Raw genomic sequence first — 67,477 nt, 5'->3', positions numbered from 1 at the left:
GAACCAATGGGGCGCGCGCGTTGTGCTGATCTCGTCAACACCCCTCGCTCATATTTAAGCGCGGCGAGACGGGGGGACACGTCGCTTGCTGGATTTCGAGCTGACCGGTCGTGCGCTCGCGCGCTCCGCGCGCTTGCGATCTCCCGCGTCAGCGTGGCTCTGGCCGACTGGACTCGCCCTACGTCATCTCCTGCCGCCGACGACCTTCCACCTCCGACGACAGTGCAGCTCTGATTTACTGGACTTGTTCTACGCCATCCACCGACGCCGAAAGGAGCTCTCGCAGGTGCGCCCCGTCCTCGGACTCCAGTGACCGTGCTCCATCTTTCCTATCTCTTCTATCCCCTCGATTTGTCCTCGCTCGCTGTGGCTTACCACACGTCTCTTCTTCTCTTCTCCTTCTTCGGCTTTCCCACATCTTTACTCCTATCCTTTTTATCCCTCCTCACCCCCATCCCTCGTGAGCTACTGTGGCGGTGTCGCTCTTTGAAGCAGACAATAACGGGGCTCGCTTTTCTCTTCTTTTCTCTTTTCATAGCCACTCCGACGGGGGGACACGCGCATTCGACTCTGGTCTCGCGTGCGTGTTGTGTGAAATCATGCCTCCCCAACCGTCTGGCAAAGCCGTCAAGAAGGCCGGCAAGGCGCAGAAGAATGTGCGCGCCACGGACAAGAAGAAGAAGAAGCGCCGCAGGAAGGAGAGCTTCTCCATCTACATCTATAAGGTGCTGAAGCAGGTGCACCCCGACACTGGTGTCTCCAGCAAGGCCATGTCCATCATGAACAGCTTCGTGAACGACATCTTCGAGCGTATCGCCGCCGAGTCGTCACGCCTTGCTCACTACAACAAGCGCTCGACCATCACGAGCCGGGAGATCCAGACCGCGGTGCGCCTGCTGCTGCCCGGAGAGCTGGCCAAGCACGCGGTGTCCGAGGGTACAAAAGCCGTCACCAAGTACACCAGCTCCAAGTAGGCGTGCGTCGTGGGCCACAGCGAGCAACGACAAATCAACGGCTCTTCTCAGAGCCACCCAAATTGTCTGCGTCGGCATAGGGGTTGTGCTGAGAGATTCGGCTCCGAATCCATCCTCTTCTCTCTGTTGAACACCGCTAGCAGGAGCGTTGGTGTGCCGCGCTCGACGTGTGTGCTCGGGGAGGTTGAACAGGTAAATTAGAGAAGACCGAGTGCGCGGAGAAAAGTGCCACAAGTACGGTAATGGAGGGAAAACAAAACCAGGAGCGTGGTAATTAAAAAAAAAAAAAAAAAAACAGGGGGAAGGTGGCCGCTTCTCTCAAAAAAAGGTAACATGAACTCGAGTGTGTTCAGCTCTTGGGAAATGATAGAATAGGAAACTCGCGTCAGCGCTTGCCCGAGCAACTCCGACATGTCGGGCCAAATATGAAGGGGTATACACGGTATGCAGTGCATGCGGAGAGAAGGAAACTGCCGAACACTTGATAATGCTATGTAAAGGGCTTCACCTTATAGTTTAGAATGATGGCGCAGAGTTTTTCAAAAGCACCGGGGTTTAGAGACGGGGGAGGGCAAAATAGACTTTAGGCGGGTAGAATTAACTAGAAGGTGGTTATCTTATTGGTGGCTAAAGTCAAGGCAAGAGTGAAAACTAAACCATTCACTGCAAAGCACCGCGGTCCTATACTTCACTATTTAAAGAGAGAAAAAAAACAAGATAAATGTAGCTGTTTGTTAGGTCAGCATTATGGCTAGGTGGTGATAGCTGCCGCCCGATGTGAAGGGTACAGCCACATTCATCAGACAGCGCAGAGTTCCTTCTCTGCCACGCCATTCATTTGTTTACGAAATTGGGGCATTTATTTCTTGAGAGCGCAGGGCAGGCCCGTTTCGAGACTGTAGGAGGAGTGAATGTAGCTTAAAGTGCGTGGCGCGGTGAAAAATGTGCGGAAGCATTGATGCAAGAAAAGATAGGGGAGAAATATATAGACGCATGTGACAATAGCTGTAGAAGCAGAAAAGCGTGGCGGCGGACTGCATGCTAATTATTGTCCGAAAGCAAAGTATCGACAGCCCGAGTGAAGGAAAAAACAAAACTGTGCGTACGCATGACAGGGGTACCACGCAGGTGATTTATATAGTGCACAAAGAAGTACGAAATCCAGTAAAGAAAGGCGGTCGACACGAGGTATGGGCATTTCCCGTTTTCGCACCGAGTGCTCCGTTTGCGCGTCGCCGAAAGAAACATAGCCAGGCCGGCCAGCAAACGACACTGCTCGGCTTGACGTTTACATAATCACACGGTGTAGCGGAACACTGTGTTCTCTTCGAAAGAACAAATGCGCCTGTGCTAGGCACAAATGAGTGGTACGTTCCATTCGGAATGTGGTGGGAAACTTACCTTAAATGAATGAGCGGACGCACCGTTTATTTCCGCTTTGTTTTAGATTACTGACTATGTTCGGCGGGTCGACAGTGCATTTGTATGAAGCTTTCAAGCGCGATCATTTTGTAATTTCGCATCGTGCGTCCCTGCCACAAGTTCGGGGAAGGAATACTTTCAATATGGGAACCCTCATGATTGTGAAAGATGAAACTGCGACTACTTAAACACACTTGCACCACAGAAATGGCACGCGCAGTTTGGTATTGGGGCACGTGAGAAGGGAATACAATAGATGGGCATTGGCGCGCATCTTTTTTTCTTATTGATATGATATGTAAGGAGATGTCGGCGCACCATTATGGCGCCGGCTACTCCTTGGCCGTTGAGTTAAACTTGAACACGTATCTTGAAGCAAAACGTACAAAGCAGTGCATGGAAAGTAGAAAACTCGGGCAGAGATATGCAAAGACACACTTACACTTATACGCACATATCAGAACACAATGGTAAGTAAATGTTCGAAAGTCAATGAATGAAGTCTCTGATATAATGTCCCTCGATAATATTCGGTCCACCAGCACAAAACAGTAGAGCACACGTCTGGTCCGTATAAAGATGCATTCGCTCGTGTGTACATAATTGTCGACACGTCATTCATTTCACAACACACACATGATGAGAGTCACGTGATACTGTACATAATAAGTACATTTGTTACAAATGAAAGTTCGTTATTTCTTAATACTTATCAGCAATCCCGCTGTCTTGTAAAGAACGTGTTGATGCTTTTAAAGCGTGCGACTGTAAAACTCGAGTAGGCCACGGACCCAGAAGTTTCTTCATGTTAAACGGTCTGCGGTCTAATGCCAACTGTTCGGACTTAAGACGGCGTCTCGTGATGTGGACAGTCTACGAGAAGGTGACATACGTCTTCATCTATCAATCCGCATTCGCATTCGGGACTTTCAGCTCTGCCGTGTCTGTGCAAAGAAAAAAAAAAAACAAATGTTTTTGTGTATGCCGTGCCTAGCCTCAATCGGTCAATTAGAGTTTCCGATATTCTATCTAATGCCAGCGTAATTTTTAATTCAATAAATGGATCGATGTGGTATAAATCGCACCTCTTTGTACTTTGGTCAAACCAAGCAGTTTTGCTCATTCTGAAAGTTGTATTCTTTATAATACTACGCAATTCACTTTTTTCGAAATATTGGTTGCCACGATGTGTAGACCTACTTTGTGTGCTCTGGACGGCTCTGGAAGGCCAACTGCAAATCTTCTTTGCACAGCTGATGCCGTCCGGATAGTCGTTGATAGATTACTTAACAGGTTGTCAGCCTCCGAAGGTATTATGTAAGCGAAAGTACGCATGCGTAAAACATGCAGCGAACGAACACTCTTCCAACGCTGTAAAGAAGAAAGAATGCATAAAGGGTGGTGCATTTTACGCTCCAATCTCGTCCTATGTAAGGCGCTTTAGAGTTAGGGCTGTTTTGCCTGTAATTGCGTGACCCTTGCAGGGTTCCTCACAGTGCAACCGTGCACTTGAAACGGGCAGGTGTTGAACCACCCCGCAAGGAGATGGGGAAACTTCGCTGCGACCGGACCGCTTGACAGTCCGTGTTTACGGGAGGAGAGGCGCGCCCGAGAGGAGGTGCGCTCTCACTCTCTGCCGTCCCCGTGAATGCTGAAATGAGCGCGGTCGCGTTGCGTGGCTTCGGTGAAACTGCCGTATCGCGATATGTAGTGGAGCTGCCACAGTAAAATTTGAGACACGCGTAGCCAGCCAAAGGTGCTGTTACTTTGCCGAATTTCACGTGCCGGCGTCCACAACAACGCGAGCACGCTTTGTTTAGAAATTTCCGGCCATGAGGCCGTGCCCGGACCGCGTGTGTTAGTCCCTTGGTTTGGCGACAAGGATGGCGTCAAAGTGACGCCGTGAAACGGGTTTCGTGCGTGCAAATGAGGCATTGATGTGATTAGAGAGAAAGCGAGAACATAGAAAAGAAAAAAAAAAGAGGGGGGGGGGGCACACGCCGGGGACGAGTAGTCGCAAAGTGTTAAGTGTGCAGTTTATTTACGTGCGGCACACAGGTGAGCTGTTGCAGCTGTGAGTTTTGACAAATATTGCGTGTGTCATGTTCAGTGGACACGATGAAACGTTTTTTAGCGAACGCGTTGTATCCGCTGGGCTTGTACGTACGCGTACATGAATTGTCGCTTACTCGGTTTGATGTCTCCTTGCCGCTGGGGCAGCTGATACGACTGATACGCCATTTTGCAGCAGTGAAGGGTGCGTGAATGAATGGGCAAGAAACTTAGCAACAGTAACGAGAAAAGAATTAAAAACAAACAAACAAACGAAAGCATGTTTGCCGTGTATATTCAATCTTGTAGTGCAGAAAAATAGTCAGTGCAGCAACCTGCGCGGCCAACGCGCTCCTCGCGAAGAAAAGAGGGAGAGAGAGACGAGCTGGCCGCCGACCAACCGGCGTGCGCCGTTCGCCTTCCTCCTCAGTCTCGCGGGCCGGCGCCGACACCGCGACTCGATCGTGTCGAGCATTCGCTTTCCGGGCGCGTTTCGAAGCAGAAGCAGAAACTTCGGAAGCCGTCATGTCTGGCCGTGGCAAAGGTGGCAAAGGGCTGGGGAAGGGTGGCGCCAAGCGTCATCGAAAGGTGTTGCGTGACAACATCCAGGGCATAACCAAGCCGGCCATCCGTCGTCTGGCGCGCCGTGGCGGTGTCAAGCGCATCTCTGGCCTCATCTACGAGGAAACTCGCGGCGTTCTCAAGGTGTTCCTCGAGAACGTGATCCGCGATGCCGTCACTTACACCGAGCACGCCAAAAGGAAGACCGTGACAGCCATGGACGTCGTGTACGCCCTCAAGCGTCAGGGCCGCACCCTGTACGGATTCGGAGGCTAAGAAGCCAGCGGCGTCGCCTGCAGCCAGCCAACGAGAACACAACAGCCCTCTTCAGGGCTACCCACTTGATGCTTCGGCAGTGTGATCCCAGCGGTTCGCCATACCCGTCCGTCCCTCTTTGCAATATCATTGCGTCATCGCTCAGGTGAGCAGCACCTCGTGTAGTAGTAGCTTGATCGCGCTGGGTACTTGTCACGTTCACCGCATTTCGTTCGCGTCGTCGTCTTTCTCCTGGGTCTGCATGCACGAATCAATCGCCGCATCTGCGAGTTCTTCCTCTCCTTCCTGCAAGCCAAGCTGCTAAAACGGGCCCGTCAAGCGAACGTCGCCTAGTTACCTTATCGCGCGAAGGAAGAAGCCGAGCGCAGCGTTCTACCCTGGTCACTGCATTCTTGGAGACACGACTATGCTCAGGAAGCACGAACTCGCTTTTTTCTTTGGAATGCCCACTACACGATCGCGTCACGTTGTGTCAAAATAAATAAAAACGCACTATGTTCTACCGTGGGGCACCCAGACGAAGAAGGGATGTGTACTTACAAATGAAAAAATTGATTGTGACAGGTTGGTCGTGTTTACCGCGCCCGCTGTGCACTCAGAAGTGCCCCATTCAATAACACATTGTGTACATTGTCACGCCTAATAATTTTTGTTTGTTTTTTTTTTTCACACCTGGCGCTGCCGAGCTGCAAAATACAAAAAAAAAAGAAAGAAAAGTGGAAGGGGATGTTTAAACAGAATTTCTGCGCAAGTCAGAAGCAAGTACACAATAAGCGCTGCCCATGCAGCGTGCTGAGGGAAGCTGCACTTGATAGAAGTGGCACTCATGTACTGTACTGGTGCTGCGAACACTGCAGTTGTGAAAGCTTTACTTGGACGGACAGCTACGCAACAAGTGTTTCCATTTCGCCGGCAGAGGTGGTCACTCTAGGGAGGCTGGCTTCGCCGCCCACGCGAGAGGGGGGGGGGGGGGACTAGCCCATGATGTAAACGCGAGAGGTTCGAGCGCGGGAAATTCGAAAGCAAGGCGCGCTCGCGTGAGCCTGCCGTCAGATGGCGACACCAACCCACGAGCATTGCATTTTCAAGTGCACCCTTGGTTTCCCACCCACCTCCGCACAGGACGAGGCGTGTCGAATGTGTAACCAAGGCGCACGACAGTGGTTCTGCTCAGGCAAAGCCTACCTATAACAAAAATTGTTCTCCATGTGTGTACCTTCATTTTCTCGTGAAAATGTGAAAGAGGAGTGAATGGGGCTTTTTGAGGCGCGTGTTGATCTTCGTTTCTATTATGATTATTATTTTTCACCCTTTCATTGAGTCCATTTCCTGCTTTTTGTGCCACATATTTAGCACTTAGAGGTTGGGGGGGGGGGGGATTGCTGATGTGTAAGATGGAAAAGAAGAGGAAAGTGAGCCCCGAAACTGTCTGCATCAGGATGCGACACCTCAGCGGTAGCTCACAAGGGATGGGGGGTGAGGGGGGATTAAAAGGGTGGGAATAAAAGTGTAGAGAAAGAGACATGAGGGAAGCCAGAGTGAGACGACATATCGAGGGAATAGGAGTAAAAATGAAACAAAACATTCGAACGCAAACACCCCGTACATCCAACCGCCATTGAGCGCACCTAGTAGTTTGGCAAGTATGTATGAGTGATTCTTAAGAGGGAAAGGAAGATAAAATTGAGTCCCGTTACTGTCTGCGATTGAGCAAGTAGGCGCGCTCAGTGGCAGTTGGATGTACGGGGTGTTTGTGTTAGAATGTTTTGTTGCGTTTTACTCCTTGTCGTTGCGCGGACGTGTATGCATATACCAACACTGCCGGTGGTCTCTCGTCGTCTTCGCCCATCTACGTAATGGTCGCAAATAAGCGACAACGCAAGGAGCAAGTTTTTTTGGCGTGGCAGTGCGCATTTGCCCTCGGTGATGCGAGGCGCTCTAGTGCGATGCGCGCTGTTGGCGTGAATGGTGGCGTCTCGCACTCCGTCGCGCCGCTTCGGGAAGCGACGAGCTACAGCGTCGATTGATGTGTTGCCTGGAAGGCGAAAGAAATGCGCAGCAGGCTGTATTGTACAGCGGTAGTGGTTTCGTTTCGGTGTACCTCTTTGCAGCCGCGAACTGCACGGTTGCCCGAAAATGAGCGCCAGCCAGCATCCTGGCGTACGCTTCCGCGCTCGCACGCGGACGGGTTCTCACGCTTCGGCCAATGGGAGGGAGAGAGATGGGTCGTGCGGCGAAGCCGCTTTTGCCGATCTCCGGCAGGAGCGCAGTTTCGCTCCGTCAGTCGAGGTGATCGGACGCACGCAGCATGGCCCGAACTAAACAAACCGCGCGCAAGAGTACTGGAGGCAAGGCTCCGCGTAAGCAGCTTGCTACCAAGGCTGCTCGCAAGAGTGCCCCTGCCACAGGCGGGGTGAAGAAACCTCACCGTTACAGGCCTGGAACCGTGGCCCTGCGTGAAATTCGCCGATACCAGAAGTCGACCGAACTGCTGATCCGCAAGCTTCCCTTTCAGCGCCTGGTGCGGGAAATCGCTCAGGACTTCAAGACGGACCTCCGTTTCCAGAGTTCTGCCGTGATGGCCCTACAGGAAGCTAGCGAGGCCTACCTCGTTGGTCTTTTCGAAGACACCAACCTGTGCGCCATCCACGCTAAGCGCGTCACCATCATGCCAAAGGACATCCAGCTGGCTCGGCGCATTCGCGGTGAGCGCGCCTAAGTTGGGCTGCTCCCTGCGCTTCGGTCGACAGGCAAGCAACAACAAACGGTCCTTCTCAGGACCACCAACGTGTCTGCTTTGGCTACGAGACCACTCCAGGCCACGTACTCCGGCCGCACCCTCTTTTGCTGTCATGTTTTGTACGTACGTGGCTGCCGTTGTCTAGCGCGCGGAAGAACGGAACGTCGGCGCGTCGTTATTACGAAGAAATGGCTCAGCTTTGACAAATTCAAGGTAAAAGTGTGTATCATTATGAGTAGACAGAGAAAAGGTAGGCTAGCTTCAGTCGGTGTGTGTGCAGCAGCCGTGCTGCGACCCTGTGGTGTGTCAATTTCATTTATGTGTTTACCTTTTTGCCCGCCGCTTGTAAGGTGTTTTTGAGGGCTTCTGTTTGCGTAACGCCATGGTGACTTGGGCTGCTGGACCCCGGCGCAACTTTTGGGTGCACTCGTAGGAGGTGATGAAGTTTTACCGAGAGACGAAATAAACAATTGTATCGGGCCAGTTGGTAAGGATCCATCTCGCTAGGAAGCGCAGCCACTATTACACAGACCTCACAACACAAGCGCTTAACTTCAACTGAACTTTCATTGCAAACGTCAGAGTTTATAAAGGGGGTGAACAGAGAAAAAGAATAGTAAAAGGTAGACAACAAAAAGCACACGTGCCAGTCCCGCACATTACTGTCTGTTATTCTCTATCACCCCATCCAAAAAACAGTTCTTTCCGCGTGAGCGCGATAGAGAGTGCACTAACACACTCGAAATCATCGCGTGTCATTTCCTTTCATTTCTTTTGAAGCTGAACAAGTTTTTGTGCCATATTCTGGACAATTTTTTTTTTTTTTTTTGCAATAAACGTTTAGTTGAAGTTAAGCGCTTGTGTTGTGTGTTCTGTGTAATAGTGGCTGCGCTGCCTAGCAAGATAGACGAAATAAATTGTGTTAGAAGCACCAAATGGAATGCGCTAACGGCGGGTTCTCTCTCTCTCTCTCTCTTTTTTTTTTTTACCTTACGTTTGTTTTTCTATTCAAAGGTATTAAATTTACTCTGTCCCTGTGCTGACCCGTTCAGGTGTCATCGTAAGGATAGACGGTTACGTGTGGAGCTTTTTTTTTTTTTTTTTAATGAGAAATGACAACGCTTACATGCTCTTTTCTGTCTTTTTCGGTGCCGAGCTGCGTGATTTGGTTGTCTCTTTGCAGCATTTGGCGTCGCGCACTTGTGGCTAACTGATGTCGCGAGGAAATATATATAAAGTATAGAAAAACAAACACGCTTGAGGGTACGAACAGAGCCATCGTGACTGCGAAGCGAAACACGGCCGCGTCACCTGTTTGGGTGGTCCTTAGAAGGACCGTTTGGGGAATGCGGCGAGCGCGCGGAAGGGGTGCTCGCTTACGCCTTCTTCTCCGTCTTCTTTGGAAGAAGCACGGCTTGAATGTTGGGCAACACACCGCCCTGCGCGATGGTGACGCCGGAAAGCAGTTTGTTCAGCTCCTCGTCGTTGCGGATGGCGAGCTGCAAGTGACGGGGGATGATCCGGGTCTTCTTGTTGTCACGAGCGGCGTTGCCCGCCAGCTCGAGCACCTCGGCGGCCAGGTACTCGAGTACGGCAGCCAGGTAGACCGGAGCGCCAGCTCCGACGCGCTCGGCGTAGTTTCCCTTGCGTAGGAGGCGGTGAATACGGCCCACGGGGAACTGAAGCCCCGCGCGGCTAGAACGGGTCTTGCTCTTGCCTTTCGCCTTGCCGCCCTTGCCACGTCCGGACATGGTGTTGCTTTTCGCTTGGTACGACGCCGGTTGCCGAAAACAAGAAAGCTGCTGCCTTCTGAGATGAGAGCCGTGCTCGAATGGTGGTGGTGGTAGTGGTTACAATGAAGAGGAAAAAGGCACCTAATTTCTGTCTGCCTTCAGGCGACACGGCGCAGTGCCTTATAGGGGTGGGGGGAAGGAGGGATAAAAGAATAGACGGAAAGTAGAAGCAGAAGAAGACAGCCAACGAGAGGAAAAAAGAAGGAGATAGGAAAGTGGGGATCCGGTCGAAGCAGTCCAAGGGCGGGGTGCCACAATGCGAGAGCTACACGGCGTCAGGAGACCGCGGAGGGCGAACCAGTCGGCGGGAGCTACGCTGAAGTCGGAGATCGCGAGGGCACAACCGTCCAGCTTGAAATCCTGCGAGCGAATCCTCGAATGGTTTCCGTTGCCACCATCGCGCGCCGCCGCTCGCGGGGAACGGATGAGAGTGTGAGAGAGAGAAGCCGTGCGAACCAATGGGGCGCGCGCGTTGTGCTGATCTCGTCAACACCCCTCGCTCATATTTAAGCGCGGCGAGACGGGGGGACACGTCGCTTGCTGGATTTCGAGCTGACCGGTCGTGCGCTCGCGCGCTCCGCGCGCTTGCGATCTCCCGCGTCAGCGTGGCTCTGGCCGACTGGACTCGCCCTACGTCATCTCCTGCCGCCGACGACCTTCCACCTCCGACGACAGTGCAGCTCTGATTTACTGGACTTGTTCTACGCCATCCACCGACGCCGAAAGGAGCTCTCGCAGGTGCGCCCCGTCCTCGGACTCCAGTGACCGTGCTCCATCTTTCCTATCTCTTCTATCCCCTCGATTTGTCCTCGCTCGCTGTGGCTTACCACACGTCTCTTCTTCTCTTCTCCTTCTTCGGCTTTCCCACATCTTTACTCCTATCCTTTTTATCCCTCCTCACCCCCATCCCTCGTGAGCTACTGTGGCGGTGTCGCTCTTTGAAGCAGACAATAACGGGGCTCGCTTTTCTCTTCTTTTCTCTTTTCATAGCCACTCCGACGGGGGGACACGCGCATTCGACTCTGGTCTCGCGTGCGTGTTGTGTGAAATCATGCCTCCCCAACCGTCTGGCAAAGCCGTCAAGAAGGCCGGCAAGGCGCAGAAGAATGTGCGCGCCACGGACAAGAAGAAGAAGAAGCGCCGCAGGAAGGAGAGCTTCTCCATCTACATCTATAAGGTGCTGAAGCAGGTGCACCCCGACACTGGTGTCTCCAGCAAGGCCATGTCCATCATGAACAGCTTCGTGAACGACATCTTCGAGCGTATCGCCGCCGAGTCGTCACGCCTTGCTCACTACAACAAGCGCTCGACCATCACGAGCCGGGAGATCCAGACCGCGGTGCGCCTGCTGCTGCCCGGAGAGCTGGCCAAGCACGCGGTGTCCGAGGGTACAAAAGCCGTCACCAAGTACACCAGCTCCAAGTAGGCGTGCGTCGTGGGCCACAGCGAGCAACGACAAATCAACGGCTCTTCTCAGAGCCACCCAAATTGTCTGCGTCGGCATAGGGGTTGTGCTGAGAGATTCGGCTCCGAATCCATCCTCTTCTCTCTGTTGAACACCGCTAGCAGGAGCGTTGGTGTGCCGCGCTCGACGTGTGTGCTCGGGGAGGTTGAACAGGTAAATTAGAGAAGACCGAGTGCGCGGAGAAAAGTGCCACAAGTACGGTAATGGAGGGAAAACAAAACCAGGAGCGTGGTAATTAAAAAAAAAAAAAAAAACAGGGGGAAGGTGGCCGCTTCTCTCAAAAAAAGGTAACATGAACTCGAGTGTGTTCAGCTCTTGGGAAATGATAGAATAGGAAACTCGCGTCAGCGCTTGCCCGAGCAACTCCGACATGTCGGGCCAAATATGAAGGGGTATACACGGTATGCAGTGCATGCGGAGAGAAGGAAACTGCCGAACACTTGATAATGCTATGTAAAGGGCTTCACCTTATAGTTTAGAATGATGGCGCAGAGTTTTTCAAAAGCACCGGGGTTTAGAGACGGGGGAGGGCAAAATAGACTTTAGGCGGGTAGAATTAACTAGAAGGTGGTTATCTTATTGGTGGCTAAAGTCAAGGCAAGAGTGAAAACTAAACCATTCACTGCAAAGCACCGCGGTCCTATACTTCACTATTTAAAGAGAGAAAAAAAACAAGATAAATGTAGCTGTTTGTTAGGTCAGCATTATGGCTAGGTGGTGATAGCTGCCGCCCGATGTGAAGGGTACAGCCACATTCATCAGACAGCGCAGAGTTCCTTCTCTGCCACGCCATTCATTTGTTTACGAAATTGGGGCATTTATTTCTTGAGAGCGCAGGGCAGGCCCGTTTCGAGACTGTAGGAGGAGTGAATGTAGCTTAAAGTGCGTGGCGCGGTGAAAAATGTGCGGAAGCATTGATGCAAGAAAAGATAGGGGAGAAATATATAGACGCATGTGACAATAGCTGTAGAAGCAGAAAAGCGTGGCGGCGGACTGCATGCTAATTATTGTCCGAAAGCAAAGTATCGACAGCCCGAGTGAAGGAAAAAACAAAACTGTGCGTACGCATGACAGGGGTACCACGCAGGTGATTTATATAGTGCACAAAGAAGTACGAAATCCAGTAAAGAAAGGCGGTCGACACGAGGTATGGGCATTTCCCGTTTTCGCACCGAGTGCTCCGTTTGCGCGTCGCCGAAAGAAACATAGCCAGGCCGGCCAGCAAACGACACTGCTCGGCTTGACGTTTACATAATCACACGGTGTAGCGGAACACTGTGTTCTCTTCGAAAGAACAAATGCGCCTGTGCTAGGCACAAATGAGTGGTACGTTCCATTCGGAATGTGGTGGGAAACTTACCTTAAATGAATGAGCGGACGCACCGTTTATTTCCGCTTTGTTTTAGATTACTGACTATGTTCGGCGGGTCGACAGTGCATTTGTATGAAGCTTTCAAGCGCGATCATTTTGTAATTTCGCATCGTGCGTCCCTGCCACAAGTTCGGGGAAGGAATACTTTCAATATGGGAACCCTCATGATTGTGAAAGATGAAACTGCGACTACTTAAACACACTTGCACCACAGAAATGGCACGCGCAGTTTGGTATTGGGGCACGTGAGAAGGGAATACAATAGATGGGCATTGGCGCGCATCTTTTTTTCTTATTGATATGATATGTAAGGAGATGTCGGCGCACCATTATGGCGCCGGCTACTCCTTGGCCGTTGAGTTAAACTTGAACACGTATCTTGAAGCAAAACGTACAAAGCAGTGCATGGAAAGTAGAAAACTCGGGCAGAGATATGCAAAGACACACTTACACTTATACGCACATATCAGAACACAATGGTAAGTAAATGTTCGAAAGTCAATGAATGAAGTCTCTGATATAATGTCCCTCGATAATATTCGGTCCACCAGCACAAAACAGTAGAGCACACGTCTGGTCCGTATAAAGATGCATTCGCTCGTGTGTACATAATTGTCGACACGTCATTCATTTCACAACACACACATGATGAGAGTCACGTGATACTGTACATAATAAGTACATTTGTTACAAATGAAAGTTCGTTATTTCTTAATACTTATCAGCAATCCCGCTGTCTTGTAAAGAACGTGTTGATGCTTTTAAAGCGTGCGACTGTAAAACTCGAGTAGGCCACGGACCCAGAAGTTTCTTCATGTTAAACGGTCTGCGGTCTAATGCCAACTGTTCGGACTTAAGACGGCGTCTCGTGATGTGGACAGTCTACGAGAAGGTGACATACGTCTTCATCTATCAATCCGCATTCGCATTCGGGACTTTCAGCTCTGCCGTGTCTGTGCAAAGAAAAAAAAAAAACAAATGTTTTTGTGTATGCCGTGCCTAGCCTCAATCGGTCAATTAGAGTTTCCGATATTCTATCTAATGCCAGCGTAATTTTTAATTCAATAAATGGATCGATGTGGTATAAATCGCACCTCTTTGTACTTTGGTCAAACCAAGCAGTTTTGCTCATTCTGAAAGTTGTATTCTTTATAATACTACGCAATTCACTTTTTTCGAAATATTGGTTGCCACGATGTGTAGACCTACTTTGTGTGCTCTGGACGGCTCTGGAAGGCCAACTGCAAATCTTCTTTGCACAGCTGATGCCGTCCGGATAGTCGTTGATAGATTACTTAACAGGTTGTCAGCCTCCGAAGGTATTATGTAAGCGAAAGTACGCATGCGTAAAACATGCAGCGAACGAACACTCTTCCAACGCTGTAAAGAAGAAAGAATGCATAAAGGGTGGTGCATTTTACGCTCCAATCTCGTCCTATGTAAGGCGCTTTAGAGTTAGGGCTGTTTTGCCTGTAATTGCGTGACCCTTGCAGGGTTCCTCACAGTGCAACCGTGCACTTGAAACGGGCAGGTGTTGAACCACCCCGCAAGGAGATGGGGAAACTTCGCTGCGACCGGACCGCTTGACAGTCCGTGTTTACGGGAGGAGAGGCGCGCCCGAGAGGAGGTGCGCTCTCACTCTCTGCCGTCCCCGTGAATGCTGAAATGAGCGCGGTCGCGTTGCGTGGCTTCGGTGAAACTGCCGTATCGCGATATGTAGTGGAGCTGCCACAGTAAAATTTGAGACACGCGTAGCCAGCCAAAGGTGCTGTTACTTTGCCGAATTTCACGTGCCGGCGTCCACAACAACGCGAGCACGCTTTGTTTAGAAATTTCCGGCCATGAGGCCGTGCCCGGACCGCGTGTGTTAGTCCCTTGGTTTGGCGACAAGGATGGCGTCAAAGTGACGCCGTGAAACGGGTTTCGTGCGTGCAAATGAGGCATTGATGTGATTAGAGAGAAAGCGAGAACATAGAAAAGAAAAAAAAAAAAGAGGGGGGGGGGGCACACGCCGGGGACGAGTAGTCGCAAAGTGTTAAGTGTGCAGTTTATTTACGTGCGGCACACAGGTGAGCTGTTGCAGCTGTGAGTTTTGACAAATATTGCGTGTGTCATGTTCAGTGGACACGATGAAACGTTTTTTAGCGAACGCGTTGTATCCGCTGGGCTTGTACGTACGCGTACATGAATTGTCGCTTACTCGGTTTGATGTCTCCTTGCCGCTGGGGCAGCTGATACGACTGATACGCCATTTTGCAGCAGTGAAGGGTGCGTGAATGAATGGGCAAGAAACTTAGCAACAGTAACGAGAAAAGAATTAAAAACAAACAAACAAACGAAAGCATGTTTGCCGTGTATATTCAATCTTGTAGTGCAGAAAAATAGTCAGTGCAGCAACCTGCGCGGCCAACGCGCTCCTCGCGAAGAAAAGAGGGAGAGAGAGACGAGCTGGCCGCCGACCAACCGGCGTGCGCCGTTCGCCTTCCTCCTCAGTCTCGCGGGCCGGCGCCGACACCGCGACTCGATCGTGTCGAGCATTCGCTTTCCGGGCGCGTTTCGAAGCAGAAGCAGAAACTTCGGAAGCCGTCATGTCTGGCCGTGGCAAAGGTGGCAAAGGGCTGGGGAAGGGTGGCGCCAAGCGTCATCGAAAGGTGTTGCGTGACAACATCCAGGGCATAACCAAGCCGGCCATCCGTCGTCTGGCGCGCCGTGGCGGTGTCAAGCGCATCTCTGGCCTCATCTACGAGGAAACTCGCGGCGTTCTCAAGGTGTTCCTCGAGAACGTGATCCGCGATGCCGTCACTTACACCGAGCACGCCAAAAGGAAGACCGTGACAGCCATGGACGTCGTGTACGCCCTCAAGCGTCAGGGCCGCACCCTGTACGGATTCGGAGGCTAAGAAGCCAGCGGCGTCGCCTGCAGCCAGCCAACGAGAACACAACAGCCCTCTTCAGGGCTACCCACTTGATGCTTCGGCAGTGTGATCCCAGCGGTTCGCCATACCCGTCCGTCCCTCTTTGCAATATCATTGCGTCATCGCTCAGGTGAGCAGCACCTCGTGTAGTAGTAGCTTGATCGCGCTGGGTACTTGTCACGTTCACCGCATTTCGTTCGCGTCGTCGTCTTTCTCCTGGGTCTGCATGCACGAATCAATCGCCGCATCTGCGAGTTCTTCCTCTCCTTCCTGCAAGCCAAGCTGCTAAAACGGGCCCGTCAAGCGAACGTCGCCTAGTTACCTTATCGCGCGAAGGAAGAAGCCGAGCGCAGCGTTCTACCCTGGTCACTGCATTCTTGGAGACACGACTATGCTCAGGAAGCACGAACTCGCTTTTTTCTTTGGAATGCCCACTACACGATCGCGTCACGTTGTGTCAAAATAAATAAAAACGCACTATGTTCTACCGTGGAGCACCCAGACGAAGAAGGGATGTGTACTTACAAATGAAAAAATTGATTGTGACAGGTTGGTCGTGTTTACCGCGCCCGCTGTGCACTCAGAAGTGCCCCATTCAATAACACATTGTGTACATTGTCACGCCTAATAATTTTTGTTTGTTTTTTTTTTCACACCTGGCGCTGCCGAGCTGCAAAATACAAAAAAAAAGAAAGAAAAGTGGAAGGGGATGTTTAAACAGAATTTCTGCGCAAGTCAGAAGCAAGTACACAATAAGCGCTGCCCATGCAGCGTGCTGAGGGAAGCTGCACTTGATAGAAGTGGCACTCATGTACTGTACTGGTGCTGCGAACACTGCAGTTGTGAAAGCTTTACTTGGACGGACAGCTACGCAACAAGTGTTTCCATTTCGCCGGCAGAGGTGGTCACTCTAGGGAGGCTGGCTTCGCCGCCCACGCGAGAGGGGGGGGGGGGGGGACTAGCCCATGATGTAAACGCGAGAGGTTCGAGCGCGGGAAATTCGAAAGCAAGGCGCGCTCGCGTGAGCCTGCCGTCAGATGGCGACACCAACCCACGAGCATTGCATTTTCAAGTGCACCCTTGGTTTCCCACCCACCTCCGCACAGGACGAGGCGTGTCGAATGTGTAACCAAGGCGCACGACAGTGGTTCTGCTCAGGCAAAGCCTACCTATAACAAAAATTGTTCTCCATGTGTGTACCTTCATTTTCTCGTGAAAATGTGAAAGAGGAGTGAATGGGGCTTTTTGAGGCGCGTGTTGATCTTCGTTTCTATTATGATTATTATTTTTCACCCTTTCATTGAGTCCATTTCCTGCTTTTTGTGCCACATATTTAGCACTTAGAGGTTGGGGGGGGGGGGGGGATTGCTGATGTGTAAGATGGAAAAGAAGAGGAAAGTGAGCCCCGAAACTGTCTGCATCAGGATGCGACACCTCAGCGGTAGCTCACAAGGGATGGGGGGTGAGGGGGGATTAAAAGGGTGGGAATAAAAGTGTAGAGAAAGAGACATGAGGGAAGCCAGAGTGAGACGACATATCGAGGGAATAGGAGTAAAAATGAAACAAAACATTCGAACGCAAACACCCCGTACATCCAACCGCCATTGAGCGCACCTAGTAGTTTGGCAAGTATGTATGAGTGATTCTTAAGAGGGAAAGGAAGATAAAATTGAGTCCCGTTACTGTCTGCGATTGAGCAAGTAGGCGCGCTCAGTGGCAGTTGGATGTACGGGGTGTTTGTGTTAGAATGTTTTGTTGCGTTTTACTCCTTGTCGTTGCGCGGACGTGTATGCATATACCAACACTGCCGGTGGTCTCTCGTCGTCTTCGCCCATCTACGTAATGGTCGCAAATAAGCGACAACGCAAGGAGCAAGTTTTTTTGGCGTGGCAGTGCGCATTTGCCCTCGGTGATGCGAGGCGCTCTAGTGCGATGCGCGCTGTTGGCGTGAATGGTGGCGTCTCGCACTCCGTCGCGCCGCTTCGGGAAGCGACGAGCTACAGCGTCGATTGATGTGTTGCCTGGAAGGCGAAAGAAATGCGCAGCAGGCTGTATTGTACAGCGGTAGTGGTTTCGTTTCGGTGTACCTCTTTGCAGCCGCGAACTGCACGGTTGCCCGAAAATGAGCGCCAGCCAGCATCCTGGCGTACGCTTCCGCGCTCGCACGCGGACGGGTTCTCACGCTTCGGCCAATGGGAGGGAGAGAGATGGGTCGTGCGGCGAAGCCGCTTTTGCCGATCTCCGGCAGGAGCGCAGTTTCGCTCCGTCAGTCGAGGTGATCGGACGCACGCAGCATGGCCCGAACTAAACAAACCGCGCGCAAGAGTACTGGAGGCAAGGCTCCGCGTAAGCAGCTTGCTACCAAGGCTGCTCGCAAGAGTGCCCCTGCCACAGGCGGGGTGAAGAAACCTCACCGTTACAGGCCTGGAACCGTGGCCCTGCGTGAAATTCGCCGATACCAGAAGTCGACCGAACTGCTGATCCGCAAGCTTCCCTTTCAGCGCCTGGTGCGGGAAATCGCTCAGGACTTCAAGACGGACCTCCGTTTCCAGAGTTCTGCCGTGATGGCCCTACAGGAAGCTAGCGAGGCCTACCTCGTTGGTCTTTTCGAAGACACCAACCTGTGCGCCATCCACGCTAAGCGCGTCACCATCATGCCAAAGGACATCCAGCTGGCTCGGCGCATTCGCGGTGAGCGCGCCTAAGTTGGGCTGCTCCCTGCGCTTCGGTCGACAGGCAAGCAACAACAAACGGTCCTTCTCAGGACCACCAACGTGTCTGCTTTGGCTACGAGACCACTCCAGGCCACGTACTCCGGCCGCACCCTCTTTTGCTGTCATGTTTTGTACGTACGTGGCTGCCGTTGTCTAGCGCGCGGAAGAACGGAACGTCGGCGCGTCGTTATTACGAAGAAATGGCTCAGCTTTGACAAATTCAAGGTAAAAGTGTGTATCATTATGAGTAGACAGAGAAAAGGTAGGCTAGCTTCAGTCGGTGTGTGTGCAGCAGCCGTGCTGCGACCCTGTGGTGTGTCAATTTCATTTATGTGTTTACCTTTTTGCCCGCCGCTTGTAAGGTGTTTTTGAGGGCTTCTGTTTGCGTAACGCCATGGTGACTTGGGCTGCTGGACCCCGGCGCAACTTTTGGGTGCACTCGTAGGAGGTGATGAAGTTTTACCGAGAGACGAAATAAACAATTGTATCGGGCCAGTTGGTAAGGATCCATCTCGCTAGGAAGCGCAGCCACTATTACACAGACCTCACAACACAAGCGCTTAACTTCAACTGAACTTTCATTGCAAACGTCAGAGTTTATAAAGGGGGTGAACAGAGAAAAAGAATAGTAAAAGGTAGACAACAAAAAGCACACGTGCCAGTCCCGCACATTACTGTCTGTTATTCTCTATCACCCCATCCAAAAAACAGTTCTTTCCGCGTGAGCGCGATAGAGAGTGCACTAACACACTCGAAATCATCGCGTGTCATTTCCTTTCATTTCTTTTGAAGCTGAACAAGTTTTTGTGCCATATTCTGGACAATTTTTTTTTTTTTTTGCAATAAACGTTTAGTTGAAGTTAAGCGCTTGTGTTGTGTGTTCTGTGTAATAGTGGCTGCGCTGCCTAGCAAGATAGACGAAATAAATTGTGTTAGAAGCACCAAATGGAATGCGCTAACGGCGGGTTCTCTCTCTCTCTCTCTCTTTTTTACCTTACGTTTGTTTTTCTATTCAAAGGTATTAAATTTACTCTGTCCCTGTGCTGACCCGTTCAGGTGTCATCGTAAGGATAGACGGTTACGTGTGGAGCTTTTTTTTTTTTTTTTTTAATGAGAAATGACAACGCTTACATGCTCTTTTCTGTCTTTTTCGGTGCCGAGCTGCGTGATTTGGTTGTCTCTTTGCAGCATTTGGCGTCGCGCACTTGTGGCTAACTGATGTCGCGAGGAAATATATATAAAGTATAGAAAAACAAACACGCTTGAGGGTACGAACAGAGCCATCGTGACTGCGAAGCGAAACACGGCCGCGTCACCTGTTTGGGTGGTCCTTAGAAGGACCGTTTGGGGAATGCGGCGAGCGCGCGGAAGGGGTGCTCGCTTACGCCTTCTTCTCCGTCTTCTTTGGAAGAAGCACGGCTTGAATGTTGGGCAACACACCGCCCTGCGCGATGGTGACGCCGGAAAGCAGTTTGTTCAGCTCCTCGTCGTTGCGGATGGCGAGCTGCAAGTGACGGGGGATGATCCGGGTCTTCTTGTTGTCACGAGCGGCGTTGCCCGCCAGCTCGAGCACCTCGGCGGCCAGGTACTCGAGTACGGCAGCCAGGTAGACCGGAGCGCCAGCTCCGACGCGCTCGGCGTAGTTTCCCTTGCGTAGGAGGCGGTGAATACGGCCCACGGGGAACTGAAGCCCCGCGCGGCTAGAACGGGTCTTGCTCTTGCCTTTCGCCTTGCCGCCCTTGCCACGTCCGGACATGGTGTTGCTTTTCGCTTGGTACGACGCCGGTTGCCGAAAACAAGAAAGCTGCTGCCTTCTGAGATGAGAGCCGTGCTCGAATGGTTTGGTGGTGGTGGTAGTGGTTACAATGAAGAGGAAAAAGGCACCTAATTTCTGTCTGCCTTCAGGCGACACGGCGCAGTGCCTTATAGGGGTGGGGGGAAGGAGGGATAAAAGAATAGAAGGAAAGTAGAAGCAGAAGAAGACAGCCAACGAGAGGAAAAAAGAAGGAGATAGGAAAGTGGGGATCCGGTCGAAGCAGTCCAAGGGCGGGGTGCCACAATGCGAGAGCTACACGGCGTCAGGAGACCGCGGAGGGCGAACCAGTCGGCGGGAGCTACGCTGAAGTCGGAGATCGCGAGGGCACAACCGTCCAGCTTGAAATCCTGCGAGCGAATCCTCGAATGGTTTGGTGGTGGTAGTGATTAGAATGAAGAGGAAAAAGGCACCTAATTTCTGTCTGCCTTCAGGCGACACGGCGCAGTGCCTTATAGGGGTGGGGGGAAGGAGGGATAAAAAGAATAGAAGGAAAGTAGAAGCAGAAGAAGACAGCCAACGAGAGGAAAAAGAAGGAGATAGGAAAGTGGGGATCCGGTCGAAGCAGTCCAAGGGCGGGGTGCCACAATGCGAGAGCTACACGGCGTCAGGAGACCGCGGAGGGCGAACCAGTCGGCGGGAGCTACGCTGAAGTCGGAGATCGCGAGGGCACAACCGTCCAGCTTGAAATCCTGCGAGCGAATCCCCTCGAATGGTTTCCGTTGCCACCATCGCGCGCCGCCGCTCGCGGGGAACGGATGAGAGTGTGAGAGAGAGAAGCCGTGCGAACCAATGGGGCGCGCGCGTTGTGCTGATCTCGTCAACACCCCTCGCTCATATTTAAGCGCGGCGAGACGGGGGGACACGCGCATTCGACTCTGGTCTCGCGTGCGTGTTGTGTGAAATCATGCCTCCCCAACCGTCTGGCAAAGCCGTCAAGAAGGCCGGCAAGGCGCAGAAGAATGTGCGCGCCACGGACAAGAAGAAGAAGAAGCGCCGCAGGAAGGAGAGCTTCTCCATCTACATCTATAAGGTGCTGAAGCAGGTGCACCCCGACACTGGTGTCTCCAGCAAGGCCATGTCCATCATGAACAGCTTCGTGAACGACATCTTCGAGCGTATCGCCGCCGAGTCGTCACGCCTTGCTCACTACAACAAGCGCTCGACCATCACGAGCCGGGAGATCCAGACCGCGGTGCGCCTGCTGCTGCCCGGAGAGCTGGCCAAGCACGCGGTGTCCGAGGGTACAAAAGCCGTCACCAAGTACACCAGCTCCAAGTAGGCGTGCGTCGTGGGCCACAGCGAGCAACGACAAATCAACGGCTCTTCTCAGAGCCACCCAAATTGTCTGCGTCGGCATAGGGGTTGTGCTGAGAGATTCGGCTCCGAATCCATCCTCTTCTCTCTGTTGAACACCGCTAGCAGGAGCGTTGGTGTGCCGCGCTCGACGTGTGTGCTCGGGGAGGTTGAACAGGTAAATTAGAGAAGACCGAGTGCGCGGAGAAAAGTGCCACAAGTACGGTAATGGAGGGAAAACAAAACCAGGAGCGTGGTAATTAAAAAAAAAAAAAAAAAACAGGGGGAAGGTGGCCGCTTCTCTCAAAAAAAGGTAACATGAACTCGAGTGTGTTCAGCTCTTGGGAAATGATAGAATAGGAAACTCGCGTCAGCGCTTGCCCGAGCAACTCCGACATGTCGGGCCAAATATGAAGGGGTATACACGGTATGCAGTGCATGCGGAGAGAAGGAAACTGCCGAACACTTGATAATGCTATGTAAAGGGCTTCACCTTATAGTTTAGAATGATGGCGCAGAGTTTTTCAAAAGCACCGGGGTTTAGAGACGGGGGAGGGCAAAATAGACTTTAGGCGGGTAGAATTAACTAGAAGGTGGTTATCTTATTGGTGGCTAAAGTCAAGGCAAGAGTGAAAACTAAACCATTCACTGCAAAGCACCGCGGTCCTATACTTCACTATTTAAAGAGAGAAAAAAAACAAGATAAATGTAGCTGTTTGTTAGGTCAGCATTATGGCTAGGTGGTGATAGCTGCCGCCCGATGTGAAGGGTACAGCCACATTCATCAGACAGCGCAGAGTTCCTTCTCTGCCACGCCATTCATTTGTTTACGAAATTGGGGCATTTATTTCTTGAGAGCGCAGGGCAGGCCCGTTTCGAGACTGTAGGAGGAGTGAATGTAGCTTAAAGTGCGTGGCGCGGTGAAAAATGTGCGGAAGCATTGATGCAAGAAAAGATAGGGGAGAAATATATAGACGCATGTGACAATAGCTGTAGAAGCAGAAAAGCGTGGCGGCGGACTGCATGCTAATTATTGTCCGAAAGCAAAGTATCGACAGCCCGAGTGAAGGAAAAAACAAAACTGTGCGTACGCATGACAGGGGTACCACGCAGGTGATTTATATAGTGCACAAAGAAGTACGAAATCCAGTAAAGAAAGGCGGTCGACACGAGGTATGGGCATTTCCCGTTTTCGCACCGAGTGCTCCGTTTGCGCGTCGCCGAAAGAAACATAGCCAGGCCGGCCAGCAAACGACACTGCTCGGCTTGACGTTTACATAATCACACGGTGTAGCGGAACACTGTGTTCTCTTCGAAAGAACAAATGCGCCTGTGCTAGGCACAAATGAGTGGTACGTTCCATTCGGAATGTGGTGGGAAACTTACCTTAAATGAATGAGCGGACGCACCGTTTATTTCCGCTTTGTTTTAGATTACTGACTATGTTCGGCGGGTCGACAGTGCATTTGTATGAAGCTTTCAAGCGCGATCATTTTGTAATTTCGCATCGTGCGTCCCTGCCACAAGTTCGGGGAAGGAATACTTTCAATATGGGAACCCTCATGATTGTGAAAGATGAAACTGCGACTACTTAAACACACTTGCACCACAGAAATGGCACGCGCAGTTTGGTATTGGGGCACGTGAGAAGGGAATACAATAGATGGGCATTGGCGCGCATCTTTTTTTCTTATTGATATGATATGTAAGGAGATGTCGGCGCACCATTATGGCGCCGGCTACTCCTTGGCCGTTGAGTTAAACTTGAACACGTATCTTGAAGCAAAACGTACAAAGCAGTGCATGGAAAGTAGAAAACTCGGGCAGAGATATGCAAAGACACACTTACACTTATACGCACATATCAGAACACAATGGTAAGTAAATGTTCGAAAGTCAATGAATGAAGTCTCTGATATAATGTCCCTCGATAATATTCGGTCCACCAGCACAAAACAGTAGAGCACACGTCTGGTCCGTATAAAGATGCATTCGCTCGTGTGTACATAATTGTCGACACGTCATTCATTTCACAACACACACATGATGAGAGTCACGTGATACTGTACATAATAAGTACATTTGTTACAAATGAAAGTTCGTTATTTCTTAATACTTATCAGCAATCCCGCTGTCTTGTAAAGAACGTGTTGATGCTTTTAAAGCGTGCGACTGTAAAACTCGAGTAGGCCACGGACCCAGAAGTTTCTTCATGTTAAACGGTCTGCGGTCTAATGCCAACTGTTCGGACTTAAGACGGCGTCTCGTGATGTGGACAGTCTACGAGAAGGTGACATACGTCTTCATCTATCAATCCGCATTCGCATTCGGGACTTTCAGCTCTGCCGTGTCTGTGCAAAGAAAAAAAAAAAAAACAAATGTTTTTGTGTATGCCGTGCCTAGCCTCAATCGGTCAATTAGAGTTTCCGATATTCTATCTAATGCCAGCGTAATTTTTAATTCAATAAATGGATCGATGTGGTATAAATCGCACCTCTTTGTACTTTGGTCAAACCAAGCAGTTTTGCTCATTCTGAAAGTTGTATTCTTTATAATACTACGCAATTCACTTTTTTCGAAATATTGGTTGCCACGATGTGTAGACCTACTTTGTGTGCTCTGGACGGCTCTGGAAGGCCAACTGCAAATCTTCTTTGCACAGCTGATGCCGTCCGGATAGTCGTTGATAGATTACTTAACAGGTTGTCAGCCTCCGAAGGTATTATGTAAGCGAAAGTACGCATGCGTAAAACATGCAGCGAACGAACACTCTTCCAACGCTGTAAAGAAGAAAGAATGCATAAAGGGTGGTGCATTTTACGCTCCAATCTCGTCCTATGTAAGGCGCTTTAGAGTTAGGGCTGTTTTGCCTGTAATTGCGTGACCCTTGCAGGGTTCCTCACAGTGCAACCGTGCACTTGAAACGGGCAGGTGTTGAACCACCCCGCAAGGAGATGGGGAAACTTCGCTGCGACCGGACCGCTTGACAGTCCGTGTTTACGGGAGGAGAGGCGCGCCCGAGAGGAGGTGCGCTCTCACTCTCTGCCGTCCCCGTGAATGCTGAAATGAGCGCGGTCGCGTTGCGTGGCTTCGGTGAAACTGCCGTATCGCGATATGTAGTGGAGCTGCCACAGTAAAATTTGAGACACGCGTAGCCAGCCAAAGGTGCTGTTACTTTGCCGAATTTCACGTGCCGGCGTCCACAACAACGCGAGCACGCTTTGTTTAGAAATTTCCGGCCATGAGGCCGTGCCCGGACCGCGTGTGTTAGTCCCTTGGTTTGGCGACAAGGATGGCGTCAAAGTGACGCCGTGAAACGGGTTTCGTGCGTGCAAATGAGGCATTGATGTGATTAGAGAGAAAGCGAGAACATAGAAAAGAAAAAAAAAAAAGAGGGGGGGGGGGCACACGCCGGGGACGAGTAGTCGCAAAGTGTTAAGTGTGCAGTTTATTTACGTGCGGCACACAGGTGAGCTGTTGCAGCTGTGAGTTTTGACAAATATTGCGTGTGTCATGTTCAGTGGACACGATGAAACGTTTTTTAGCGAACGCGTTGTATCCGCTGGGCTTGTACGTACGCGTACATGAATTGTCGCTTACTCGGTTTGATGTCTCCTTGCCGCTGGGGCAGCTGATACGACTGATACGCCATTTTGCAGCAGTGAAGGGTGCGTGAATGAATGGGCAAGAAACTTAGCAACAGTAACGAGAAAAGAATTAAAAACAAACAAACAAACGAAAGCATGTTTGCCGTGTATATTCAATCTTGTAGTGCAGAAAAATAGTCAGTGCAGCAACCTGCGCGGCCAACGCGCTCCTCGCGAAGAAAAGAGGGAGAGAGAGACGAGCTGGCCGCCGACCAACCGGCGTGCGCCGTTCGCCTTCCTCCTCAGTCTCGCGGGCCGGCGCCGACACCGCGACTCGATCGTGTCGAGCATTCGCTTTCCGGGCGCGTTTCGAAGCAGAAGCAGAAACTTCGGAAGCCGTCATGTCTGGCCGTGGCAAAGGTGGCAAAGGGCTGGGGAAGGGTGGCGCCAAGCGTCATCGAAAGGTGTTGCGTGACAACATCCAGGGCATAACCAAGCCGGCCATCCGTCGTCTGGCGCGCCGTGGCGGTGTCAAGCGCATCTCTGGCCTCATCTACGAGGAAACTCGCGGCGTTCTCAAGGTGTTCCTCGAGAACGTGATCCGCGATGCCGTCACTTACACCGAGCACGCCAAAAGGAAGACCGTGACAGCCATGGACGTCGTGTACGCCCTCAAGCGTCAGGGCCGCACCCTGTACGGATTCGGAGGCTAAGAAGCCAGCGGCGTCGCCTGCAGCCAGCCAACGAGAACACAACAGCCCTCTTCAGGGCTACCCACTTGATGCTTCGGCAGTGTGATCCCAGCGGTTCGCCATACCCGTCCGTCCCTCTTTGCAATATCATTGCGTCATCGCTCAGGTGAGCAGCACCTCGTGTAGTAGTAGCTTGATCGCGCTGGGTACTTGTCACGTTCACCGCATTTCGTTCGCGTCGTCGTCTTTCTCCTGGGTCTGCATGCACGAATCAATCGCCGCATCTGCGAGTTCTTCCTCTCCTTCCTGCAAGCCAAGCTGCTAAAACGGGCCCGTCAAGCGAACGTCGCCTAGTTACCTTATCGCGCGAAGGAAGAAGCCGAGCGCAGCGTTCTACCCTGGTCACTGCATTCTTGGAGACACGACTATGCTCAGGAAGCACGAACTCGCTTTTTTCTTTGGAATGCCCACTACACGATCGCGTCACGTTGTGTCAAAATAAATAAAAACGCACTATGTTCTACCGTGGGGCACCCAGACGAAGAAGGGATGTGTACTTACAAATGAAAAAATTGATTGTGACAGGTTGGTCGTGTTTACCGCGCCCGCTGTGCACTCAGAAGTGCCCCATTCAATAACACATTGTGTACATTGTCACGCCTAATAATTTTTGTTTGTTTTTTTTTTCACACCTGGCGCTGCCGAGCTGCAAAATACAAAAAAAAAGAAAGAAAAGTGGAAGGGGATGTTTAAACAGAATTTCTGCGCAAGTCAGAAGCAAGTACACAATAAGCGCTGCCCATGCAGCGTGCTGAGGGAAGCTGCACTTGATAGAAGTGGCACTCATGTACTGTACTGGTGCTGCGAACACTGCAGTTGTGAAAGCTTTACTTGGACGGACAGCTACGCAACAAGTGTTTCCATTTCGCCGGCAGAGGTGGTCACTCTAGGGAGGCTGGCTTCGCCGCCCACGCGAGAGGGGGGGGGGGGGGACTAGCCCATGATGTAAACGCGAGAGGTTCGAGCGCGGGAAATTCGAAAGCAAGGCGCGCTCGCGTGAGCCTGCCGTCAGATGGCGACACCAACCCACGAGCATTGCATTTTCAAGTGCACCCTTGGTTTCCCACCCACCTCCGCACAGGACGAGGCGTGTCGAATGTGTAACCAAGGCGCACGACAGTGGTTCTGCTCAGGCAAAGCCTACCTATAACAAAAATTGTTCTCCATGTGTGTACCTTCATTTTCTCGTGAAAATGTGAAAGAGGAGTGAATGGGGCTTTTTGAGGCGCGTGTTGATCTTCGTTTCTATTATGATTATTATTTTTCACCCTTTCATTGAGTCCATTTCCTGCTTTTTGTGCCACATATTTAGCACTTAGAGGTTGGGGGGGGGGGGGGGATTGCTGATGTGTAAGATGGAAAAGAAGAGGAAAGTGAGCCCCGAAACTGTCTGCATCAGGATGCGACACCTCAGCGGTAGCTCACAAGGGATGGGGGGTGAGGGGGGATTAAAAGGGTGGGAATAAAAGTGTAGAGAAAGAGACATGAGGGAAGCCAGAGTGAGACGACATATCGAGGGAATAGGAGTAAAAATGAAACAAAACATTCGAACGCAAACACCCCGTACATCCAACCGCCATTGAGCGCACCTAGTAGTTTGGCAAGTATGTATGAGTGATTCTTAAGAGGGAAAGGAAGATAAAATTGAGTCCCGTTACTGTCTGCGATTGAGCAAGTAGGCGCGCTCAGTGGCAGTTGGATGTACGGGGTGTTTGTGTTAGAATGTTTTGTTGCGTTTTACTCCTTGTCGTTGCGCGGACGTGTATGCATATACCAACACTGCCGGTGGTCTCTCGTCGTCTTCGCCCATCTACGTAATGGTCGCAAATAAGCGACAACGCAAGGAGCAAGTTTTTTTGGCGTGGCAGTGCGCATTTGCCCTCGGTGATGCGAGGCGCTCTAGTGCGATGCGCGCTGTTGGCGTGAATGGTGGCGTCTCGCACTCCGTCGCGCCGCTTCGGGAAGCGACGAGCTACAGCGTCGATTGATGTGTTGCCTGGAAGGCGAAAGAAATGCGCAGCAGGCTGTATTGTACAGCGGTAGTGGTTTCGTTTCGGTGTACCTCTTTGCAGCCGCGAACTGCACGGTTGCCCGAAAATGAGCGCCAGCCAGCATCCTGGCGTACGCTTCCGCGCTCGCACGCGGACGGGTTCTCACGCTTCGGCCAATGGGAGGGAGAGAGATGGGTCGTGCGGCGAAGCCGCTTTTGCCGATCTCCGGCAGGAGCGCAGTTTCGCTCCGTCAGTCGAGGTGATCGGACGCACGCAGCATGGCCCGAACTAAACAAACCGCGCGCAAGAGTACTGGAGGCAAGGCTCCGCGTAAGCAGCTTGCTACCAAGGCTGCTCGCAAGAGTGCCCCTGCCACAGGCGGGGTGAAGAAACCTCACCGTTACAGGCCTGGAACCGTGGCCCTGCGTGAAATTCGCCGATACCAGAAGTCGACCGAACTGCTGATCCGCAAGCTTCCCTTTCAGCGCCTGGTGCGGGAAATCGCTCAGGACTTCAAGACGGACCTCCGTTTCCAGAGTTCTGCCGTGATGGCCCTACAGGAAGCTAGCGAGGCCTACCTCGTTGGTCTTTTCGAAGACACCAACCTGTGCGCCATCCACGCTAAGCGCGTCACCATCATGCCAAAGGACATCCAGCTGGCTCGGCGCATTCGCGGTGAGCGCGCCTAAGTTGGGCTGCTCCCTGCGCTTCGGTCGACAGGCAAGCAACAACAAACGGTCCTTCTCAGGACCACCAACGTGTCTGCTTTGGCTACGAGACCACTCCAGGCCACGTACTCCGGCCGCACCCTCTTTTGCTGTCATGTTTTGTACGTACGTGGCTGCCGTTGTCTAGCGCGCGGAAGAACGGAACGTCGGCGCGTCGTTATTACGAAGAAATGGCTCAGCTTTGACAAATTCAAGGTAAAAGTGTGTATCATTATGAGTAGACAGAGAAAAGGTAGGCTAGCTTCAGTCGGTGTGTGTGCAGCAGCCGTGCTGCGACCCTGTGGTGTGTCAATTTCATTTATGTGTTTACCTTTTTGCCCGCCGCTTGTAAGGTGTTTTTGAGGGCTTCTGTTTGCGTAACGCCATGGTGACTTGGGCTGCTGGACCCCGGCGCAACTTTTGGGTGCACTCGTAGGAGGTGATGAAGTTTTACCGAGAGACGAAATAAACAATTGTATCGGGCCAGTTGGTAAGGATCCATCTCGCTAGGAAGCGCAGCCACTATTACACAGACCTCACAACACAAGCGCTTAACTTCAACTGAACTTTCATTGCAAACGTCAGAGTTTATAAAGGGGGTGAACAGAGAAAAAGAATAGTAAAAGGTAGACAACAAAAAGCACACGTGCCAGTCCCGCACATTACTGTCTGTTATTCTCTATCACCCCATCCAAAAAACAGTTCTTTCCGCGTGAGCGCGATAGAGAGTGCACTAACACACTCGAAATCATCGCGTGTCATTTCCTTTCATTTCTTTTGAAGCTGAACAAGTTTTTGTGCCATATTCTGGACAATTTTTTTTTTTTTTGCAATAAACGTTTAGTTGAAGTTAAGCGCTTGTGTTGTGTGTTCTGTGTAATAGTGGCTGCGCTGCCTAGCAAGATAGACGAAATAAATTGTGTTAGAAGCACCAAATGGAATGCGCTAACGGCGGGTTCTCTCTCTCTCTCTCTCTTTTTTTTTTTTACCTTACGTTTGTTTTTCTATTCAAAGGTATTAAATTTACTCTGTCCCTGTGCTGACCCGTTCAGGTGTCATCGTAAGGATAGACGGTTACGTGTGGAGCTTTTTTTTTTTTTTTTTTTAATGAGAAATGACAACGCTTACATGCTCTTTTCTGTCTTTTTCGGTGCCGAGCTGCGTGATTTGGTTGTCTCTTTGCAGCATTTGGCGTCGCGCACTTGTGGCTAACTGATGTCGCGAGGAAATATATATAAAGTATAGAAAAACAAACACGCTTGAGGGTACGAACAGAGCCATCGTGACTGCGAAGCGAAACACGGCCGCGTCACCTGTTTGGGTGGTCCTTAGAAGGACCGTTTGGGGAATGCGGCGAGCGCGCGGAAGGGGTGCTCGCTTACGCCTTCTTCTCCGTCTTCTTTGGAAGAAGCACGGCTTGAATGTTGGGCAACACACCGCCCTGCGCGATGGTGACGCCGGAAAGCAGTTTGTTCAGCTCCTCGTCGTTGCGGATGGCGAGCTGCAAGTGACGGGGGATGATCCGGGTCTTCTTGTTGTCACGAGCGGCGTTGCCCGCCAGCTCGAGCACCTCGGCGGCCAGGTACTCGAGTACGGCAGCCAGGTAGACCGGAGCGCCAGCTCCGACGCGCTCGGCGTAGTTTCCCTTGCGTAGGAGGCGGTGAATACGGCCCACGGGGAACTGAAGCCCCGCGCGGCTAGAACGGGTCTTGCTCTTGCCTTTCGCCTTGCCGCCCTTGCCACGTCCGGACATGGTGTTGCTTTTCGCTTGGTACGACGCCGGTTGCCGAAAACAAGAAAGCTGCTGCCTTCTGAGATGAGAGCCGTGCTCGAATGGTTTCCGTTGCCACCATCGCGCGCCGCCGCTCGCGGGGAACGGATGAGAGTGTGAGAGAGAGAAGCCGTGCGAACCAATGGGGCGCGCGCGTTGTGCTGATCTCGTCAACACCCCTCGCTCATATTTAAGCGCGGCGAGACGGGGGGACACATGACTCGCTTGCTGGATTTCGAGCTGACCGGTCGTGCGCTCGCGCGCTCCGCGCGCTTGCGATCTCCCGCGTCAGCGTGGCTCTGGCCGACTGGACTCGCCCTACGTCATCTCCTGCCGCCGACGACCTTCCACCTCCGACGACAGTGCAGCTCTGATTTACTGGACTTGTTCTACGCCATCCACCGACGCCGAAAGGAGCTCTCGCAGGTGCGCCCCGTCCTCGGACTCCAGTGACCGTGCTCCATCTTTCCTATCTCTTCTATCCCCTCGATTTGTCCTCGCTCGCTGTGGCTTACCACACGTCTCTTCTTCTCTTCTCCTTCTTCGGCTTTCCCACATCTTTACTCCTATCCTTTTTATCCCTCCTCACCCCCATCCCTCGTGAGCTACTGTGGCGGTGTCGCTCTTTGAAGCAGACAATAACGGGGCTCGCTTTTCTCTTCTTTTCTCTTTTCATAGCCACTCCACGGGGGGACACGCGCATTCGACTCTGGTCTCGCGTGCGTGTTGTGTGAAATCATGCCTCCCCAACCGTCTGGCAAAGCCGTCAAGAAGGCCGGCAAGGCGCAGAAGAATGTGCGCGCCACGGACAAGAAGAAGAAGAAGCGCCGCAGGAAGGAGAGCTTCTCCATCTACATCTATAAGGTGCTGAAGCAGGTGCACCCCGACACTGGTGTCTCCAGCAAGGCCATGTCCATCATGAACAGCTTCGTGAACGACATCTTCGAGCGTATCGCCGCCGAGTCGTCACGCCTTGCTCACTACAACAAGCGCTCGACCATCACGAGCCGGGAGATCCAGACCGCGGTGCGCCTGCTGCTGCCCGGAGAGCTGGCCAAGCACGCGGTGTCCGAGGGTACAAAAGCCGTCACCAAGTACACCAGCTCCAAGTAGGCGTGCGTCGTGGGCCACAGCGAGCAACGACAAATCAACGGCTCTTCTCAGAGCCACCCAAATTGTCTGCGTCGGCATAGGGGTTGTGCTGAGAGATTCGGCTCCGAATCCATCCTCTTCTCTCTGTTGAACACCGCTAGCAGGAGCGTTGGTGTGCCGCGCTCGACGTGTGTGCTCGGGGAGGTTGAACAGGTAAATTAGAGAAGACCGAGTGCGCGCAGAAAAGTGCCACAAGTACGGTAATGGAGGGAAAACAAAACCAGGAGCGTGGTAATTAAAAAAAAAAAAAAAAAACAGGGGGAAGGTGGCCGCTTCTCTCAAAAAAAGGTAACATGAACTCGAGTGTGTTCAGCTCTTGGGAAATGATAGAATAGGAAACTCGCGTCAGCGCTTGCCCGAGCAACTCCGACATGTCGGGCCAAATATGAAGGGGTATACACGGTATGCAGTGCATGCGGAGAGAAGGAAACTGCCGAACACTTGATAATGCTATGTAAAGGGCTTCACCTTATAGTTTAGAATGATGGCGCAGAGTTTTTCAAAAGCACCGGGGTTTAGAGACGGGGGAGGGCAAAATAGACTTTAGGCGGGTAGAATTAACTAGAAGGTGGTTATCTTATTGGTGGCTAAAGTCAAGGCAAGAGTGAAAACTAAACCATTCACTGCAAAGCACCGCGGTCCTATACTTCACTATTTAAAGAGAGAAAAAAAACAAGATAAATGTAGCTGTTTGTTAGGTCAGCATTATGGCTAGGTGGTGATAGCTGCCGCCCGATGTGAAGGGTACAGCCACATTCATCAGACAGCGCAGAGTTCCTTCTCTGCCACGCCATTCATTTGTTTACGAAATTGGGGCATTTATTTCTTGAGAGCGCAGGGCAGGCCCGTTTCGAGACTGTAGGAGGAGTGAATGTAGCTTAAAGTGCGTGGCGCGGTGAAAAATGTGCGGAAGCATTGATGCAAGAAAAGATAGGGGAGAAATATATAGACGCATGTGACAATAGCTGTAGAAGCAGAAAAGCGTGGCGGCGGACTGCATGCTAATTATTGTCCGAAAGCAAAGTATCGACAGCCCGAGTGAAGGAAAAAACAAAACTGTGCGTACGCATGACAGGGGTACCAAGCAGGTGATTTATATAGTGCACAAAGAAGTACGAAATCCAGTAAAGAAAGGCGGTCGACACGAGGTATGGGCATTTCCCGTTTTCGCACCGAGTGCTCCGTTTGCGCGTCGCCGAAAGAAACATAGCCAGGCCGGCCAGCAAACGACACTGCTCGGCTTGACGTTTACATAATCACACGGTGTAGCGGAACACTGTGTTCTCTTCGAAAGAACAAATGCGCCTGTGCTAGGCACAAATGAGTGGTACGTTCCATTCGGAATGTGGTGGGAAACTTACCTTAAATGAATGAGCGGACGCACCGTTTATTTCCGCTTTGTTTTAGATTACTGACTATGTTCGGCGGGTCGACAGTGCATTTGTATGAAGCTTTCAAGCGCGATCATTTTGTAATTTCGCATCGTGCGTCCCTGCCACAAGTTCGGGGAAGGAATACTTTCAATATGGGAACCCTCATGATTGTGAAAGATGAAACTGCGACTACTTAAACACACTTGCACCACAGAAATGGCACGCGCAGTTTGGTATTGGGGCACGTGAGAAGGGAATACAATAGATGGGCATTGGCGCGCATCTTTTTTTCTTATTGATATGATATGTAAGGAGATGTCGGCGCACCATTATGGCGCCGGCTACTCCTTGGCCGTTGAGTTAAACTTGAACACGTATCTTGAAGCAAAACGTACAAAGCAGTGCATGGAAAGTAGAAAACTCGGGCAGAGATATGCAAAGACACACTTACACTTATACGCACATATCAGAACACAATGGTAAGTAAATGTTCGAAAGTCAATGAATGAAGTCTCTGATATAATGTCCCTCGATAATATTCGGTCCACCAGCACAAAACAGTAGAGCACACGTCTGGTCCGTATAAAGATGCATTCGCTCGTGTGTACATAATTGTCGACACGTCATTCATTTCACAACACACACATGATGAGAGTCACGTGATACTGTACATAATAAGTACATTTGTTACAAATGAAAGTTCGTTATTTCTTAATACTTATCAGCAATCCCGCTGTCTTGTAAAGAACGTGTTGATGCTTTTAAAGCGTGCGACTGTAAAACTCGAGTAGGCCACGGACCCAGAAGTTTCTTCATGTTAAACGGTCTGCGGTCTAATGCCAACTGTTCGGACTTAAGACGGCGTCTCGTGATGTGGACAGTCTACGAGAAGGTGACATACGTCTTCATCTATCAATCCGCATTCGCATTCGGGACTTTCAGCTCTGCCGTGTCTGTGCAAAGAAAAAAAAAAAAACAAATGTTTTTGTGTATGCCGTGCCTAGCCTCAATCGGTCAATTAGAGTTTCCGATATTCTATCTAATGCCAGCGTAATTTTTAATTCAATAAATGGATCGATGTGGTATAAATCGCACCTCTTTGTACTTTGGTCAAACCAAGCAGTTTTGCTCATTCTGAAAGTTGTATTCTTTATAATACTACGCAATTCACTTTTTTCGAAATATTGGTTGCCACGATGTGTAGACCTACTTTGTGTGCTCTGGACGGCTCTGGAAGGCCAACTGCAAATCTTCTTTGCACAGCTGATGCCGTCCGGATAGTCGTTGATAGATTACTTAACAGGTTGTCAGCCTCCGAAGGTATTATGTAAGCGAAAGTACGCATGCGTAAAACATGCAGCGAACGAACACTCTTCCAACGCTGTAAAGAAGAAAGAATGCATAAAGGGTGGTGCATTTTACGCTCCAATCTCGTCCTATGTAAGGCGCTTTAGAGTTAGGGCTGTTTTGCCTGTAATTGCGTGACCCTTGCAGGGTTCCTCACAGTGCAACCGTGCACTTGAAACGGGCAGGTGTTGAACCACCCCGCAAGGAGATGGGGAAACTTCGCTGCGACCGGACCGCTTGACAGTCCGTGTTTACGGGAGGAGAGGCGCGCCCGAGAGGAGGTGCGCTCTCACTCTCTGCCGTCCCCGTGAATGCTGAAATGAGCGCGGTCGCGTTGCGTGGCTTCGGTGAAACTGCCGTATCGCGATATGTAGTGGAGCTGCCACAGTAAAATTTGAGACACGCGTAGCCAGCCAAAGGTGCTGTTACTTTGCCGAATTTCACGTGCCGGCGTCCACAACAACGCGAGCACGCTTTGTTTAGAAATTTCCGGCCATGAGGCCGTGCCCGGACCGCGTGTGTTAGTCCCTTGGTTTGGCGACAAGGATGGCGTCAAAGTGACGCCGTGAAACGGGTTTCGTGCGTGCAAATGAGGCATTGATGTGATTAGAGAGAAAGCGAGAACATAGAAAAGAAAAAAAAAAAAGAGGGGGGGGGGGGCACACGCCGGGGACGAGTAGTCGCAAAGTGTTAAGTGTGCAGTTTATTTACGTGCGGCACACAGGTGAGCTGTTGCAGCTGTGAGTTTTGACAAATATTGCGTGTGTCATGTTCAGTGGACACGATGAAACGTTTTTTAGCGAACGCGTTGTATCCGCTGGGCTTGTACGTACGCGTACATGAATTGTCGCTTACTCGGTTTGATGTCTCCTTGCCGCTGGGGCAGCTGATACGACTGATACGCCATTTTGCAGCAGTGAAGGGTGCGTGAATGAATGGGCAAGAAACTTAGCAACAGTAACGAGAAAAGAATTAAAAACAAACAAACAAACGAAAGCATGTTTGCCGTGTATATTCAATCTTGTAGTGCAGAAAAATAGTCAGTGCAGCAACCTGCGCGGCCAACGCGCTCCTCGCGAAGAAAAGAGGGAGAGAGAGACGAGCTGGCCGCCGACCAACCGGCGTGCGCCGTTCGCCTTCCTCCTCAGTCTCGCGGGCCGGCGCCGACACCGCGACTCGATCGTGTCGAGCATTCGCGGGGATTCGCTCGCAGGATTTCAAGCTGGACGGTTGTGCCCTCGCGATCTCCGACTTCAGCGTAGCTCCCGCCGACTGGTTCGCCCTCCGCGGTCTCCTGATGCCGTGTAGCTCTCGCATTGTGGCACCCCGCCCTTGGACTGCTTCGACCGGATCCCCACTTTCCTATCTCCTTCTTTTTCCTCTCGTTGGCTGTCTTCTTCTGCTTCTACTTTCCTTCTATTCTTTTTATCCCTCCTTCCCCCCACCCCTATAAGGCACTGCGCCGTGTCGCCTGAAGGCAGACAGAAATTAGGTGCCTTTTTCCTCTTCATTGAAACCACTACCACCACCATTCGCTTTCCGGGCGCGTTTCGAAGCAGAAGCAGAAACTTCGGAAGCCGTCATGTCTGGCCGTGGCAAAGGTGGCAAAGGGCTGGGGAAGGGTGGCGCCAAGCGTCATCGAAAGGTGTTGCGTGACAACATCCAGGGCATAACCAAGCCGGCCATCCGTCGTCTGGCGCGCCGTGGCGGTGTCAAGCGCATCTCTGGCCTCATCTACGAGGAAACTCGCGGCGTTCTCAAGGTGTTCCTCGAGAACGTGATCCGCGATGCCGTCACTTACACCGAGCACGCCAAAAGGAAGACCGTGACAGCCATGGACGTCGTGTACGCCCTCAAGCGTCAGGGCCGCACCCTGTACGGATTCGGAGGCTAAGAAGCCAGCGGCGTCGCCTGCAGCCAGCCAACGAGAACACAACAGCCCTCTTCAGGGCTACCCACTTGATGCTTCGGCAGTGTGATCCCAGCGGTTCGCCATACCCGTCCGTCCCTCTTTGCAATATCATTGCGTCATCGCTCAGGTGAGCAGCACCTCGTGTAGTAGTAGCTTGATCGCGCTGGGTACTTGTCACGTTCACCGCATTTCGTTCGCGTCGTCGTCTTTCTCCTGGGTCTGCATGCACGAATCAATCGCCGCATCTGCGAGTTCTTCCTCTCCTTCCTGCAAGCCAAGCTGCTAAAACGGGCCCGTCAAGCGAACGTCGCCTAGTTACCTTATCGCGCGAAGGAAGAAGCCGAGCGCAGCGTTCTACCCTGGTCACTGCATTCTTGGAGACACGACTATGCTCAGGAAGCACGAACTCGCTTTTTTCTTTGGAATGCCCACTACACGATCGCGTCACGTTGTGTCAAAATAAATAAAAACGCACTATGTTCTACCGTGGGGCACCCAGACGAAGAAGGGATGTGTACTTACAAATGAAAAAATTGATTGTGACAGGTTGGTCGTGTTTACCGCGCCCGCTGTGCACTCAGAAGTGCCCCATTCAATAACACATTGTGTACATTGTCACGCCTAATAATTTTTGTTTGTTTTTTTTTTTCACACCTGGCGCTGCCGAGCTGCAAAATACAAAAAAAAAAGAAAGAAAAGTGGAAGGGGATGTTTAAACAGAATTTCTGCGCAAGTCAGAAGCAAGTACACAATAAGCGCTGCCCATGCAGCGTGCTGAGGGAAGCTGCACTTGATAGAAGTGGCACTCATGTACTGTACTGGTGCTGCGAACACTGCAGTTGTGAAAGCTTTACTTGGACGGACAGCTACGCAACAAGTGTTTCCATTTCGCCGGCAGAGGTGGTCACTCTAGGGAGGCTGGCTTCGCCGCCCACGCGAGAGGGGGGGGGGGGGGGGGACTAGCCCATGATGTAAACGCGAGAGGTTCGAGCGCGGGAAATTCGAAAGCAAGGCGCGCTCGCGTGAGCCTGCCGTCAGATGGCGACACCAACCCACGAGCATTGCATTTTCAAGTGCACCCTTGGTTTCCCACCCACCTCCGCACAGGACGAGGCGTGTCGAATGTGTAACCAAGGCGCACGACAGTGGTTCTGCTCAGGCAAAGCCTACCTATAACAAAAATTGTTCTCCATGTGTGTACCTTCATTTTCTCGTGAAAATGTGAAAGAGGAGTGAATGGGGCTTTTTGAGGCGCGTGTTGATCTTCGTTTCTATTATGATTATTATTTTTCACCCTTTCATTGAGTCCATTTCCTGCTTTTTGTGCCACATATTTAGCACTTAGAGGTTGGGGGGGGGGGGGGGATTGCTGATGTGTAAGATGGAAAAGAAGAGGAAAGTGAGCCCCGAAACTGTCTGCATCAGGATGCGACACCTCAGCGGTAGCTCACAAGGGATGGGGGGTGAGGGGGGATTAAAAGGGTGGGAATAAAAGTGTAGAGAAAGAGACATGAGGGAAGCCAGAGTGAGACGACATATCGAGGGAATAGGAGTAAAAATGAAACAAAACATTCGAACGCAAACACCCCGTACATCCAACCGCCATTGAGCGCACCTAGTAGTTTGGCAAGTATGTATGAGTGATTCTTAAGAGGGAAAGGAAGATAAAATTGAGTCCCGTTACTGTCTGCGATTGAGCAAGTAGGCGCGCTCAGTGGCAGTTGGATGTACGGGGTGTTTGTGTTAGAATGTTTTGTTGCGTTTTACTCCTTGTCGTTGCGCGGACGTGTATGCATATACCAACACTGCCGGTGGTCTCTCGTCGTCTTCGCCCATCTACGTAATGGTCGCAAATAAGCGACAACGCAAGGAGCAAGTTTTTTTGGCGTGGCAGTGCGCATTTGCCCTCGGTGATGCGAGGCGCTCTAGTGCGATGCGCGCTGTTGGCGTGAATGGTGGCGTCTCGCACTCCGTCGCGCCGCTTCGGGAAGCGACGAGCTACAGCGTCGATTGATGTGTTGCCTGGAAGGCGAAAGAAATGCGCAGCAGGCTGTATTGTACAGCGGTAGTGGTTTCGTTTCGGTGTACCTCTTTGCAGCCGCGAACTGCACGGTTGCCCGAAAATGAGCGCCAGCCAGCATCCTGGCGTACGCTTCCGCGCTCGCACGCGGACGGGTTCTCACGCTTCGGCCAATGGGAGGGAGAGAGATGGGTCGTGCGGCGAAGCCGCTTTTGCCGATCTCCGGCAGGAGCGCAGTTTCGCTCCGTCAGTCGAGGTGATCGGACGCACGCAGCATGGCCCGAACTAAACAAACCGCGCGCAAGAGTACTGGAGGCAAGGCTCCGCGTAAGCAGCTTGCTACCAAGGCTGCTCGCAAGAGTGCCCCTGCCACAGGCGGGGTGAAGAAACCTCACCGTTACAGGCCTGGAACCGTGGCCCTGCGTGAAATTCGCCGATACCAGAAGTCGACCGAACTGCTGATCCGCAAGCTTCCCTTTCAGCGCCTGGTGCGGGAAATCGCTCAGGACTTCAAGACGGACCTCCGTTTCCAGAGTTCTGCCGTGATGGCCCTACAGGAAGCTAGCGAGGCCTACCTCGTTGGTCTTTTCGAAGACACCAACCTGTGCGCCATCCACGCTAAGCGCGTCACCATCATGCCAAAGGACATCCAGCTGGCTCGGCGCATTCGCGGTGAGCGCGCCTAAGTTGGGCTGCTCCCTGCGCTTCGGTCGACAGGCAAGCAACAACAAACGGTCCTTCTCAGGACCACCAACGTGTCTGCTTTGGCTACGAGACCACTCCAGGCCACGTACTCCGGCCGCACCCTCTTTTGCTGTCATGTTTTGTACGTACGTGGCTGCCGTTGTCTAGCGCGCGGAAGAACGGAACGTCGGCGCGTCGTTATTACGAAGAAATGGCTCAGCTTTGACAAATTCAAGGTAAAAGTGTGTATCATTATGAGTAGACAGAGAAAAGGTAGGCTAGCTTCAGTCGGTGTGTGTGCAGCAGCCGTGCTGCGACCCTGTGGTGTGTCAATTTCATTTATGTGTTTACCTTTTTGCCCGCCGCTTGTAAGGTGTTTTTGAGGGCTTCTGTTTGCGTAACGCCATGGTGACTTGGGCTGCTGGACCCCGGCGCAACTTTTGGGTGCACTCGTAGGAGGTGATGAAGTTTTACCGAGAGACGAAATAAACAATTGTATCGGGCCAGTTGGTAAGGATCCATCTCGCTAGGAAGCGCAGCCACTATTACACAGACCTCACAACACAAGCGCTTAACTTCAACTGAACTTTCATTGCAAACGTCAGAGTTTATAAAGGGGGTGAACAGAGAAAAAGAATAGTAAAAGGTAGACAACAAAAAGCACACGTGCCAGTCCCGCACATTACTGTCTGTTATTCTCTATCACCCCATCCAAAAAACAGTTCTTTCCGCGTGAGCGCGATAGAGAGTGCACTAACACACTCGAAATCATCGCGTGTCATTTCCTTTCATTTCTTTTGAAGCTGAACAAGTTTTTGTGCCATATTCTGGACAATTTTTTTTTTTTTTTTGCAATAAACGTTTAGTTGAAGTTAAGCGCTTGTGTTGTGTGTTCTGTGTAATAGTGGCTGCGCTGCCTAGCAAGATAGACGAAATAAATTGTGTTAGAAGCACCAAATGGAATGCGCTAACGGCGGGTTCTCTCTCTCTCTCTCTCTTTTTTTTTTTACCTTACGTTTGTTTTTCTATTCAAAGGTATTAAATTTACTCTGTCCCTGTGCTGACCCGTTCAGGTGTCATCGTAAGGATAGACGGTTACGTGTGGAGCTTTTTTTTTTTTTTTTTTAATGAGAAATGACAACGCTTACATGCTCTTTTCTGTCTTTTTCGGTGCCGAGCTGCGTGATTTGGTTGTCTCTTTGCAGCATTTGGCGTCGCGCACTTGTGGCTAACTGATGTCGCGAGGAAATATATATAAAGTATAGAAAAACAAACACGCTTGAGGGTACGAACAGAGCCATCGTGACTGCGAAGCGAAACACGGCCGCGTCACCTGTTTGGGTGGTCCTTAGAAGGACCGTTTGGGGAATGCGGCGAGCGCGCGGAAGGGGTGCTCGCTTACGCCTTCTTCTCCGTCTTCTTTGGAAGAAGCACGGCTTGAATGTTGGGCAACACACCGCCCTGCGCGATGGTGACGCCGGAAAGCAGTTTGTTCAGCTCCTCGTCGTTGCGGATGGCGAGCTGCAAGTGACGGGGGATGATCCGGGTCTTCTTGTTGTCACGAGCGGCGTTGCCCGCCAGCTCGAGCACCTCGGCGGCCAGGTACTCGAGTACGGCAGCCAGGTAGACCGGAGCGCCAGCTCCGACGCGCTCGGCGTAGTTTCCCTTGCGTAGGAGGCGGTGAATACGGCCCACGGGGAACTGAAGCCCCGCGCGGCTAGAACGGGTCTTGCTCTTGCCTTTCGCCTTGCCGCCCTTGCCACGTCCGGACATGGTGTTGCTTTTCGCTTGGTACGACGCCGGTTGCCGAAAACAAGAAAGCTGCTGCCTTCTGAGATGAGAGCCGTGCTCGAATGGTTTCCGTTGCCACCATCGCGCGCCGCCGCTCGCGGGGAACGGATGAGAGTGTGAGAGAGAGAAGCCGTGCGAACCAATGGGGCGCGCGCGTTGTGCTGATCTCGTCAACACCCCTCGCTCATATTTAAGCGCGGCGAGACGGGGGGACACGCGCATTCGACTCTGGTCTCGCGTGCGTGTTGTGTGAAATCATGCCTCCCCAACCGTCTGGCAAAGCCGTCAAGAAGGCCGGCAAGGCGCAGAAGAATGTGCGCGCCACGGACAAGAAGAAGAAGAAGCGCCGCAGGAAGGAGAGCTTCTCCATCTACATCTATAAGGTGCTGAAGCAGGTGCACCCCGACACTGGTGTCTCCAGCAAGGCCATGTCCATCATGAACAGCTTCGTGAACGACATCTTCGAGCGTATCGCCGCCGAGTCGTCACGCCTTGCTCACTACAACAAGCGCTCGACCATCACGAGCCGGGAGATCCAGACCGCGGTGCGCCTGCTGCTGCCCGGAGAGCTGGCCAAGCACGCGGTGTCCGAGGGTACAAAAGCCGTCACCAAGTACACCAGCTCCAAGTAAGCGTGCGTCGTGGGCCACAGCGAGCAACGACAAATCAACGGCTCTTCTCAGAGCCACCCAAATTGTCTGCGTCGGCATAGGGGTTGTGCTGAGAGATTCGGCTCCGAATCCATCCTCTTCTCTCTGTTGAACACCGCTAGCAGGAGCGTTGGTGTGCCGCGCTCGACGTGTGTGCTCGGGGAGGTTGAACAGGTAAATTAGAGAAGACCGAGTGCGCGGAGAAAAGTGCCACAAGTACGGTAATGGAGGGAAAACAAAACCAGGAGCGTGGTAATTAAAAAAAAAAAAAAAAAAAACAGGGGGAAGGTGGCCGCTTCTCTCAAAAAAAGGTAACATGAACTCGAGTGTGTTCAGCTCTTGGGAAATGATAGAATAGGAAACTCGCGTCAGCGCTTGCCCGAGCAACTCCGACATGTCGGGCCAAATATGAAGGGGTATACACGGTATGCAGTGCATGCGGAGAGAAGGAAACTGCCGAACACTTGATAATGCTATGTAAAGGGCTTCACCTTATAGTTTAGAATGATGGCGCAGAGTTTTTCAAAAGCACCGGGGTTTAGAGACGGGGGAGGGCAAAATAGACTTTAGGCGGGTAGAATTAACTAGAAGGTGGTTATCTTATTGGTGGCTAAAGTCAAGGCAAGAGTGAAAACTAAACCATTCACTGCAAAGCACCGCGGTCCTATACTTCACTATTTAAAGAGAGAAAAAAAACAAGATAAATGTAGCTGTTTGTTAGGTCAGCATTATGGCTAGGTGGTGATAGCTGCCGCCCGATGTGAAGGGTACAGCCACATTCATCAGACAGCGCAGAGTTCCTTCTCTGCCACGCCATTCATTTGTTTACGAAATTGGGGCATTTATTTCTTGAGAGCGCAGGGCAGGCCCGTTTCGAGACTGTAGGAGGAGTGAATGTAGCTTAAAGTGCGTGGCGCGGTGAAAAATGTGCGGAAGCATTGATGCAAGAAAAGATAGGGGAGAAATATATAGACGCATGTGACAATAGCTGTAGAAGCAGAAAAGCGTGGCGGCGGACTGCATGCTAATTATTGTCCGAAAGCAAAGTATCGACAGCCCGAGTGAAGGAAAAAACAAAACTGTGCGTACGCATGACAGGGGTACCACGCAGGTGATTTATATAGTGCACAAAGAAGTACGAAATCCAGTAAAGAAAGGCGGTCGACACGAGGTATGGGCATTTCCCGTTTTCGCACCGAGTGCTCCGTTTGCGCGTCGCCGAAAGAAACATAGCCAGGCCGGCCAGCAAACGACACTGCTCGGCTTGACGTTTACATAATCACACGGTGTAGCGGAACACTGTGTTCTCTTCGAAAGAACAAATGCGCCTGTGCTAGGCACAAATGAGTGGTACGTTCCATTCGGAATGTGGTGGGAAACTTACCTTAAATGAATGAGCGGACGCACCGTTTATTTCCGCTTTGTTTTAGATTACTGACTATGTTCGGCGGGTCGACAGTGCATTTGTATGAAGCTTTCAAGCGCGATCATTTTGTAATTTCGCATCGTGCGTCCCTGCCACAAGTTCGGGGAAGGAATACTTTCAATATGGGAACCCTCATGATTGTGAAAGATGAAACTGCGACTACTTAAACACACTTGCACCACAGAAATGGCACGCGCAGTTTGGTATTGGGGCACGTGAGAAGGGAATACAATAGATGGGCATTGGCGGGCATCTTTTTTTCTTATTGATATGATATGTAAGGAGATGTCGGCGCACCATTATGGCGCCGGCTACTCCTTGGCCGTTGAGTTAAACTTGAACACGTATCTTGAAGCAAAACGTACAAAGCAGTGCATGGAAAGTAGAAAACTCGGGCAGAGATATGCAAAGACACACTTACACTTATACGCACATATCAGAACACAATGGTAAGTAAATGTTCGAAAGTCAATGAATGAAGTCTCTGATATAATGTCCCTCGATAATATTCGGTCCACCAGCACAAAACAGTAGAGCACACGTCTGGTCCGTATAAAGATGCATTCGCTCGTGTGTACATAATTGTCGACACGTCATTCATTTCACAACACACACATGATGAGAGTCACGTGATACTGTACATAATAAGTACATTTGTTACAAATGAAAGTTCGTTATTTCTTAATACTTATCAGCAATCCCGCTGTCTTGTAAAGAACGTGTTGATGCTTTTAAAGCGTGCGACTGTAAAACTCGAGTAGGCCACGGACCCAGAAGTTTCTTCATGTTAAACGGTCTGCGGTCTAATGCCAACTGTTCGGACTTAAGACGGCGTCTCGTGATGTGGACAGTCTACGAGAAGGTGACATACGTCTTCATCTATCAATCCGCATTCGCATTCGGGACTTTCAGCTCTGCCGTGTCTGTGCAAAGAAAAAAAAAAACAAATGTTTTTGTGTATGCCGTGCCTAGCCTCAATCGGTCAATTAGAGTTTCCGATATTCTATCTAATGCCAGCGTAATTTTTAATTCAATAAATGGATCGATGTGGTATAAATCGCACCTCTTTGTACTTTGGTCAAACCAAGCAGTTTTGCTCATTCTGAAAGTTGTATTCTTTATAATACTACGCAATTCACTTTTTTCGAAATATTGGTTGCCACGATGTGTAGACCTACTTTGTGTGCTCTGGACGGCTCTGGAAGGCCAACTGCAAATCTTCTTTGCACAGCTGATGCCGTCCGGATAGTCGTTGATAGATTACTTAACAGGTTGTCAGCCTCCGAAGGTATTATGTAAGCGAAAGTACGCATGCGTAAAACATGCAGCGAACGAACACTCTTCCAACGCTGTAAAGAAGAAAGAATGCATAAAGGGTGGTGCATTTTACGCTCCAATCTCGTCCTATGTAAGGCGCTTTAGAGTTAGGGCTGTTTTGCCTGTAATTGCGTGACCCTTGCAGGGTTCCTCACAGTGCAACCGTGCACTTGAAACGGGCAGGTGTTGAACCACCCCGCAAGGAGATGGGGAAACTTCGCTGCGACCGGACCGCTTGACAGTCCGTGTTTACGGGAGGAGAGGCGCGCCCGAGAGGAGGTGCGCTCTCACTCTCTGCCGTCCCCGTGAATGCTGAAATGAGCGCGGTCGCGTTGCGTGGCTTCGGTGAAACTGCCGTATCGCGATATGTAGTGGAGCTGCCACAGTAAAATTTGAGACACGCGTAGCCAGCCAAAGGTGCTGTTACTTTGCCGAATTTCACGTGCCGGCGTCCACAACAACGCGAGCACGCTTTGTTTAGAAATTTCCGGCCATGAGGCCGTGCCCGGACCGCGTGTGTTAGTCCCTTGGTTTGGCGACAAGGATGGCGTCAAAGTGACGCCGTGAAACGGGTTTCGTGCGTGCAAATGAGGCATTGATGTGATTAGAGAGAAAGCGAGAACATAGAAAAGAAAAAAAAAAGAGGGGGGGGGGGCACACGCCGGGGACGAGTAGTCGCAAAGTGTTAAGTGTGCAGTTTATTTACGTGCGGCACACAGGTGAGCTGTTGCAGCTGTGAGTTTTGACAAATATTGCGTGTGTCATGTTCAGTGGACACGATGAAACGTTTTTTAGCGAACGCGTTGTATCCGCTGGGCTTGTACGTACGCGTACATGAATTGTCGCTTACTCGGTTTGATGTCTCCTTGCCGCTGGGGCAGCTGATACGACTGATACGCCATTTTGCAGCAGTGAAGGGTGCGTGAATGAATGGGCAAGAAACTTAGCAACAGTAACGAGAAAAGAATTAAAAACAAACAAACAAACGAAAGCATGTTTGCCGTGTATATTCAATCTTGTAGTGCAGAAAAATAGTCAGTGCAGCAACCTGCGCGGCCAACGCGCTCCTCGCGAAGAAAAGAGGGAGAGAGAGACGAGCTGGCCGCCGACCAACCGGCGTGCGCCGTTCGCCTTCCTCCTCAGTCTCGCGGGCCGGCGCCGACACCGCGACTCGATCGTGTCGAGCATTCGCTTTCCGGGCGCGTTTCGAAGCAGAAGCAGAAACTTCGGAAGCCGTCATGTCTGGCCGTGGCAAAGGTGGCAAAGGGCTGGGGAAGGGTGGCGCCAAGCGTCATCGAAAGGTGTTGCGTGACAACATCCAGGGCATAACCAAGCCGGCCATCCGTCGTCTGGCGCGCCGTGGCGGTGTCAAGCGCATCTCTGGCCTCATCTACGAGGAAACTCGCGGCGTTCTCAAGGTGTTCCTCGAGAACGTGATCCGCGATGCCGTCACTTACACCGAGCACGCCAAAAGGAAGACCGTGACAGCCATGGACGTCGTGTACGCCCTCAAGCGTCAGGGCCGCACCCTGTACGGATTCGGAGGCTAAGAAGCCAGCGGCGTCGCCTGCAGCCAGCCAACGAGAACACAACAGCCCTCTTCAGGGCTACCCACTTGATGCTTCGGCAGTGTGATCCCAGCGGTTCGCCATACCCGTCCGTCCCTCTTTGCAATATCATTGCGTCATCGCTCAGGTGAGCAGCACCTCGTGTAGTAGTAGCTTGATCGCGCTGGGTACTTGTCACGTTCACCGCATTTCGTTCGCGTCGTCGTCTTTCTCCTGGGTCTGCATGCACGAATCAATCGCCGCATCTGCGAGTTCTTCCTCTCCTTCCTGCAAGCCAAGCTGCTAAAACGGGCCCGTCAAGCGAACGTCGCCTAGTTACCTTATCGCGCGAAGGAAGAAGCCGAGCGCAGCGTTCTACCCTGGTCACTGCATTCTTGGAGACACGACTATGCTCAGGAAGCACGAACTCGCTTTTTTCTTTGGAATGCCCACTACACGATCGCGTCACGTTGTGTCAAAATAAATAAAAACGCACTATGTTCTACCGTGGGGCACCCAGACGAAGAAGGGATGTGTACTTACAAATGAAAAAATTGATTGTGACAGGTTGGTCGTGTTTACCGCGCCCGCTGTGCACTCAGAAGTGCCCCATTCAATAACACATTGTGTACATTGTCACGCCTAATAATTTTTGTTTGTTTTTTTTTTTCACACCTGGCGCTGCCGAGCTGCAAAATACAAAAAAAAAAGAAAGAAAAGTGGAAGGGGATGTTTAAACAGAATTTCTGCGCAAGTCAGAAGCAAGTACACAATAAGCGCTGCCCATGCAGCGTGCTGAGGGAAGCTGCACTTGATAGAAGTGGCACTCATGTACTGTACTGGTGCTGCGAACACTGCAGTTGTGAAAGCTTTACTTGGACGGACAGCTACGCAACAAGTGTTTCCATTTCGCCGGCAGAGGTGGTCACTCTAGGGAGGCTGGCTTCGCCGCCCACGCGAGAGGGGGGGGGGGGGGGGGGGACTAGCCCATGATGTAAACGCGAGAGGTTCGAGCGCGGGAAATTCGAAAGCAAGGCGCGCTCGCGTGAGCCTGCCGTCAGATGGCGACACCAACCCACGAGCATTGCATTTTCAAGTGCACCCTTGGTTTCCCACCCACCTCCGCACAGGACGAGGCGTGTCGAATGTGTAACCAAGGCGCACGACAGTGGTTCTGCTCAGGCAAAGCCTACCTATAACAAAAATTGTTCTCCATGTGTGTACCTTCATTTTCTCGTGAAAATGTGAAAGAGGAGTGAATGGGGCTTTTTGAGGCGCGTGTTGATCTTCGTTTCTATTATGATTATTATTTTTCACCCTTTCATTGAGTCCATTTCCTGCTTTTTGTGCCACATATTTAGCACTTAGAGGTTGGGGGGGGGGGGGGATTGCTGATGTGTAAGATGGAAAAGAAGAGGAAAGTGAGCCCCGAAACTGTCTGCATCAGGATGCGACACCTCAGCGGTAGCTCACAAGGGATGGGGGGTGAGGGGGGATTAAAAGGATGGGAATAAAAGTGTAGAGAAAGAGACATGAGGGAAGCCAGAGTGAGACGACATATCGAGGGAATAGGAGTAAAAATGAAACAAAACATTCGAACGCAAACACCCCGTACATCCAACCGCCATTGAGCGCACCTAGTAGTTTGGCAAGTATGTATGAGTGATTCTTAAGAGGGAAAGGAAGATAAAATTGAGTCCCGTTACTGTCTGCGATTGAGCAAGTAGGCGCGCTCAGTGGCAGTTGGATGTACGGGGTGTTTGTGTTAGAATGTTTTGTTGCGTTTTACTCCTTGTCGTTGCGCGGACGTGTATGCATATACCAACACTGCCGGTGGTCTCTCGTCGTCTTCGCCCATCTACGTAATGGTCGCAAATAAGCGACAACGCAAGGAGCAAGTTTTTTTGGCGTGGCAGTGCGCATTTGCCCTCGGTGATGCGAGGCGCTCTAGTGCGATGCGCGCTGTTGGCGTGAATGGTGGCGTCTCGCACTCCGTCGCGCCGCTTCGGGAAGCGACGAGCTACAGCGTCGATTGATGTGTTGCCTGGAAGGCGAAAGAAATGCGCAGCAGGCTGTATTGTACAGCGGTAGTGGTTTCGTTTCGGTGTACCTCTTTGCAGCCGCGAACTGCACGGTTGCCCGAAAATGAGCGCCAGCCAGCATCCTGGCGTACGCTTCCGCGCTCGCACGCGGACGGGTTCTCACGCTTCGGCCAATGGGAGGGAGAGAGATGGGTCGTGCGGCGAAGCCGCTTTTGCCGATCTCCGGCAGGAGCGCAGTTTCGCTCCGTCAGTCGAGGTGATCGGACGCACGCAGCATGGCCCGAACTAAACAAACCGCGCGCAAGAGTACTGGAGGCAAGGCTCCGCGTAAGCAGCTTGCTACCAAGGCTGCTCGCAAGAGTGCCCCTGCCACAGGCGGGGTGAAGAAACCTCACCGTTACAGGCCTGGAACCGTGGCCCTGCGTGAAATTCGCCGATACCAGAAGTCGACCGAACTGCTGATCCGCAAGCTTCCCTTTCAGCGCCTGGTGCGGGAAATCGCTCAGGACTTCAAGACGGACCTCCGTTTCCAGAGTTCTGCCGTGATGGCCCTACAGGAAGCTAGCGAGGCCTACCTCGTTGGTCTTTTCGAAGACACCAACCTGTGCGCCATCCACGCTAAGCGCGTCACCATCATGCCAAAGGACATCCAGCTGGCTCGGCGCATTCGCGGTGAGCGCGCCTAAGTTGGGCTGCTCCCTGCGCTTCGGTCGACAGGCAAGCAACAACAAACGGTCCTTCTCAGGACCACCAACGTGTCTGCTTTGGCTACGAGACCACTCCAGGCCACGTACTCCGGCCGCACCCTCTTTTGCTGTCATGTTTTGTACGTACGTGGCTGCCGTTGTCTAGCGCGCGGAAGAACGGAACGTCGGCGCGTCGTTATTACGAAGAAATGGCTCAGCTTTGACAAATTCAAGGTAAAAGTGTGTATCATTATGAGTAGACAGAGAAAAGGTAGGCTAGCTTCAGTCGGTGTGTGTGCAGCAGCCGTGCTGCGACCCTGTGGTGTGTCAATTTCATTTATGTGTTTACCTTTTTGCCCGCCGCTTGTAAGGTGTTTTTGAGGGCTTCTGTTTGCGTAACGCCATGGTGACTTGGGCTGCTGGACCCCGGCGCAACTTTTGGGTGCACTCGTAGGAGGTGATGAAGTTTTACCGAGAGACGAAATAAACAATTGTATCGGGCCAGTTGGTAAGGATCCATCTCGCTAGGAAGCGCAGCCACTATTACACAGACCTCACAACACAAGCGCTTAACTTCAACTGAACTTTCATTGCAAACGTCAGAGTTTATAAAGGGGGTGAACAGAGAAAAAGAATAGTAAAAGGTAGACAACAAAAAGCACACGTGCCAGTCCCGCACATTACTGTCTGTTATTCTCTATCACCCCATCCAAAAAACAGTTCTTTCCGCGTGAGCGCGATAGAGAGTGCACTAACACACTCGAAATCATCGCGTGTCATTTCCTTTCATTTCTTTTGAAGCTGAACAAGTTTTTGTGCCATATTCTGGACAATTTTTTTTTTTTTTTTTTGCAATAAACGTTTAGTTGAAGTTAAGCGCTTGTGTTGTGTGTTCTGTGTAATAGTGGCTGCGCTGCCTAGCAAGATAGACGAAATAAATTGTGTTAGAAGCACCAAATGGAATGCGCTAACGGCGGGTTCTCTCTCTCTCTCTCTCTTTTTTTTTTTTACCTTACGTTTGTTTTTCTATTCAAAGGTATTAAATTTACTCTGTCCCTGTGCTGACCCGTTCAGGTGTCATCGTAAGGATAGACGGTTACGTGTGGAGCTTTTTTTTTTTTTTTTTTTTTAATGAGAAATGACAACGCTTACATGCTCTTTTCTGTCTTTTTCGGTGCCGAGCTGCGTGATTTGGTTGTCTCTTTGCAGCATTTGGCGTCGCGCACTTGTGGCTAACTGATGTCGCGAGGAAATATATATAAAGTATAGAAAAACAAACACGCTTGAGGGTACGAACAGAGCCATCGTGACTGCGAAGCGAAACACGGCCGCGTCACCTGTTTGGGTGGTCCTTAGAAGGACCGTTTGGGGAATGCGGCGAGCGCGCGGAAGGGGTGCTCGCTTACGCCTTCTTCTCCGTCTTCTTTGGAAGAAGCACGGCTTGAATGTTGGGCAACACACCGCCCTGCGCGATGGTGACGCCGGAAAGCAGTTTGTTCAGCTCCTCGTCGTTGCGGATGGCGAGCTGCAAGTGACGGGGGATGATCCGGGTCTTCTTGTTGTCACGAGCGGCGTTGCCTGCCAGCTCGAGCACCTCGGCGGCCAGGTACTCGAGTACGGCAGCCAGGTAGACCGGAGCGCCAGCTCCGACGCGCTCGGCGTAGTTTCCCTTGCGTAGGAGGCGGTGAATACGGCCCACGGGGAACTGAAGCCCCGCGCGGCTAGAACGGGTCTTGCTCTTGCCTTTCGCCTTGCCGCCCTTGCCACGTCCGGACATGGTGTTGCTTTTCGCTTGGTACGACGCCGGTTGCCGAAAACAAGAAAGCTGCTGCCTTCTGAGATGAGAGCCGTGCTCGAATGGTGGTGGTGGTAGTGGTTACAATGAAGAGGAAAAAGGCACCTAATTTCTGTCTGCCTTCAGGCGACACGGCGCAGTGCCTTATAGGGGTGGGGTGAAGGAGGGATAAAAAGGATAGAAGGAAAGTAGAAGCAGAAGAAGACAGCCAACGAGAGGAAAAAGAAGGAGATAGGAAAGTGGGGATCCGGTCGAAGCAGTCCAAGGGCGGGGTGCCACAGTGCGAGAGCTACACGGCGTCAGGAGACCGCGGAGGGCGAACCAGTCGGCGGGAGCTACGCTGAAGTCGGAGATCGCGAGGGCACAACCGTCCAGCTTGAAATCCTGCGAGCGAAACCTCGAATGGTTTCCGTTGCCACCATCGCGCGCCGCCGCTCGCGGGGAACGGATGAGAGTGTGAGAGAGAGAAGCCGTGCGAACCAATGGGGCGCGCGCGTTGTGCTGATCTCGTCAACACCCCTCGCTCATATTTAAGCGCGGCGAGACGGGGGGACACGCGCATTCGACTCTGGTCTCGCGTGCGTGTTGTGTGAAATCATGCCTCCCCAACCGTCTGGCAAAGCCGTCAAGAAGGCCGGCAAGGCGCAGAAGAATGTGCGCGCCACGGACAAGAAGAAGAAGAAGCGCCGCAGGAAGGAGAGCTTCTCCATCTACATCTATAAGGTGCTGAAGCAGGTGCACCCCGACACTGGTGTCTCCAGCAAGGCCATGTCCATCATGAACAGCTTCGTGAACGACATCTTCGAGCGTATCGCCGCCGAGTCGTCACGCCTTGCTCACTACAACAAGCGCTCGACCATCACGAGCCGGGAGATCCAGACCGCGGTGCGCCTGCTGCTGCCCGGAGAGCTGGCCAAGCACGCGGTGTCCGAGGGTACAAAAGCCGTCACCAAGTACACCAGCTCCAAGTAGGCGTGCGTCGTGGGCCACAGCGAGCAACGACAAATCAACGGCTCTTCTCAGAGCCACCCAAATTGTCTGCGTCGGCATAGGGGTTGTGCTGAGAGATTCGGCTCCGAATCCATCCTCTTCTCTCTGTTGAACACCGCTAGCAGGAGCGTTGGTGTGCCGCGCTCGACGTGTGTGCTCGGGGAGGTTGAACAGGTAAATTAGAGAAGACCGAGTGCGCGGAGAAAAGTGCCACAAGTACGGTAATGGAGGGAAAACAAAACCAGGAGCGTGGTAATTAAAAAAAAAAAAAAAAACAGGGGGAAGGTGGCCGCTTCTCTCAAAAAAAGGTAACATGAACTCGAGTGTGTTCAGCTCTTGGGAAATGATAGAATAGGAAACTCGCGTCAGCGCTTGCCCGAGCAACTCCGACATGTCGGGCCAAATATGAAGGGGTATACACGGTATGCAGTGCATGCGGAGAGAAGGAAACTGCCGAACACTTGATAATGCTATGTAAAGGGCTTCACCTTATAGTTTAGAATGATGGCGCAGAGTTTTTCAAAAGCACCGGGGTTTAGAGACGGGGGAGGGCAAAATAGACTTTAGGCGGGTAGAATTAACTAGAAGGTGGTTATCTTATTGGTGGCTAAAGTCAAGGCAAGAGTGAAAACTAAACCATTCACTGCAAAGCACCGCGGTCCTATACTTCACTATTTAAAGAGAGAAAAAAAACAAGATAAATGTAGCTGTTTGTTAGGTCAGCATTATGGCTAGGTGGTGATAGCTGCCGCCCGATGTGAAGGGTACAGCCACATTCATCAGACAGCGCAGAGTTCCTTCTCTGCCACGCCATTCATTTGTTTACGAAATTGGGGCATTTATTTCTTGAGAGCGCAGGGCAGGCCCGTTTCGAGACTGTAGGAGGAGTGAATGTAGCTTAAAGTGCGTGGCGCGGTGAAAAATGTGCGGAAGCATTGATGCAAGAAAAGATAGGGGAGAAATATATAGACGCATGTGACAATAGCTGTAGAAGCAGAAAAGCGTGGCGGCGGACTGCATGCTAATTATTGTCCGAAAGCAAAGTATCGACAGCCCGAGTGAAGGAAAAAACAAAACTGTGCGTACGCATGACAGGGGTACCACGCAGGTGATTTATATAGTGCACAAAGAAGTACGAAATCCAGTAAAGAAAGGCGGTCGACACGAGGTATGGGCATTTCCCGTTTTCGCACCGAGTGCTCCGTTTGCGCGTCGCCGAAAGAAACATAGCCAGGCCGGCCAGCAAACGACACTGCTCGGCTTGACGTTTACATAATCACACGGTGTAGCGGAACACTGTGTTCTCTTCGAAAGAACAAATGCGCCTGTGCTAGGCACAAATGAGTGGTACGTTCCATTCGGAATGTGGTGGGAAACTTACCTTAAATGAATGAGCGGACGCACCGTTTATTTCCGCTTTGTTTTAGATTACTGACTATGTTCGGCGGGTCGACAGTGCATTTGTATGAAGCTTTCAAGCGCGATCATTTTGTAATTTCGCATCGTGCGTCCCTGCCACAAGTTCGGGGAAGGAATACTTTCAATATGGGAACCCTCATGATTGTGAAAGATGAAACTGCGACTACTTAAACACACTTGCACCACAGAAATGGCACGCGCAGTTTGGTATTGGGGCACGTGAGAAGGGAATACAATAGATGGGCATTGGCGCGCATCTTTTTTTCTTATTGATATGATATGTAAGGAGATGTCGGCGCACCATTATGGCGCCGGCTACTCCTTGGCCGTTGAGTTAAACTTGAACACGTATCTTGAAGCAAAACGTACAAAGCAGTGCATGGAAAGTAGAAAACTCGGGCAGAGATATGCAAAGACACACTTACACTTATACGCACATATCAGAACACAATGGTAAGTAAATGTTCGAAAGTCAATGAATGAAGTCTCTGATATAATGTCCCTCGATAATATTCGGTCCACCAGCACAAAACAGTAGAGCACACGTCTGGTCCGTATAAAGATGCATTCGCTCGTGTGTACATAATTGTCGACACGTCATTCATTTCACAACACACACATGATGAGAGTCACGTGATACTGTACATAATAAGTACATTTGTTACAAATGAAAGTTCGTTATTTCTTAATACTTATCAGCAATCCCGCTGTCTTGTAAAGAACGTGTTGATGCTTTTAAAGCGTGCGACTGTAAAACTCGAGTAGGCCACGGACCCAGAAGTTTCTTCATGTTAAACGGTCTGCGGTCTAATGCCAACTGTTCGGACTTAAGACGGCGTCTCGTGATGTGGACAGTCTACGAGAAGGTGACATACGTCTTCATCTATCAATCCGCATTCGCATTCGGGACTTTCAGCTCTGCCGTGTCTGTGCAAAGAAAAAAAAAAAAACAAATGTTTTTGTGTATGCCGTGCCTAGCCTCAATCGGTCAATTAGAGTTTCCGATATTCTATCTAATGCCAGCGTAATTTTTAATTCAATAAATGGATCGATGTGGTATAAATCGCACCTCTTTGTACTTTGGTCAAACCAAGCAGTTTTGCTCATTCTGAAAGTTGTATTCTTTATATTACTACGCAATTCACTTTTTTCGAAATATTGGTTGCCACGATGTGTAGACCTACTTTGTGTGCTCTGGACGGCTCTGGAAGGCCAACTGCAAATCTTCTTTGCACAGCTGATGCCGTCCGGATAGTCGTTGATAGATTACTTAACAGGTTGTCAGCCTCCGAAGGTATTATGTAAGCGAAAGTACGCATGCGTAAAACATGCAGCGAACGAACACTCTTCCAACGCTGTAAAGAAGAAAGAATGCATAAAGGGTGGTGCATTTTACGCTCCAATCTCGTCCTATGTAAGGCGCTTTAGAGTTAGGGCTGTTTTGCCTGTAATTGCGTGACCCTTGCAGGGTTCCTCACAGTGCAACCGTGCACTTGAAACGGGCAGGTGTTGAACCACCCCGCAAGGAGATGGGGAAACTTCGCTGCGACCGGACCGCTTGACAGTCCGTGTTTACGGGAGGAGAGGCGCGCCCGAGAGGAGGTGCGCTCTCACTCTCTGCCGTCCCCGTGAATGCTGAAATGAGCGCGGTCGCGTTGCGTGGCTTCGGTGAAACTGCCGTATCGCGATATGTAGTGGAGCTGCCACAGTAAAATTTGAGACACGCGTAGCCAGCCAAAGGTGCTGTTACTTTGCCGAATTTCACGTGCCGGCGTCCACAACAACGCGAGCACGCTTTGTTTAGAAATTTCCGGCCATGAGGCCGTGCCCGGACCGCGTGTGTTAGTCCCTTGGTTTGGCGACAAGGATGGCGTCAAAGTGACGCCGTGAAACGGGTTTCGTGCGTGCAAATGAGGCATTGATGTGATTAGAGAGAAAGCGAGAACATAGAAAAGAAAAAAAAAAAGAGGGGGGGGGGGCACACGCCGGGGACGAGTAGTCGCAAAGTGTTAAGTGTGCAGTTTATTTACGTGCGGCACACAGGTGAGCTGTTGCAGCTGTGAGTTTTGACAAATATTGCGTGTGTCATGTTCAGTGGACACGATGAAACGTTTTTTAGCGAACGCGTTGTATCCGCTGGGCTTGTACGTACGCGTACATGAATTGTCGCTTACTCGGTTTGATGTCTCCTTGCCGCTGGGGCAGCTGATACGACTGATACGCCATTTTGCAGCAGTGAAGGGTGCGTGAATGAATGGGCAAGAAACTTAGCAACAGTAACGAGAAAAGAATTAAAAACAAACAAACAAACGAAAGCATGTTTGCCGTGTATATTCAATCTTGTAGTGCAGAAAAATAGTCAGTGCAGCAACCTGCGCGGCCAACGCGCTCCTCGCGAAGAAAAGAGGGAGAGAGAGACGAGCTGGCCGCCGACCAACCGGCGTGCGCCGTTCGCCTTCCTCCTCAGTCTCGCGGGCCGGCGCCGACACCGCGACTCGATCGTGTCGAGCATTCGCTTTCCGGGCGCGTTTCGAAGCAGAAGCAGAAACTTCGGAAGCCGTCATGTCTGGCCGTGGCAAAGGTGGCAAAGGGCTGGGGAAGGGTGGCGCCAAGCGTCATCGAAAGGTGTTGCGTGACAACATCCAGGGCATAACCAAGCCGGCCATCCGTCGTCTGGCGCGCCGTGGCGGTGTCAAGCGCATCTCTGGCCTCATCTACGAGGAAACTCGCGGCGTTCTCAAGGTGTTCCTCGAGAACGTGATCCGCGATGCCGTCACTTACACCGAGCACGCCAAAAGGAAGACCGTGACAGCCATGGACGTCGTGTACGCCCTCAAGCGTCAGGGCCGCACCCTGTACGGATTCGGAGGCTAAGAAGCCAGCGGCGTCGCCTGCAGCCAGCCAACGAGAACACAACAGCCCTCTTCAGGGCTACCCACTTGATGCTTCGGCAGTGTGATCCCAGCGGTTCGCCATACCCGTCCGTCCCTCTTTGCAATATCATTGCGTCATCGCTCAGGTGAGCAGCACCTCGTGTAGTAGTAGCTTGATCGCGCTGGGTACTTGTCACGTTCACCGCATTTCGTTCGCGTCGTCGTCTTTCTCCTGGGTCTGCATGCACGAATCAATCGCCGCATCTGCGAGTTCTTCCTCTCCTTCCTGCAAGCCAAGCTGCTAAAACGGGCCCGTCAAGCGAACGTCGCCTAGTTACCTTATCGCGCGAAGGAAGAAGCCGAGCGCAGCGTTCTACCCTGGTCACTGCATTCTTGGAGACACGACTATGCTCAGGAAGCACGAACTCGCTTTTTTCTTTGGAATGCCCACTACACGATCGCGTCACGTTGTGTCAAAATAAATAAAAACGCACTATGTTCTACCGTGGGGCACCCAGACGAAGAAGGGATGTGTACTTACAAATGAAAAAATTGATTGTGACAGGTTGGTCGTGTTTACCGCGCCCGCTGTGCACTCAGAAGTGCCCCATTCAATAACACATTGTGTACATTGTCACGCCTAATAATTTTTGTTTGTTTTTTTTTTTTCACACCTGGCGCTGCCGAGCTGCAAAATACAAAAAAAAAAGAAAGAAAAGTGGAAGGGGATGTTTAAACAGAATTTCTGCGCAAGTCAGAAGCAAGTACACAATAAGCGCTGCCCATGCAGCGTGCTGAGGGAAGCTGCACTTGATAGAAGTGGCACTCATGTACTGTACTGGTGCTGCGAACACTGCAGTTGTGAAAGCTTTACTTGGACGGACAGCTACGCAACAAGTGTTTCCATTTCGCCGGCAGAGGTGGTCACTCTAGGGAGGCTGGCTTCGCCGCCCACGCGAGAGGGGGGGGGGGGGGACTAGCCCATGATGTAAACGCGAGAGGTTCGAGCGCGGGAAATTCGAAAGCAAGGCGCGCTCGCGTGAGCCTGCCGTCAGATGGCGACACCAACCCACGAGCATTGCATTTTCAAGTGCACCCTTGGTTTCCCACCCACCTCCGCACAGGACGAGGCGTGTCGAATGTGTAACCAAGGCGCACGACAGTGGTTCTGCTCAGGCAAAGCCTACCTATAACAAAAATTGTTCTCCATGTGTGTACCTTCATTTTCTCGTGAAAATGTGAAAGAGGAGTGAATGGGGCTTTTTGAGGCGCGTGTTGATCTTCGTTTCTATTATGATTATTATTTTTCACCCTTTCATTGAGTCCATTTCCTGCTTTTTGTGCCACATATTTAGCACTTAGAGGTTGGGGGGGGGGGGGGGATTGCTGATGTGTAAGATGGAAAAGAAGAGGAAAGTGAGCCCCGAAACTGTCTGCATCAGGATGCGACACCTCAGCGGTAGCTCACAAGGGATGGGGGGTGAGGGGGGATTAAAAGGGTGGGAATAAAAGTGTAGAGAAAGAGACATGAGGGAAGCCAGAGTGAGACGACATATCGAGGGAATAGGAGTAAAAATGAAACAAAACATTCGAACGCAAACACCCCGTACATCCAACCGCCATTGAGCGCACCTAGTAGTTTGGCAAGTATGTATGAGTGATTCTTAAGAGGGAAAGGAAGATAAAATTGAGTCCCGTTACTGTCTGCGATTGAGCAAGTAGGCGCGCTCAGTGGCAGTTGGATGTACGGGGTGTTTGTGTTAGAATGTTTTGTTGCGTTTTACTCCTTGTCGTTGCGCGGACGTGTATGCATATACCAACACTGCCGGTGGTCTCTCGTCGTCTTCGCCCATCTACGTAATGGTCGCAAATAAGCGACAACGCAAGGAGCAAGTTTTTTTGGCGTGGCAGTGCGCATTTGCCCTCGGTGATGCGAGGCGCTCTAGTGCGATGCGCGCTGTTGGCGTGAATGGTGGCGTCTCGCACTCCGTCGCGCCGCTTCGGGAAGCGACGAGCTACAGCGTCGATTGATGTGTTGCCTGGAAGGCGAAAGAAATGCGCAGCAGGCTGTATTGTACAGCGGTAGTGGTTTCGTTTCGGTGTACCTCTTTGCAGCCGCGAACTGCACGGTTGCCCGAAAATGAGCGCCAGCCAGCATCCTGGCGTACGCTTCCGCGCTCGCACGCGGACGGGTTCTCACGCTTCGGCCAATGGGAGGGAGAGAGATGGGTCGTGCGGCGAAGCCGCTTTTGCCGATCTCCGGCAGGAGCGCAGTTTCGCTCCGTCAGTCGAGGTGATCGGACGCACGCAGCATGGCCCGAACTAAACAAACCGCGCGCAAGAGTACTGGAGGCAAGGCTCCGCGTAAGCAGCTTGCTACCAAGGCTGCTCGCAAGAGTGCCCCTGCCACAGGCGGGGTGAAGAAACCTCACCGTTACAGGCCTGGAACCGTGGCCCTGCGTGAAATTCGCCGATACCAGAAGTCGACCGAACTGCTGATCCGCAAGCTTCCCTTTCAGCGCCTGGTGCGGGAAATCGCTCAGGACTTCAAGACGGACCTCCGTTTCCAGAGTTCTGCCGTGATGGCCCTACAGGAAGCTAGCGAGGCCTACCTCGTTGGTCTTTTCGAAGACACCAACCTGTGCGCCATCCACGCTAAGCGCGTCACCATCATGCCAAAGGACATCCAGCTGGCTCGGCGCATTCGCGGTGAGCGCGCCTAAGTTGGGCTGCTCCCTGCGCTTCGGTCGACAGGCAAGCAACAACAAACGGTCCTTCTCAGGACCACCAACGTGTCTGCTTTGGCTACGAGACCACTCCAGGCCACGTACTCCGGCCGCACCCTCTTTTGCTGTCATGTTTTGTACGTACGTGGCTGCCGTTGTCTAGCGCGCGGAAGAACGGAACGTCGGCGCGTCGTTATTACGAAGAAATGGCTCAGCTTTGACAAATTCAAGGTAAAAGTGTGTATCATTATGAGTAGACAGAGAAAAGGTAGGCTAGCTTCAGTCGGTGTGTGTGCAGCAGCCGTGCTGCGACCCTGTGGTGTGTCAATTTCATTTATGTGTTTACCTTTTTGCCCGCCGCTTGTAAGGTGTTTTTGAGGGCTTCTGTTTGCGTAACGCCATGGTGACTTGGGCTGCTGGACCCCGGCGCAACTTTTGGGTGCACTCGTAGGAGGTGATGAAGTTTTACCGAGAGACGAAATAAACAATTGTATCGGGCCAGTTGGTAAGGATCCATCTCGCTAGGAAGCGCAGCCACTATTACACAGACCTCACAACACAAGCGCTTAACTTCAACTGAACTTTCATTGCAAACGTCAGAGTTTATAAAGGGGGTGAACAGAGAAAAAGAATAGTAAAAGGTAGACAACAAAAAGCACACGTGCCAGTCCCGCACATTACTGTCTGTTATTCTCTATCACCCCATCCAAAAAACAGTTCTTTCCGCGTGAGCGCGATAGAGAGTGCACTAACACACTCGAAATCATCGCGTGTCATTTCCTTTCATTTCTTTTGAAGCTGAACAAGTTTTTGTGCCATATTCTGGACAATTTTTTTTTTTTTTTTGCAATAAACGTTTAGTTGAAGTTAAGCGCTTGTGTTGTGTGTTCTGTGTAATAGTGGCTGCGCTGCCTAGCAAGATAGACGAAATAAATTGTGTTAGAAGCACCAAATGGAATGCGCTAACGGCGGGTTCTCTCTCTCTCTCTCTCTTTTTTTTTTTACCTTACGTTTGTTTTTCTATTCAAAGGTATTAAATTTACTCTGTCCCTGTGCTGACCCGTTCAGGTGTCATCGTAAGGATAGACGGTTACGTGTGGAGCTTTTTTTTTTTTTTTTTTAATGAGAAATGACAACGCTTACATGCTCTTTTCTGTCTTTTTCGGTGCCGAGCTGCGTGATTTGGTTGTCTCTTTGCAGCATTTGGCGTCGCGCACTTGTGGCTAACTGATGTCGCGAGGAAATATATATAAAGTATAGAAAAACAAACACGCTTGAGGGTACGAACAGAGCCATCGTGACTGCGAAGCGAAACACGGCCGCGTCACCTGTTTGGGTGGTCCTTAGAAGGACCGTTTGGGGAATGCGGCGAGCGCGCGGAAGGGGTGCTCGCTTACGCCTTCTTCTCCGTCTTCTTTGGAAGAAGCACGGCTTGAATGTTGGGCAACACACCGCCCTGCGCGATGGTGACGCCGGAAAGCAGTTTGTTCAGCTCCTCGTCGTTGCGGATGGCGAGCTGCAAGTGACGGGGGATGATCCGGGTCTTCTTGTTGTCACGAGCGGCGTTGCCCGCCAGCTCGAGCACCTCGGCGGCCAGGTACTCGAGTACGGCAGCCAGGTAGACCGGAGCGCCAGCTCCGACGCGCTCGGCGTAGTTTCCCTTGCGTAGGAGGCGGTGAATACGGCCCACGGGGAACTGAAGCCCCGCGCGGCTAGAACGGGTCTTGCTCTTGCCTTTCGCCTTGCCGCCCTTGCCACGTCCGGACATGGTGTTGCTTTTCGCTTGGTACGACGCCGGTTGCCGAAAACAAGAAAGCTGCTGCCTTCTGAGATGAGAGCCGTGCTCGAATGGGGGGGGGTAGTGGTTACAATGAAGAGGAAAAAGGCACCTAATTTCTGTCTGCCTTCAGGCGACACGGCGCAGTGCCTTATAGGGGTGGGGGGAAGGAGGGATAAAAGAATAGAAGGAAAGTAGAAGCAGAAGAAGACAGCCAACGAGAGGAAAAAAGAAGGAGATAGGAAAGTGGGGATCCGGTCGAAGCAGTCCAAGGGCGGGGTGCCACAATGCGAGAGCTACACGGCGTCAGGAGACCGCGGAGGGCGAACCAGTCGGCGGGAGCTACGCTGAAGTCGGAGATCGCGAGGGCACAACCGTCCAGCTTGAAATCCTGCGAGCGAATCTCCTCGAATGGTTTCCGTTGCCACCATCGCGCGCCGCCGCTCGCGGGGAACGGATGAGAGTGTGAGAGAGAGAAGCCGTGCGAACCAATGGGGCGCGCGCGTTGTGCTGATCTCGTCAACACCCCTCGCTCATATTTAAGCGCGGCGAGACGGGGGGACACGCGCATTCGACTCTGGTCTCGCGTGCGTGTTGTGTGAAATCATGCCTCCCCAACCGTCTGGCAAAGCCGTCAAGAAGGCCGGCAAGGCGCAGAAGAATGTGCGCGCCACGGACAAGAAGAAGAAGAAGCGCCGCAGGAAGGAGAGCTTCTCCATCTACATCTATAAGGTGCTGAAGCAGGTGCACCCCGACACTGGTGTCTCCAGCAAGGCCATGTCCATCATGAACAGCTTCGTGAACGACATCTTCGAGCGTATCGCCGCCGAGTCGTCACGCCTTGCTCACTACAACAAGCGCTCGACCATCACGAGCCGGGAGATCCAGACCGCGGTGCGCCTGCTGCTGCCCGGAGAGCTGGCCAAGCACGCGGTGTCCGAGGGTACAAAAGCCGTCACCAAGTACACCAGCTCCAAGTAGGCGTGCGTCGTGGGCCACAGCGAGCAACGACAAATCAACGGCTCTTCTCAGAGCCACCCAAATTGTCTGCGTCGGCATAGGGGTTGTGCTGAGAGATTCGGCTCCGAATCCATCCTCTTCTCTCTGTTGAACACCGCTAGCAGGAGCGTTGGTGTGCCGCGCTCGACGTGTGTGCTCGGGGAGGTTGAACAGGTAAATTAGAGAAGACCGAGTGCGCGGAGAAAAGTGCCACAAGTACGGTAATGGAGGGAAAACAAAACCAGGAGCGTGGTAATTAAAAAAAAAAAAAAAACAGGGGGAAGGTGGCCGCTTCTCTCAAAAAAAGGTAACATGAACTCGAGTGTGTTCAGCTCTTGGGAAATGATAGAATAGGAAACTCGCGTCAGCGCTTGCCCGAGCAACTCCGACATGTCGGGCCAAATATGAAGGGGTATACACGGTATGCAGTGCATGCGGAGAGAAGGAAACTGCCGAACACTTGATAATGCTATGTAAAGGGCTTCACCTTATAGTTTAGAATGATGGCGCAGAGTTTTTCAAAAGCACCGGGGTTTAGAGACGGGGGAGGGCAAAATAGACTTTAGGCGGGTAGAATTAACTAGAAGGTGGTTATCTTATTGGTGGCTAAAGTCAAGGCAAGAGTGAAAACTAAACCATTCACTGCAAAGCACCGCGGTCCTATACTTCACTATTTAAAGAGAGAAAAAAAACAAGATAAATGTAGCTGTTTGTTAGGTCAGCATTATGGCTAGGTGGTGATAGCTGCCGCCCGATGTGAAGGGTACAGCCACATTCATCAGACAGCGCAGAGTTCCTTCTCTGCCACGCCATTCATTTGTTTACGAAATTGGGGCATTTATTTCTTGAGAGCGCAGGGCAGGCCCGTTTCGAGACTGTAGGAGGAGTGAATGTAGCTTAAAGTGCGTGGCGCGGTGAAAAATGTGCGGAAGCATTGATGCAAGAAAAGATAGGGGAGAAATATATAGACGCATGTGACAATAGCTGTAGAAGCAGAAAAGCGTGGCGGCGGACTGCATGCTAATTATTGTCCGAAAGCAAAGTATCGACAGCCCGAGTGAAGGAAAAAACAAAACTGTGCGTACGCATGACAGGGGTACCACGCAGGTGATTTATATAGTGCACAAAGAAGTACGAAATCCAGTAAAGAAAGGCGGTCGACACGAGGTATGGGCATTTCCCGTTTTCGCACCGAGTGCTCCGTTTGCGCGTCGCCGAAAGAAACATAGCCAGGCCGGCCAGCAAACGACACTGCTCGGCTTGACGTTTACATAATCACACGGTGTAGCGGAACACTGTGTTCTCTTCGAAAGAACAAATGCGCCTGTGCTAGGCACAAATGAGTGGTACGTTCCATTCGGAATGTGGTGGGAAACTTACCTTAAATGAATGAGCGGACGCACCGTTTATTTCCGCTTTGTTTTAGATTACTGACTATGTTCGGCGGGTCGACAGTGCATTTGTATGAAGCTTTCAAGCGCGATCATTTTGTAATTTCGCATCGTGCGTCCCTGCCACAAGTTCGGGGAAGGAATACTTTCAATATGGGAACCCTCATGATTGTGAAAGATGAAACTGCGACTACTTAAACACACTTGCACCACAGAAATGGCACGCGCAGTTTGGTATTGGGGCACGTGAGAAGGGAATACAATAGATGGGCATTGGCGCGCATCTTTTTTTCTTATTGATATGATATGTAAGGAGATGTCGGCGCACCATTATGGCGCCGGCTACTCCTTGGCCGTTGAGTTAAACTTGAACACGTATCTTGAAGCAAAACGTACAAAGCAGTGCATGGAAAGTAGAAAACTCGGGCAGAGATATGCAAAGACACACTTACACTTATACGCACATATCAGAACACAATGGTAAGTAAATGTTCGAAAGTCAATGAATGAAGTCTCTGATATAATGTCCCTCGATAATATTCGGTCCACCAGCACAAAACAGTAGAGCACACGTCTGGTCCGTATAAAGATGCATTCGCTCGTGTGTACATAATTGTCGACACGTCATTCATTTCACAACACACACATGATGAGAGTCACGTGATACTGTACATAATAAGTACATTTGTTACAAATGAAAGTTCGTTATTTCTTAATACTTATCAGCAATCCCGCTGTCTTGTAAAGAACGTGTTGATGCTTTTAAAGCGTGCGACTGTAAAACTCGAGTAGGCCACGGACCCAGAAGTTTCTTCATGTTAAACGGTCTGCGGTCTAATGCCAACTGTTCGGACTTAAGACGGCGTCTCGTGATGTGGACAGTCTACGAGAAGGTGACATACGTCTTCATCTATCAATCCGCATTCGCATTCGGGACTTTCAGCTCTGCCGTGTCTGTGCAAAGAAAAAAAAAAAAACAAATGTTTTTGTGTATGCCGTGCCTAGCCTCAATCGGTCAATTAGAGTTTCCGATATTCTATCTAATGCCAGCGTAATTTTTAATTCAATAAATGGATCGATGTGGTATAAATCGCACCTCTTTGTACTTTGGTCAAACCAAGCAGTTTTGCTCATTCTGAAAGTTGTATTCTTTATAATACTACGCAATTCACTTTTTTCGAAATATTGGTTGCCACGATGTGTAGACCTACTTTGTGTGCTCTGGACGGCTCTGGAAGGCCAACTGCAAATCTTCTTTGCACAGCTGATGCCGTCCGGATAGTCGTTGATAGATTACTTAACAGGTTGTCAGCCTCCGAAGGTATTATGTAAGCGAAAGTACGCATGCGTAAAACATGCAGCGAACGAACACTCTTCCAACGCTGTAAAGAAGAAAGAATGCATAAAGGGTGGTGCATTTTACGCTCCAATCTCGTCCTATGTAAGGCGCTTTAGAGTTAGGGCTGTTTTGCCTGTAATTGCGTGACCCTTGCAGGGTTCCTCACAGTGCAACCGTGCACTTGAAACGGGCAGGTGTTGAACCACCCCGCAAGGAGATGGGGAAACTTCGCTGCGACCGGACCGCTTGACAGTCCGTGTTTACGGGAGGAGAGGCGCGCCCGAGAGGAGGTGCGCTCTCACTCTCTGCCGTCCCCGTGAATGCTGAAATGAGCGCGGTCGCGTTGCGTGGCTTCGGTGAAACTGCCGTATCGCGATATGTAGTGGAGCTGCCACAGTAAAATTTGAGACACGCGTAGCCAGCCAAAGGTGCTGTTACTTTGCCGAATTTCACGTGCCGGCGTCCACAACAACGCGAGCACGCTTTGTTTAGAAATTTCCGGCCATGAGGCCGTGCCCGGACCGCGTGTGTTAGTCCCTTGGTTTGGCGACAAGGATGGCGTCAAAGTGACGCCGTGAAACGGGTTTCGTGCGTGCAAATGAGGCATTGATGTGATTAGAGAGAAAGCGAGAACATAGAAAAGAAAAAAAAAAAAAGAGGGGGGGGGGGCACACGCCGGGGACGAGTAGTCGCAAAGTGTTAAGTGTGCAGTTTATTTACGTGCGGCACACAGGTGAGCTGTTGCAGCTGTGAGTTTTGACAAATATTGCGTGTGTCATGTTCAGTGGACACGATGAAACGTTTTTTAGCGAACGCGTTGTATCCGCTGGGCTTGTACGTACGCGTACATGAATTGTCGCTTACTCGGTTTGATGTCTCCTTGCCGCTGGGGCAGCTGATACGACTGATACGCCATTTTGCAGCAGTGAAGGGTGCGTGAATGAATGGGCAAGAAACTTAGCAACAGTAACGAGAAAAGAATTAAAAACAAACAAACAAACGAAAGCATGTTTGCCGTGTATATTCAATCTTGTAGTGCAGAAAAATAGTCAGTGCAGCAACCTGCGCGGCCAACGCGCTCCTCGCGAAGAAAAGAGGGAGAGAGAGACGAGCTGGCCGCCGACCAACCGGCGTGCGCCGTTCGCCTTCCTCCTCAGTCTCGCGGGCCGGCGCCGACACCGCGACTCGATCGTGTCGAGCATTCGCTTTCCGGGCGCGTTTCGAAGCAGAAGCAGAAACTTCGGAAGCCGTCATGTCTGGCCGTGGCAAAGGTGGCAAAGGGCTGGGGAAGGGTGGCGCCAAGCGTCATCGAAAGGTGTTGCGTGACAACATCCAGGGCATAACCAAGCCGGCCATCCGTCGTCTGGCGCGCCGTGGCGGTGTCAAGCGCATCTCTGGCCTCATCTACGAGGAAACTCGCGGCGTTCTCAAGGTGTTCCTCGAGAACGTGATCCGCGATGCCGTCACTTACACCGAGCACGCCAAAAGGAAGACCGTGACAGCCATGGACGTCGTGTACGCCCTCAAGCGTCAGGGCCGCACCCTGTACGGATTCGGAGGCTAAGAAGCCAGCGGCGTCGCCTGCAGCCAGCCAACGAGAACACAACAGCCCTCTTCAGGGCTACCCACTTGATGCTTCGGCAGTGTGATCCCAGCGGTTCGCCATACCCGTCCGTCCCTCTTTGCAATATCATTGCGTCATCGCTCAGGTGAGCAGCACCTCGTGTAGTAGTAGCTTGATCGCGCTGGGTACTTGTCACGTTCACCGCATTTCGTTCGCGTCGTCGTCTTTCTCCTGGGTCTGCATGCACGAATCAATCGCCGCATCTGCGAGTTCTTCCTCTCCTTCCTGCAAGCCAAGCTGCTAAAACGGGCCCGTCAAGCGAACGTCGCCTAGTTACCTTATCGCGCGAAGGAAGAAGCCGAGCGCAGCGTTCTACCCTGGTCACTGCATTCTTGGAGACACGACTATGCTCAGGAAGCACGAACTCGCTTTTTTCTTTGGAATGCCCACTACACGATCGCGTCACGTTGTGTCAAAATAAATAAAAACGCACTATGTTCTACCGTGGGGCACCCAGACGAAGAAGGGATGTGTACTTACAAATGAAAAAATTGATTGTGACAGGTTGGTCGTGTTTACCGCGCCCGCTGTGCACTCAGAAGTGCCCCATTCAATAACACATTGTGTACATTGTCACGCCTAATAATTTTTGTTTGTTTTTTTTTTTTCACACCTGGCGCTGCCGAGCTGCAAAATACAAAAAAAAGAAAGAAAAGTGGAAGGGGATGTTTAAACAGAATTTCTGCGCAAGTCAGAAGCAAGTACACAATAAGCGCTGCCCATGCAGCGTGCTGAGGGAAGCTGCACTTGATAGAAGTGGCACTCATGTACTGTACTGGTGCTGCGAACACTGCAGTTGTGAAAGCTTTACTTGGACGGACAGCTACGCAACAAGTGTTTCCATTTCGCCGGCAGAGGTGGTCACTCTAGGGAGGCTGGCTTCGCCGCCCACGCGAGAGGGGGGGGGGGGGGACTAGCCCATGATGTAAACGCGAGAGGTTCGAGCGCGGGAAATTCGAAAGCAAGGCGCGCTCGCGTGAGCCTGCCGTCAGATGGCGACACCAACCCACGAGCATTGCATTTTCAAGTGCACCCTTGGTTTCCCACCCACCTCCGCACAGGACGAGGCGTGTCGAATGTGTAACCAAGGCGCACGACAGTGGTTCTGCTCAGGCAAAGCCTACCTATAACAAAAATTGTTCTCCATGTGTGTACCTTCATTTTCTCGTGAAAATGTGAAAGAGGAGTGAATGGGGCTTTTTGAGGCGCGTGTTGATCTTCGTTTCTATTATGATTATTATTTTTCACCCTTTCATTGAGTCCATTTCCTGCTTTTTGTGCCACATATTTAGCACTTAGAGGTTGGGGGGGGGGGGGGGATTGCTGATGTGTAAGATGGAAAAGAAGAGGAAAGTGAGCCCCGAAACTGTCTGCATCAGGATGCGACACCTCAGCGGTAGCTCACAAGGGATGGGGGGTGAGGGGGGATTAAAAGGGTGGGAATAAAAGTGTAGAGAAAGAGACATGAGGGAAGCCAGAGTGAGACGACATATCGAGGGAATAGGAGTAAAAATGAAACAAAACATTCGAACGCAAACACCCCGTACATCCAACCGCCATTGAGCGCACCTAGTAGTTTGGCAAGTATGTATGAGTGATTCTTAAGAGGGAAAGGAAGATAAAATTGAGTCCCGTTACTGTCTGCGATTGAGCAAGTAGGCGCGCTCAGTGGCAGTTGGATGTATGGGGTGTTTGTGTTAGAATGTTTTGTTGCGTTTTACTCCTTGTCGTTGCGCGGACGTGTATGCATATACCAACACTGCCGGTGGTCTCTCGTCGTCTTCGCCCATCTACGTAATGGTCGCAAATAAGCGACAACGCAAGGAGCAAGTTTTTTTGGCGTGGCAGTGCGCATTTGCCCTCGGTGATGCGAGGCGCTCTAGTGCGATGCGCGCTGTTGGCGTGAATGGTGGCGTCTCGCACTCCGTCGCGCCGCTTCGGGAAGCGACGAGCTACAGCGTCGATTGATGTGTTGCCTGGAAGGCGAAAGAAATGCGCAGCAGGCTGTATTGTACAGCGGTAGTGGTTTCGTTTCGGTGTACCTCTTTGCAGCCGCGAACTGCACGGTTGCCCGAAAATGAGCGCCAGCCAGCATCCTGGCGTACGCTTCCGCGCTCGCACGCGGACGGGTTCTCACGCTTCGGCCAATGGGAGGGAGAGAGATGGGTCGTGCGGCGAAGCCGCTTTTGCCGATCTCCGGCAGGAGCGCAGTTTCGCTCCGTCAGTCGAGGTGATCGGACGCACGCAGCATGGCCCGAACTAAACAAACCGCGCGCAAGAGTACTGGAGGCAAGGCTCCGCGTAAGCAGCTTGCTACCAAGGCTGCTCGCAAGAGTGCCCCTGCCACAGGCGGGGTGAAGAAACCTCACCGTTACAGGCCTGGAACCGTGGCCCTG

The 67,477-nt window shown here is 51.4% G+C and overlaps 6 protein-coding genes across 6 annotated transcripts; all 6 read right to left on the bottom strand.

Moving 5' to 3' along the window:
- Window positions 1–9,401: 9,401 nt before the first annotated feature.
- LOC142793986 (histone H2A-like) lies at window positions 9,402–10,202 on the bottom strand. Its single transcript, XM_075885835.1, has one exon. The coding sequence runs from the start codon at window positions 9,774–9,776 to the stop codon at window positions 9,402–9,404; it is 375 nt and encodes a 124-aa protein (XP_075741950.1). The 5' UTR covers window positions 9,777–10,202.
- A 9,463-nt stretch (window positions 10,203–19,665) lies between these two features.
- LOC142793985 (histone H2A-like) lies at window positions 19,666–50,351 on the bottom strand. Its single transcript, XM_075885834.1, has 2 exons — window positions 50,002–50,351; window positions 19,666–20,804 (listed from the first exon to the last, which is right to left on the bottom strand). Exon 2 carries the CDS (start codon window positions 20,038–20,040, stop codon window positions 19,666–19,668), a length of 375 nt encoding a protein of 124 aa, XP_075741949.1. The 5' UTR covers window positions 20,041–20,804; window positions 50,002–50,351.
- On the bottom strand, window positions 29,809–30,260 carry LOC142793984 (histone H2A-like). Its single transcript, XM_075885833.1, has one exon. The coding sequence runs from the start codon at window positions 30,181–30,183 to the stop codon at window positions 29,809–29,811; it is 375 nt and encodes a 124-aa protein (XP_075741948.1). The 5' UTR covers window positions 30,184–30,260.
- On the bottom strand, window positions 40,088–40,554 carry LOC142793983 (histone H2A-like). Its single transcript, XM_075885832.1, has one exon. It carries the CDS (start codon window positions 40,460–40,462, stop codon window positions 40,088–40,090), a length of 375 nt encoding a protein of 124 aa, XP_075741947.1. The 5' UTR covers window positions 40,463–40,554.
- On the bottom strand, window positions 48,927–50,007 carry LOC142793982 (histone H2A-like). The gene has a single exon (XM_075885831.1). It carries the CDS (start codon window positions 49,923–49,925, stop codon window positions 49,551–49,553), a length of 375 nt encoding a protein of 124 aa, XP_075741946.1. The 5' UTR covers window positions 49,926–50,007; the 3' UTR covers window positions 48,927–49,550.
- Window positions 50,352–59,344: 8,993 nt separating the features above from the next.
- Window positions 59,345–60,003, bottom strand: LOC142793980 (histone H2A-like). The gene has a single exon (XM_075885829.1). The coding sequence runs from the start codon at window positions 59,717–59,719 to the stop codon at window positions 59,345–59,347; it is 375 nt and encodes a 124-aa protein (XP_075741944.1). The 5' UTR covers window positions 59,720–60,003.
- Between the last annotated feature and the right edge of the window lie 7,474 nt (window positions 60,004–67,477).

Source organism: Rhipicephalus microplus, unplaced genomic scaffold (genome assembly GCF_043290135.1).
Source record: "Rhipicephalus microplus isolate Deutch F79 unplaced genomic scaffold, USDA_Rmic scaffold_359, whole genome shotgun sequence".
Lineage (NCBI taxonomy): Eukaryota > Metazoa > Arthropoda > Arachnida > Ixodida > Ixodidae > Rhipicephalus > Rhipicephalus microplus.
This window is presented reverse-complemented; position numbering and strand designations above follow the sequence as displayed.

Bases quoted from the DNA above. Each gene is read 5' to 3' on its own strand.
- LOC142793984 (XM_075885833.1), bottom strand. From the start codon at position 30,183: ATGTCCGGACGTGGCAAGGGCGGCAAGGCGAAAGGCAAGAGCAAGACC.
- LOC142793982 (XM_075885831.1), bottom strand. From the start codon at position 49,925: ATGTCCGGACGTGGCAAGGGCGGCAAGGCGAAAGGCAAGAGCAAGACC.
- LOC142793985 (XM_075885834.1), bottom strand. From the start codon at position 20,040: ATGTCCGGACGTGGCAAGGGCGGCAAGGCGAAAGGCAAGAGCAAGACC.
- LOC142793983 (XM_075885832.1), bottom strand. From the start codon at position 40,462: ATGTCCGGACGTGGCAAGGGCGGCAAGGCGAAAGGCAAGAGCAAGACC.
- LOC142793986 (XM_075885835.1), bottom strand. From the start codon at position 9,776: ATGTCCGGACGTGGCAAGGGCGGCAAGGCGAAAGGCAAGAGCAAGACC.
- LOC142793980 (XM_075885829.1), bottom strand. From the start codon at position 59,719: ATGTCCGGACGTGGCAAGGGCGGCAAGGCGAAAGGCAAGAGCAAGACC.